This window comes from Ursus americanus, chromosome 10 (genome assembly GCF_024610735.1).
Source record: "Ursus americanus isolate L20-20 chromosome 10, mUrsAme1.1.p, whole genome shotgun sequence".
In the NCBI taxonomy this organism is placed as follows: domain Eukaryota; kingdom Metazoa; phylum Chordata; class Mammalia; order Carnivora; family Ursidae; genus Ursus; species Ursus americanus.
Genome location: NC_142136.1, coordinates 30191109 through 30263197, shown reverse-complemented (window position 1 = coordinate 30263197; position 72089 = coordinate 30191109).

The window sequence follows — 72089 nt, the reverse complement described above, 5'->3', positions numbered from 1 at the left end:
AGGTGCAAACAGAAGATAGGGACACTTCTCTTAAGGTCATATAGTTTATAAATAATGGAGCCAGAGTTGGAATACAAGACCATTTGATTCTTAAGATACATTTGTCATCTATGTCTTTCTTTTCAAATCTCCAAACTGACCAGAAATTAAAAGCTTTTAGCAATATTTTTTCAGGTGTCTTTTGTTTATTTCTCTCTTATTCAGCACAGTTGGCTACTGGCATTTATGGAATGTTCTTTCTCATGAGAATTTAAGCACTTGGAAATGTCCTTAGTAACTACAGGCCACTCAGGGTATTAATTTTTATACTACCACTCCTGTTGGTAAAATCTTAGTGACCCCCCCCCCACACACACACACAATGTTTCTCTTTCTTCGAAGAAGAACAATAGAACCTTTCCTCTCCCGGATGTCTGACAGTCATAAAAACTTGACTAACATAGCAGAGAGAGGTCAGCACTTCAATATCAAATTGATATTGGAGCCTTCAGGATAATGACCATATCTTTTGTGTATCTTATGCTGCAAATGTGTATAGCATTGCCTCATTAATTTTAGCGGACTGATTGAAATGCATAATCACCTCATTCCTGAGATCACACTTTGGCTGTGGCCTCTTCTTACCACGTCCTAATTTGTATAAATCCCTCTATCTCTCAGATACATTGATTTGCATTTGCTTACAGTTGTACCTTGTGGATTAGAAAACTTTAGAAATACTGGAGAAAGAATTTATTTTCTGAAAAAGAACAGAAATTTGTATATTATGTTTTCATTTATTTCACATATTTTTGTTAGATCAAGAACAACAAATTTGGGATTAAGAAATTATGCAAATGCAGTAATTCAACTTGCAAATGAACTATTATTCATTTTTCTTAGCCTATAGATTTGATTTAATAATATGTTTAAATGTAGACTACCTCCTTTTCATTATTTGATCACTCATGTTCTTCTCTCTGGAGAACTTTACTTATGGTAGAGCCAAGTTAGTGTGTCTAAAAAATGATGCGAAGTAAAGAATTTTGATTATATGCCAACAAACTGTACAACCTAGAAGAAATGGGTAAAATATTAGAAACATACAGTTTTCCAAAATAGGAGCAGGAAGAAACAGAAAATCTGAAAAGATCAATTACAAGTAACAAAATTAATTAAAAAAAACCCAAAAACAAAAACCAACTACCAAAAATAAAAGTGCAGGATCAGATGGATTCACAAGTGAATTCTACCAGACATTTAAAGAAGACTTAATACCTATTCTCCACAAACTATTCCAAAAAATAGAAGAGGAAGGAAAGCTTCCAAATACATTCTATAAGGCCAGCACTATCCAAACCAGAAAAGATACCACAAAAAACCAAAACTGCAGGCCAATATCCCTGATGAACATAGATGCAAAAATCCTCAATAAAATATTAGAAAACCACATACAACAATACTTTAAAAATATCATTCACCACAATCAGGTGGGATTTATTCCAGGGATGCAGGGATGGTTCAATTATCATATCCCACATCAATAAATCACAGGATAAAAATCATATAATCATCTCAATAGATATAGAAAAAACATTTAAAAAGACTCAACATCCATTCATGATAAAAATTCTTGACAAAATGGGGTTAGAGGGAACATACCTCAACATCACAAAGGCCATAAGTGAAAAACCCACAGCTAGCATCATCCTTAATTGTGAAAAATAGAGAGCTTTCCTTCTAAGATCAGAAACAAGACAAGGATGTCTACTCTTGCCATTTTTATTCAACATAATACTATAAGTCCTAGCCACAGCAATCAGACAAGAAAAAGAAATAAGAGACATCCACATAGGTAAAGAAGAAGCTAAATCATCACTATTTGCAGATGACACAATACTATACATAGAAAATCCTAAAGACTCCACCAAAAACTATTAGAAGTAATAAATGAATTCAGTAAAGTGGCAGTAGACAAAATTAATTCCCAGAAATTGATAGTGTTTCTGTATACTAACAACAAAGTCACAGAAAGAAATTAAAAAAAAATAGTACTATTTACAATTGCACCAAAAATAATAAAATTCCTAGGAATAAATTTAACTAAGGAGGTGGAATACTTGTACTCTGAATAGTATGAAACACTGATGAAAGACATTGAACATGACACAAACAAATGTAAAGGTATTCCATGCTCATGGACTGGAAGAACAAATATTGCCAAAATGTCCATGTTCCCCACAACAATCTACAGATTTAATCCAATCCTGATCAAAATACCAACATTGTTCACTGAACTAGAACAAATAATCCTGCAATTTGTATGGAGCCACAGAAGACCCTGAATAGCCAAAATAATTCTAAGAAAGAACAAATCTAGAGGTATCACAATTCCAGATTTCAAGGTATAATACAAGGCTGTAATAATCAAAATCATATGGTACTGGCACAAAAATAGACAAACAGGTCGATGAAACAAGATAGAGACTCCAGAAATAAACTCAAATTTATATGGACAATTAATCTATGACAAAAGAAGCAAGAAAATAGTCTTTTCAATAAAAGGTGCTGGGAAAACTGAACAGCTACATGCAAAAGAATGAAACTGGACTACTTTGTAACACCATACATAAAAAATAAATTCAAAATAGACGAAAGACCTAAATGTGAGACCTGAAACCATAAAAATCCTGGAAGAGAACATAGGCAGTAACTTCTTTGACATCAGCTATAGCAACCTCTTTCTGGATTTGTTTCCTAAGGCAATGGAAACAAAAGCAAAAATTAACTCTTGGGACTACATCAAAATAAAATCTTCTGCACAGCAAAGGAAAACAATCAACAAAACTAAGACAGCTTAGGAGAAGATATTTGCAAATGGCATGTCTAATAAAGGGTTCGTATCCAAAATACAATTGAACACCAAAAAATAAATGATCCAATTAAAAAATGGGCAGAAGACATGAACAGATATTTCTCCAAAGAAGACATCCAGGTGGCCAACAGACACATGAAAAGATGCCACTTATCATCAGGAAAATGCAAATCAAAACCACAATGAGATATCACCTCACACCTGTCAGAATGGCTAAAATGAAAAACAAAAGAAACAGCAAGTGTTGGTGAAGAAGTGGAGAAAATGGAAATTTTGCACCCTGTTGGTGAGACTGCAAACTGGTGCAGCCACTGTGGAAGACAGTGTGCAGGTTCCTCAATACATTAAAAATAGAATTACCATATGATCTCGTAATTCTACTACTAAGTATTTATCCAAAGAATATGAAAACAGTAATTGGAAAGATATATATATCTCTGTGTTTATAGCCAATGTACGGAAGCACCGTGTCCATCAACAGATGAGTGAATAAGGAACTTTGTGTATGTGTGTGTGTGTATATATATGTATATATATATACACACAATATACATATATATACACACACACACAATATACATACATATATACACACACATACATATGTATGTATATATATATAGTGTGTGTATATATATATATATATATATGAATATTATTCAGCCATAAAAAGAATGACGTCTTGCCATTTGCAGCAACATGGATGGATCTAGAGGGCATAATGCTAAGTGAAATGTCAGTCAAAGATAGACAAATACCATATGATTTCACTCATGTGGGATTTAAGAAAAAAACCACAAAGGAACAAAGGGAAAAAGAGACAAACCAGAAAAACAAACAACAAACAAACAAACAAACGCAACCCAGACTCTAAACTATAGAGAATAAACTGATAGTTTCCAGGTGGGAGGTGGGTGGGGGGATGGGTGAAATAGGTGCTGGGGATTAAGAGTATGCTATTGTGGTGAGCACTGAGTTATGTATAGAATTGTCGAATCACTATATTTTACACCTAAAACTAATATAGCACTATATGTTAACTATACTGGAATTAAAATAAAATAAAATAAAATAAATAAAATAACAGTGGAGTGTATGAAATACAGTCAATGGTATAATAATGATGTAATGGGACAGATGGTAGCTATACTTGTGGTGAACATAGCATAATGATGAACTTGTCAAATCACTAAGTTGTACACCTGAAAGTAAGGTAACCTTGTATGTCAGCTATATTCAAATTAAAAAAAAAGTTTTGACAGTGTTTGCCAGAAAGAAATAGATTTTCTATTTCTAAAGAAAAAAGAAAGTTTTCTTTTTAACAGATGGAAAGAGTGATCAAATATGCATGAAAGGTATAGACATAGAGACAACATCCACAGAAAATGAAAAGAAAATATGGGCTCAGATGCACTTTCACTGAAGCCAAGATTTCTTGCAAAGAGAGTGCTCTGAGATCTCAAATTTGTGGAAAAACTCTCCTTGGCAATTAGTTACTCTTAGTGGTTGGCAAGAGATTGAATAAACTTCTTTACAATGTGTCAAATGTCTTCAGTTTCACTCAACTGCCATACACACTACCCACACAACAGTAACGGGCTCTGGTTGGTTCAACAAAGATGTTCTTGTGATTGAATTAAGACTGAAATTTCTTCCTCTTCCTAGTCCTGGAGAAGAGAAACAATAGTAAGACTTACAATCAGAATTCAGCCATTCATCTGAAACATTCAGACAATACTTTTGGTAATACCCTACTTACTCTCAAGGGAAAAGAATGAGTAAACTTTATGAGTGGAAACTGCACGTTTTGCTCAGCATAGACTACAAGTTTAAGCAAATCAAAACATTTCTTTCCGTAGGAATCCCATTTGGTTACTAGTGGGGCAAAACTGCTTCCAGTTTTGATAGAAGTCACAATTAGTGACTTTCCATCAGAGTCTAACTGGAAATACCTAATGTTGAAAAGGAGGAGTCACAGATTAAAATGAGGCAAGATTTACTTGGATTTGTCCTTCATCTCCACAGAAAATTAAAAAATAAGAAGGATATCAAACTCACAGTATTCTGAATTGGCTATTGATATGCTTGCTGCACTGGGATCTGTTGCAGGCAGGATTATTCATCCATATAGGCTACGAACCCAAGTAAGGAGTTAATGTGTGAGTACAAGCTGAGAGAGAAGTTGGAGAGAGATTGTATCTTCTAGAAAATTTTAGTGATGAGTCGTATTAAGAATATTACCTGTGGAGGCTTAAAGGTACTTGCTCAAACAAAAAGATATTTTCTCTGAGAGTCTAAAAGCAATTGCTTCTGTTTGGAATAAAAATAGGATTTGGAATATTTACTCCAAGTCTAGTTCTTTTCTCTTGTATATTAGAAAGTAGTAATTAAATTGATATATTAGGGTCACCTGGCAGGCTCAGTCATTAGAGCATATGACTCTTGATATCAGGGTTGTGAGTTTGAGCTCCACGTTGCATGTAGACATTACTTAAAAATAAAATCTTTAAAAAAATAAAAGAATATATTAATGTGTATATTTGTTTCCTTTGCCTGCATAATTAAGTAACAAGAACTGGGTATCTTAAAATTACAGAAATTCATTATCTCACAGTTCTGGATGCTAGAGGGTCAAAATAGGTAGTGTTGGGTACCTCTGAGAACTGTAAGGGGAAGTTTGTTCTGTGCTTCTTTCCCAGCATCTGGAGGATCACTGGCAATCTTTGACTTATAGATGCCTCGTTCCTATCTCCTCCAATACCTCACGTAGTCTCTTCTTCTATCTCTTCATATTGTTTTTCCTTATGCATGTTTGTCTCTGTGTCCAGATTCCCCTTTTTTATAAGGACATCAGTCATACTGGATTAGACTCCATTTTAACTTGATGACCTCATTTTAACTTGATTATCTCTGTCTGTAGTGACTCCATTTTTAAATAAGGTTATATTCTGAGGTACTGGGGGTTAAGATTTCAACATATCTTTTTTAGGGGATGTAATTCAGCCCATAACAATGTGTTATCAATAAAGCTCTTTTTTATGGAAATGAGATTCCTGATGTTTTATGCAGATGCAGAAGTTGGTTCACAAATCTTATGCATGGAAACAGTGCAAATTTTCTGACTGGTGGAGGCTTTCCAAAGCTGTAGGCCCATGACACCTGAAACCTGCTGGAGTTACTATAGGAGTTGGAGATGCTGATCACTTCGTAGACAGTGAAACAATAACATTTCATCAAAGGTGGCTTTTCATAAAAAGAGGGAAGCCATAGAAACTCCATTAATAGGGAAGAGAAAGTAGGCTGCTCCTTCTTTTATATGTCTAAATTCAAATGCAGCAGGAAAGAGAATCTTTGCTCCCCGGTGCTGTTCCCTGGATAGCATTATTTTAGCACCATGAACAAACAACTACAACTACCTACCCCAAGACTTCTCCTTTTGAAGTTTATACTGTAACTGTCTTTCCAATAGTTGGCTAGCCTCTGTGGTCCATGCCCATGGACTCCAGTAATTACCACCACTAGCTCACGGTAGTTCTTTCCACTCACTGGTTTTACTAGAACCATCTGACCTAGGCACAGGCCACTGATTCCTTCTATTCACTCTGTACTATACACACACACACACACACACACACACACACACACACACACAAACCAGGCCACCAGTCTACACTGGTTATATCTCTGTGGAGATATAACTGGTCATGCACGTATGGCAACAGTCAGTATTCAACAAGAGTTCACTCCTTCACCCCAGACAATACTATGATGGTAGACTGGAGAGATCCTTGAAAAGTTCTTATACATTGACTAATGTTCTTCCTTTAATTCAGTTGGTGCTATGAAGCCAAAAAGAGAGGTTTTGGACCAAGTTATTAATTGAAATTCATAAATATTAAACTGGAAAGAAGACATTGGAAGAATGAGAAGAGGGAAAAATGCTAAAGCAAGCAGCCACCTATTGCATTCATCCCTAAGTGACCCCCACTCTTCCCCCAGTGACTTGATTTTGATATCAAAGTAACTTGCTCATGGACTCTAACCTTAAAGTGTTTAAGAGATACTTTGACATTTTTAACTGGCTGATGACTTAGAAAAATTCTAACTCCTGCTTTCCTAACAGCCAAGTTATAACAATATTCCCAGCCATAAATATGACTCCAAGTAGATTAAAAAAAAAACTACCCACATTTGATGAAAAATAACTTTAGAATATTTTATACTATATTTAATTCCATTTCACCAATGCCTGTATTGAGAAAATATGGTCTTCTAGACCATTTACTTTTTTTTTTTTTAAAGGAAAACGACAGGAATTTCATTAGCTCCTGTATAGGTAGACTTTGGAAAGAAAATAGGTAGATGATTTGACTTGGAGTATGAGAGAAGACAAACATGAAAGAAATAAAACCCTGAAGTTAGCATTGGAATTCTGTAGCCAATTACTAGGTGTCAGAAAATTTCTCACAGTATGAGAAGTGACGTGCAGTTGTGGGGGCCAAAGGGAGAAAAGCTCAGTCGGGCATCTGTTAGCATCATCCCAGGCACCTGGAGGAGCATGAGGCCTGTTGCGCATATTTGCAAGCCCACATGTTCCCTACCTGGATTGAAATACAGTCAGCAATCAGCAGCTGGGTTTTATCTTATTATTTATAATTTATGGGTGTTCTTATGCCTTTGAAATAATCACATTTCCATTACCCAATTTCTTTTTCCTGGTTTATCATGGATTCCACTATGTTCTTAGCCATTCAGTTCTCTTTGTCATTCCTTGGTTTCCTCATTTGCAAGAATGGGGACATTACACTTGTCTCTTCCTTCTGTCAGACCGCTGGGAAGATTAATGACATAATATGCTTAAAGCCTGTTGGACTCCTTGGAAACAAGGTGCTACATATGCACAGTATTTCATCCTTATTGATCTTCACTTTGAGGGAAAATTAAGTAAAATGAACACAGCTGGGGCTTGGGTTAGAGTAGGATGCAGGGGCTGAAACTATCATCTGGGAAAACAATTCCTCTTACTTTGGAACAGGTTTTCTTTTCAAGGACCTTGCAAATGAGATCCTGCACATTTTCTTTTCATAATTAATTCTCTGTGTGATGATTCTCTCTGAAGCTCATTGTCATCTCATAATTTCCTTGTAGCATGTAAAGTTTGTGCTTTTTGCGATAATTTATAGAAACTGTGTTACAGAAAATAGGAAATTCTTAAAAATAAAAAGTAGCAAGTGAAAGTATGCAAGATGGCATTTCTAAGAAAAAAATGGGGAAAAAGTAGCTTCTATCATTATGTTCTTTCAAGAAATTAAGTTCAGATGTTTGAGTCTGGACTTTTGAAATTGTAGACATACCTAACAATATCAAAACAATTCCACTTCTCAAAGCAAAGACTAGGAAACATTCTCACATGGATCTTTGTTGTGAGGAGACACATAGGATTCACAAGAGGCCCCCTCAGACCTGTCACCTTTGATCCCATGTGCAAGGGGATACTACAGTGAACTACAAAGTGCTAACATTTTATTGAATTCCTATAGTGTTCTTCACATTTACATACATTACCTTGTTTAATCTTCACAATTCCATTATTTTCCTCCTTTCCAAAATTAGGTGGGATAACTTGCTGCAGTTCATACAGCTAGGAAGTAGAAAAGCCTGGGTTGAAAGTTATCTGTCATAACTTTCAATGATAGTCCATGCCTATCATTGTTATATTCTGCTGTGTCTGAGAAGGAATTCAGAAGCTGATGCTATATTCAAGGAGTGTGCTTTTGTTAAAACAAGTGTCTAATTCCTCTACTAGGCTGCAAGTTCTGTTGAGGGCATTATATGTGTCATGTTCATCTTTGTGGGAAACCCAATCATAAGCCCGGCATTTGTGTATAGGAAAGATGTCTGCAAAGGAAGTGTTGTTATCTCCTTGATCTATGTAAAAAACCTGAGGCTTTAAGGCATTAAGCAATATGCCCACAATCCTGTAGCTGGTAAGGAGCAAAGCCAGGACTGTCGTGTAGGACTTCGGACTCTGATCTATGGCTCCTTCCATGATGTTGCAGCTTCCTCTATCCTTTTTTCCTCTGTGTTCCTAGGTTTCTAATTTTATAAGGTTCTTGATCACATCTTAAGCTGTGTAGGAAACTTAGGGAACATGCTATGTACATCGGAACAATAGGTACATTTAGCCTTCAAAAGACAGGTGAGTAGGCGTTTATACAGTTTCTGCAAGGTACCATGAATATTGCCAAATACATTACTAATCTCATTCAATTTTATTTTCTTAACTATTCCATCATGTAGTAGTGACTATGGTCCCATTTGACAGATGAGGAAATTGAGGCAGAGGTTAAATTACCTGTCCAAGGTCACACAACCATTTAAACCCAGGTCAGCCTGACTCTAAAACTCAAATTCATTCATTCAGCTACACAAAATTGTAACATAGTACAGTGTCTCTCAAAGCTTTATTTTAATATAATTGTACAACGAATGACCAAAACTATTCCTATTTTCCTTGCTTAAGAGAGGCAGATTTTATTGAATCTTTTCATGGTTCATTGTCAAAATAATATTTTCATTGAATGTGAAATTAATTTAATTTGAATTTCACATTAATTTGAATGTGATTACTACTCATTAATGAAGTGAACTGAGAAACGATGGAAGTTTATTACAGGAACAGTTCCTTCAGAGAAGGCTAGAATTCTTTTTCTACATTCTTTTGTCTTCTTCCAGGCTGCTAGGAGTGTTCACCCATGGAAGACCAGTTGGCTCTATCAGAAGTGCTGGCGTATTGCATGGTGCACTGGGTGTTATACGCAAGTAATGAATAATGGAACTTTACATCAAAAACTAGGGATGTACTGTATGGTGACTAACATAATAAAAAAATTAAAAAAAAAAGAAGTGCTGGCCTTCTCATCAGCATCAGGTAATGATTGGTTTCCCATTTCCACCCACCTCACCTTCCTATTGCAAATTGCTGACATTCTTTCTTTCAGTGACAGCCAGTAACTCTAATCCCTTTCTGCCCTCTGCTTCGGCTCCCTCTTCTTTTTATCTATAGAGATTTTATACCCACACTTAAAGAGAAACCTGCTGTCAGGATGCAAGCAGACGCCACCTCTGCTTTTGCCATGGCTGGCCAAAAGCCTAGGCCAGTGACAGTTGGGCAGGAATGAGATTCCTGGCATACCTGGGAAAGGAGCATGTGGGGGCCCAAGGAGTGATGATGATAAGATACTGGCGAAGCAAAGTGGAATAGCAGCTGGTATGTGGAAAGTGTCATTAATGTTCTAAAGAGGATCTAAAGTCATTCTTGGAAATGCAATCTGTAAGATGAAACTTGCAGCCCAAGAATTTATTTTTATGGTTGTCTTGCTTCACAATAAAGAGATGAAATGCTGTATATCAGCCAGGTTGTGAAAAATGTCAGAAATTTGAAACATTTGCTTCCTTGATTTTGGATGTGGACAGTGGAATATCACATCCCATGCATGTATCTGGGGTGTCTTAAAGAATCAGTCTTACCTCCTGAAATGAATGCTCAAAGCTTCATGTCTCAGACTGCAGGATCCCCACCCTTTCACCAGTGTTGGGGTGTGTGTTAGAGATGAGGGAATACTTCTAGCTCCTGCATCCCCTTCCTGACACAGTGCTCGGACTATGCTTACTGAACCTGGAAAAGGTCATACTGTCCCCCAGACACTGGCCAGGAGTAGTGTCAGGTTGCCAGATCCTCTGGCTGGGGAACTGGGTTTGGGACTTTCCTCAGGAATTCTGGTGGGACTTTTCTATTTGCTTAAGCTGGTGGCCTCTGGGGTAGGGGGACAACAGTAATTTATTGTATTCCTCTGGTGCTATCTTTGGTGCAGCACCATGCCCAAATTGAACTGCAGTCTTTTGTGTGGTTAGAGATCTTTCAAATTCTCCTTTCTAGTTAGGGTGAAGAAGTTTCTGCTGAAACCAAGCATCTTTATCTTGCCAAATCAATATAACTGGGGCTTGAATCGTCTCTTCTTGTTCCCAACTTATGTTATTAAGGACATTTTCTTTGTCCTAGCTATTCTTCTGTGAAGGGTAATTCTATTCACTAGTGCTTCACTCGGTCAAAAAATTGTATGCTAAGCTGGCCAAGCTTACACATATCCAGAGCTATTCTAACTTCCTAGCACCAGCAGCCCTACTCCAGAGAGCCAGTTTGCAAGAAGACTGGCTCCCTACCAGAGTTGGTGTCTAGTTGCTTTGTAAATCCAGAACATTTAGCGTAAAGTTGGGAGGACAGGCTCTGGAGTCACAGTGGCTGGTTTCAAACCTTTCCTTGGTACTGTGTGACTTAGGCCAAGTCACTTAAATTCTCCGAACCTCGTTTGAAAACAGAGACACTAATTTCTAGAGAGTGTTAGGCTCTCAAGATTACTGTAGACATGTAGCACTCTCCATACAGCCTAGAAGTCTTGGCTCCACCCTGGCAGGAAGGCATTATCTACATAGCTGTGAATGTGGCCACTAGCAGTGTTACTACAATGAGCTGAGCAGACAAGAACAAATGGGGTCAGTGTACATATTAACCAGAAGGACTTATAAAACCCTAGTTCTCTCTATTCATCCAACCCAACATCCCATTTCTGGAAATATTTGGGAGAAATTTGAGTTGCAGGTAGGATGTAATGCCAATGAGGATGAAGCCAAATAAATACTGTATTCTGACTATTATTAATGTTAGCTATTATGCTTTATACACCCAGGGCTGTTGTGGTCTATGAAACACCTGTTACATATTTATATATCTGAATCTTTCCTTAGTCATTTTATGTATAGCCACTTTTGGCCATAGAGCTCATATAAGAAGGAAAGATGGGATAATTAAATCAAACCGTATGATTTCCCGAAATTAACAGTAGGCTTTCCATTTTTTATTCCTGTCTCTCCCTCTAGCATTTTCATTTTCACGGGTGAGATCGGTTCATCCTGAAATTTAAGTAGAATGAAGAACTGGCAAACTCAAATAGAAAAATAAATCCAGGTCATCCAAACTGAAATTGTATTTTGGGTCATCTGTGAAATGTCTTTGACCTCCTTTTGTTTCCACAGCTGTAAAATGGAAAAATTACAGCCAATTCCATAATTTTAAGGGTTATGAACAAAGCACTAGAAAGTGCTTTTAAAATTAATGTCATGCCCATTTTAATTTCCAGCTTTAAACACAAAGTTGGGGCGCCTGGGTGGCGCAGTCGTTAAGCGTCTGCCTTTGGCTCAGGGCGTGATCCCGGTGCTCTGGGATCGAGCCCCACATCAGGCTCCTCCGCTAGGAGCCTGCTTCTTCCTCTCCCACTCCCCGTGCTTCTGTTCCCTCTCTCATTGGCTGTCTCTCTCTGTCAAATAAATAAATAAAATCTTTAAAAAAATAATAAATAAACACAAAGTTGGCACAAAACAGGCAGTTAAATAGTCTGTTTCATGAGTAAAATAATATTGTATGTGGTATATAGTTCTTTGTTTACCCAGGAAACTCTACTGTGGAGCAGAATTGGGAGTCAGGAAACCTTGATTCTAGTCCCAGAATGACCTTGTATTAATGAGGTGACTTCCCCTCTTAGAACTTTATGTCCTTTATTTGCCACTTGAAGGAGCTGGTGCTCTCTGGTTCCTCCTTTCATTGCCAACACATTAATGATTTCATTTAATCAATAATGTAGAAGGATTATAGTATCAACAGTTCTCTTCTGAGATCTACTAGAGGTCAAATGGTTCAGGAAGGTGGGGGAAGGGAGGAGGAGGAGGGATAGGAAGATGTGGGAGAAGAGGAAGAAAAGGATAGGAAGAAGGAGAAGGAAAAAGAAGATTCCTTTAGATGCCATGGAACAGTACCAGCCCCACATGATATTATGAGATAACTATGGTTTATCTTTGTACTTCTCACCATTCTGTATTCATTCAGTTCCCAGCTCCCATGCTCTCTCCAGATGTCCAGATAACAGTGTCTAGCAGATGTTCTAATCTTCCCATCCTCCCTAGGTATGTCCTCCCTCAACAGTCCCCATACCTGAAAATCTCTCTTCTCCTAATCTAACCAAGCACACATCTGAACCCAGCTGCAAGTTGGAAGATAATTAATTAATGAATGCCTAAATGGGAGTAATTTAATCTTTAACCCTCCTCCAGATACTTAATCAGTTATACATTTTTTAAAAAGGGTGCCTGCAACTAGCCTGTTAGCAGAGAATGAAGTAAAGGGCAAATTCAAGAGGTTGGGGGCGAGGTTGCATGGGTCCTGCCAGAGCCATGCAGGTCCCTTGGGATTCTGCTCCCCATAGTATTTCCCTGGATGTACCTCCTGCTTCCTCAGCCCCTTCCCATTCTTTTTGTCTGAACACAGATATGCTAGTAAGTGAGCTTTTATCACATGGCTCCCTTGGGGCACCACAAATTCTTCATGAACTAAATCAGGATATAAATAAACAAACATAACCAAACAAATGAATAAATAATCCACAGCTTCCTTGGTGATGACATCAGTGGCTGTGACTGTGGGAGTGGAAAGAGCAGAGCCTGTGGCTTCTAAGTTGACAAATGCTTAGATCCTTACAGCATCAAAATAATAATGAAAGGCAATCAATGTTGACCTGGGATGAAGAATAACTCAAGTGATGTCTTGAACTATCTGCTTTCCCTCAAAAACCTATTTATTCCCAGACAGATATTAAATGTTAGAGTGAGAAACAGGGAACCAGAGTTTTTCTGCTTCATGCTATGGCTTCCTTACTCTTTCCAAACTCACTTCAGTAGATGTGGCTCAAGCTAGAGGTTCTGTTGTAACTGCAACCAGAAGACAAGGACCCCAGCTCTCAGACTACAATAGAAGAAAGATCAGTTGTCTCCCAACAAATGAAGAATGCAGTAGCAGAGGAGAGATGGAGTCTAAGGAGTTACCAGGACACTCAGCTATGACCATAGGCTTAACCCCAAACCCTGATTACACTGGCGAGTACTTCCCTTATTGTGGTACTTCCCTAATCATGCAGCTAAAAGCCAACAACACATGGACTGCATCTCACTTCGAGAGCCTGAACACCCCTGCCTGCTGTACCAGAATGCAGTGGGCAGTGGGAGACACCTATATCTTCTTGTCTCTGTGATTGTTCCCAGGGATGTTGTTCTAGAAGGTTTTGTTTGTGTGCTGCCTGGTAATTTCCCCTTATTTGTATAACAGGATACCAAATAAGTATTCATCATCTGGTTTTTCGCTTCCTAAACTTTTTTATATTCCTGAGAAAAATGCCCATATACAGTCATGGAAAGATCTCACATACAATTTCCAGAGGTTTTTGGATGGGCTGAAGATGGATTCAGTGGACTCTAGGTCAAGAATTCTGATTGAGGGAACCATCCTTGCTCAGCAAAAGCAATGCTAGAGATACCAGATGTCTCTGATAGAGGTGTGTGTGGTGTTGGAGCAGGCACAGTCTAGAGGCATTACAAATACCATAAACATTCTACATTTACTTTCTCTTCCCAGATACCCTATCTAAAACAGAACCTTTTCCCTGTGTTTCTCTATCCTTTCACTACTTACTTCTTCTGCAGAAACATTACCACCAGATAAATACAGTCTCCAAAAAGTTTGGAAGCATGGACTATGCTTATTTTTAAAATATATTAGTTATATTTTCAAATAATATGCTTATTATGTTTTCCTCCAAACTTTAAACACCTTTTCAGGTGATGCACTTTTGAATTTAAAGCAATGGTCTATTTACTCATCTAAAAAAGTACAGTGAAGGGTAGTTCAGTCCGTTAAGCATCCAACTCTTGATTTTGCCTCAGATCTAGATCTCAGGGTCCTGAGAGTGAACTCCACATCAGGCTCCTCTCCCTCCCCCACACTCTCCCTCTCAAATTAATTAATTAATTAGTTAATTAATTAAAAAATACAATGAAGTATTTTGCTTATATTTCTAGACTTCTGGAGCAGTCTTAAGTATGCGTATTATACTGGTAGGTAGTCCTGAGAACATCTCAGGCAGAGGAAGGGGATTAAAAAGCATATTAGTATGGATGCATGTTTATTTGATCTCATCATTAACATTAGTTATTACCTCTGCAATTATGATTGGAATATATAATCTCAAGTCCCATTAAATCTTATTCTTCTAGTCTCAGCAGGCTCTTGTATCAACTAATTAACACAAAGGTCATTGTTCTCATTTTTAGAATACCAACAGATTGTAAAAACACAACACTGATTATGCTGCCAGGTTGGGATAGACACAGCATGAGCAGAATCTTATTCTGCTCCATGAGAAGGAATGGGCTTTTTCTTATCATGCCTCTGCATGGATAGAACTGACCCAAGATCAAGAGGAAAGTTCCAATCAAAATCTCTCTGGATTGGTAATATTGTTTTGAGTATACATCCAGCTATGGAATCCTAATGATTTTAAGATGATGGCCCTGGGTCTCTTCTCAGCTGAGAGATGATTCAGTGAGCAAATATTGATCATGTCCCTACTGTTAGCAGTGTGCTGGTAGCATAACACAGTTGCTGGGAAGGGACTCCCACTCTTTCAGTGGTTAACTGAAAGTGGATACAACAAGCTACTTAATTGTTATATAAGGTAGAAGGTGATACATGCCAGGAAAAGGTGCAGATTGATTTCTATTGCACATAGAAAAGGGTCAGAGGAATGAAATACAACTTCTAGGTGGAGAGAAAACAGAATGGGCTTGACATAAGTGAAGCCACTGAGGTACGTCTGGAGAATGAGAAGGATTTGAATATGCAATGATGAAGGAAAGTGATTTCTAACACCTTTGCAAAGGCGTAATACAGAGGACCCCAGAACTCTAGCACAGCATTCGTGTATTTGCTGGAAGTTGTATGTCCTTTCTGATGTCCTAACTCTGCTTCGCTCATCTTACTCAATGATTAGCCCCAGCTTGGCAATGCCAGCAGGGACGAGGGGGGACTTCTTCATTAATGCAGGCTGGTACTTCTAACTACTTTGCTGATAAATGCTGGAAAAAACAGATTAATGAAGGCTCTGTACTATCTTAGAAGCATAGTTAAGAATACAAATCCATGTAACATCCAGTTTTGGAGGAAATCTTTAAAAATCTGCAGTTAAGTAGGGAAGTTTATCACAACTAAAGTTTTTCTGGCAGAAAGCAAATAACTAGTCAGAGAGAATAGCTCCTCTGAAAAACTCCTGTGATAGTGGGGAAAAAAAGCCAGTTTTCTTCCATCAGAGCTAACATATAAAGGAGATGTTATAGGAATAGCTCATACATGAAACAAATTGACATGTTCAGGGAGCTCAGTTTCCCAAGACTTTACTTTGAACACCAGAAGAAACAGACATAGTCTCTGGTGGGGTAATAAATTGAAAGCTAATCCAGATTTTTGCTTTCCCTTCATCTTGTTTGAAATTCAATATACACTTTTACTAAATTTGCTTCTGCTTTTACCCACCTATGAAACCTAATTTCTTTATAAATATATCCCATGTGCACTTACATTTACTTAATGTAAAACATTACATGCATTCATAAGTGTAATTTTTGCACATGTGCTTTTTCAAGTGTAGTCCTTTGCCTTTCTTGTTCCTTTTATGTTGGCTCTAGCACTGCCCAGCCTTCCTTCCACCCACATAACCCTCTACTCAAAGTAATCCTCGTGAGTGCCTAGTATGTGTAGACCCTATTTGCTGCAAGCTCATATGATCACAATTTGCATATGTACAAATATACTTGTATAGGGAACTTTGCACTGGTTTGTAGTACACAAAAACCAGCTTCACAGTAATCATAATTCTCGATCTTGTTTTTCCACTCACCATTTCTTTGTGGAAATCAGTCCAAGTCAAATGCTTTACCTCTCTTCCGTTCTTTTTAATGACTGCGTTTGGTTTCCTGGTGTGGATATGAAATTCAAGGTTATCATGCCTTGCTTTGTTCTTGGGGTGAATAGTTTTAAAAGCCACCAAAGTAATTATTTCAAATGGCAACAAGCTAGACTTATAAAAGCATGTTTTTACATCAGCCATCAATATTAAGAAGCTATTTAGATCTGTGCACATTACAGGGAGACACTGGAGACTTCCACTGTTCATAATCTTCCTCCCTCCACCCCACCCACCCCTTAGAAGTACTGGAAGCTTCACCATCAGGCAGGAGAACAGGCAGATAAAGACCATGTTTAAATTCTCATTCCAAGTGAAACTGGTATTTGGGTGGTTTCTATTGTATGACTCATTCAGTAACAACGTTCTGCCTTCTTTAACATTATTCTTCTGTATGGGCAGTTTTTGCTTCCAGCCTTCCGGTTGACATCCTGTGTCACTCAGTCCATCTCCCACATTGTCCAAGTGCAAACCTCTTACCCTCTCTTCCTCTACTTTTCATATCTGTCTGGTTTGGTCATTCCTCCTTGCCGAACTAACCCTCTTTCTTTGTGCCACACTTCCTGAATGTTCACTATTTTTCCACCTCAGTATCTCTGGCTCCTACTCCTCATCACATGTCCACAAGAACCACTCTTTGGATTGTTATTAAGTTTGAACTTTAGGAATAGCTCTTTACTTGCTATCATCCTTCATGAGCTTACTAACTCCCTGGGTGCACTGTCTGTATTGTCTTACATATCTTGTGGGCCCAGAACTCAGCACAGTTCATGGGGACTTCTGTGCAGCAAATGCTCAGGAGCCATTTCTTGGACTGACTTTGTTGCATTTGTAATCGTTACATGACCATTTTGGCTCCCAGAGTCCGTTATTTCTCACCATTGGCTCCACACATCATTCAGTGGCCAGCTCCCCGTGAAACATCTCCTGTTTTCTCCTTTCCCTCTACCCCTTCCCTGCCCAACACTTCAATTTAGCTTCTTCTTAATCCACCTCTGGGTTACTGTACAAAGGTTCTCTGAGGAGCCATCCTGTTTCCTGTATCTCTTCAGTCATACATATTAAACAGGAACTTTCCAAATTGTAGCTCTCAATTTTGTCATTTCATTAGTCAAAAACCTCCAGTGCTTCAGCCAATTGAATAAAACCAGACCTCTTAGGCTGGCTTTCAAATGTCTCCCATGCACTGGTACCAAGTTCTATGTCCAGGCTTATTCATACCACACTACACAGTCATAGTCATCCTGGACTATTATGTATTTTCATTTTCTGTATTTACCGATTTTAGCTGTTTAATGTATACCTTATTTATTTCCTTTTTTGCCCACCTTAAATATGGACTCATCTCTATTGTGGGTAATGTATCTATTCTGGAAGGTCTTGAAAATTACTATCAGATCCCACAGCTTTTGTGAGACCGCTTTAATTTCTTTTCGACCAGATGTCATTCTCTCTGCACCAACTACATTGTGTTTCATTTATGCCGCTCTTCTTGTTCATATATATATGTGTGTGTGTGTGTATATATATATGTACGTATATGTATACATATATACATATATATGTACATGTATATATATGTATATATGTGTATACACACATATATTATGTATATTTTATATTTATGTATATTTTAATTATGTTTTATTTATTATATTAAATATTACATTACATTATATTAAATATTATTTTATATTAAATAAATATATGATATATTTATATAGTATATTATAAATTAATATTAAATATTAGATATATTAAATATTACATATAGACATACATATGTCTATATGTATATATGTATATGTGTGTATATATGTACATGTATACACACATCTATAATATTATGTATATTTTAATTACATTTTATTATATTACATATTATATTGTTAAATTATGTTATTTATTATATAATTATATATACTATATATTTAATATATATTCATTTATATATATACACAAAATACATATACATGCATATATATACACATATATATGTATTTGTGGTTCCTTTAATTATATATATTTGATCACTAGGCTATAAATCTTTTAGACTAGAAATCATGCCGTATAGATTTTTTGTTTCTTGCATTATGTGTTTCAAATGGGATTTATGAACTTAAATATAAGCTTTAAAGAACAATTTAACTGTTCCTTACAAAATCCCCAGTAACATTGGGCCAGCTTTACAAACTTTAATAGGAAAAAATTAAAGCCATATCTTCTTGACTAGAAGTATGGTGTCATAAACTGTTTGTTGTAAGAATGCTCTAAATTTAAACAAAAAGTAATTTTTACTATATATTGTAAGTAATACTCATGGATATAGTATACTATTTCCATGAGTTATCCCCTCTTAACAAATACCTCAGAGCAATAAAGAGTTTTGAAATATTTATGGCACATTCAAAATCTTCTAAAATATACTAACCCATATGGCACCTCAATTGTTGAAAGATAAGATTTTATATTTACAGAGTAAATAAATGCCAGGCCAAGGCATTTCTCTTCCAATATTAAAAAAAAACTTAAAAAAAATTTTTTCTCAAGTGTTAGTAAAAACTAGCTGCATTTTAACCTAAGTAAAACATGTACTGTATAAGTCTTTGTTGTGTACAATTATTGCTTTTTTAAGATAATTTTTTAAGAGAAACAATTCGCTCAAAAATATGAAATTTTCATTCCCACTAGACCTATTTGTTATAAGCAAGAATTTTGTTGGTCAAAATGAATCAAAGGAATTTAATGTCAGTGGGCTTGGCATTATGGTTTTTCCTGGATCTGAAAGTAAGGGCCTTTCCTTTCTTCTCTCTCTCTTTTTTTTTTTCTTATTGCTTAGCAAATATTCATTTTTTTTCTTTCATGGCCTTCTGCCTTATTTTGACCACAAAACAAGCAAGTAAGCTAGCAAAGAAATGAACACAAAAACCCCAGGACGTGTTGTGTATGGAAAGATCAGCATAATTCATAAGAACAATCTCCTATAGCCTTTACTGAATGTTAAATATAGGACTCTCATGTAAATGTGCCAGTTAGCCCATCGTCAGACCTTGTATTAACAGATTGAAAACCTTGTATTAACAGATTGAAAACCTGAATTAAAATGCAACTGTAGAACAAGTTTAAAATCAACAGCAAACATACACCATCATTACGTGTTTAAGTCACATTTAATCACATGTTTCTGCAGAACGGTTATTAATTGCTTTTTGTTTAGATAGTCTTCTTGAAAAATGATTGCAGTGATGATTTATTTAGATGTCTTAAATTCTGTGATATTTGTGATCGTTGTGTATTTTAATTAGTGATAGATTTCAGGACCTCGCCATGCATATCCTTCCGGATGTGTTTCTGTAGACTCTGAGTTAGGAAATGGACCTGGAGATAAGTGTTCAGGCTTGGCTCTGCCCTTCGTGGCTCTGTGACCGTGGGTCTCACTTTCTTCCTCTGCATATATGAACATCTCTCAATCTATTCTTTTCTTCCTAGGAGTATATACGGAAAATAACTCCACCCAGGAATTGGTCCTCTGATAATTTCTGATGTCCTTCTCTCCTTTTAACTTTATCAATGAACATATCATACTTTTTATGTGCTACTTAGCAGGGACTTTCCTGACCCCACTGGGGGTTTAACTCCATTCTCATGATCTTAGAAAGGCTGAGACCATGATATTGCTTTGATAATCTCTCCTGAGTATGCGTTCACAGTCAATGACAGATACCTGTCCTCAGACAGGCACAATTCCACATGGAAAGGTTTAACAGAGGTGTGAATGGACGTGGTACCAACCCAGAGTAGTTTTACGTTGCATGCACTGTGGAAGATTGTAGCAAATAAGAGACCAGACAACCCCACTAGCCAAAATTAAGACCATTTGATAGGTCTCAGCATGAAACATTTCCCAAAATCTGTGACATTGGGGAATGTTTATGACGCGACTGAATCACTGTGATACATGGCCCCCCTAAATAATTATTTACATGGGATTTTATCCATTTAAATTTGATTTTTGCTATATTTTGGCCACCAATACGTCTAAGTAATGTGAGTTTATATTTAGCTACTATCACACAGATGGATAGTAGCTCAAATTCATAGAAGTGTGACTCTTGAAACACTAGGCTGGGTCTCATGCAATCTTTGCTATCTTGATTCTTTAAAATCTCTGGTCTACAAGGGACAGCTTTGAAAAAGTTTATATGGAATCTAATTTTCTTGAGACAATTCACAAATTAGCTTCTGTTCCAAATGTTACATCATAAAGACATACTAATAAAACAAACAACACCTAAAAACAAATTGTGCTTCCTGTAACAAACTATAATCACCTGCTTCTATAAACCATGGTTCTTTATTTTCCCTCTGACCTTGGGCTGTCTCTCAGGCCATTTTACTGTTTTCAGCCCTCTCTCTCAATTTCAGCTTATCCTTAGGTGCTAATTAAAATGGCAGGTGTTAAATTGATCATTAACACGTTTCAGCTACTGCCCTGAGCACAGAAGTCCCTCAAGTGATTCTTTGTTTCTCCCAATATAACCCCTCTTTCTCCAGACATCTCTGCTTCTTTTTCCTAGCAGCTCTAACTGCTTCTTAAAGAGAAAGCAGATAACCTAGCATGTCTGCCCCAGCTGTTCCTCATTTATTTCTCAGGCTTGTTCCCTCTGAGTAAATGATACAATCAGATTTTTTTTTTCTTTTAGTAATGTGCCAGCATCTTATTTAAGTAGTTTGGAAAATAACACAAAGCAAACCTGTTAGATCTTCTACACTCCTCATTCAAACTTCATGTACCTGAATAGACAGCATATATATGGACACACTTCTTTCTTTAAAAAAAAATTTTGTGTGTGGTAATAGCAATTAACTTGAAGTCTACCCTCTCAAAGTTTTTTAAGTGCACAATACGGATTGTTAATACAATATACTATACTATACATTATACTATACTACAATATACTATGTTGTATAGCAGATCTCTAGATCTTATATATCATGTATAGCTAAAACTTTACACTGGTTGAACAGCAACCCCTACTTCTTTCTCCCTCCTGCCAGCCCCTGGCAACCACCATTCTACTCTGTCTCTGTGAGTTTGACTATTTTAGATAGCTCATATAAGCGGAATCATGCAGTATTTTGACCTTCTGCGTCTGGTTTATCTCACTTAGCATAATGTCCTCCGGGTTCATCCATGCTTTGCAAATGGCAGGGTTTCCTTCTTTTTAAGGCTGAATAATACTCCATTGTGTGTATATACCACACTGCTTTGTCCGTTCATCTGTTGATGGACACTTAGGTTGTTTCCACATCTTTGCTATTGTGAATAGTGCTGCAATGAGTATGGGGGTGCAGATATCGAGTTGGAGGGAGGATGTCACTGTTTTCAGTCTAGGCAGAGCTGGTGTTATTAAGGAGCCAGGTAAGGGGAGAGGATGCTGCAGATGCTCTTCTCACACCTGAGTCGTCTTAGCCTATAGCTAAGGCACACAAAGTTTAGCAATTCCTGAACTTTGAATGACAAAGCAGTTTTACCACATGTGAATGGTATTGAATCATATCTCTTAATTTCCCTTAGGGCAGTGTTTCTCAAACTTGTCTGCACATCACAATCATCTGGAGGTCTTTAAAAACCACTGATGTCTGTGCTCCACCTGCAGAGACTTTCTTAGTTACTAAGTAAGCGTGAATTACTTAGACTGTGGAGGGGGCCAGGTTTTGGAATTATAAAGTTCCCCAGGAGAGTCTAATATAAAACAAATGTTGAGAATCATAATATTACTTCAGTTTATTCTGCCACTTACATGAAGCAGGAAAGAGAGTAGGAATACGACTTTGGCAGCTCCAGCCCGAATGAGTTTCACATTGTATCTGTGTGCTGAAGATCAGAGAGACCTCAGCCTCAGACTCTGCCATTAAGGTACAGTGATTCTGACCTCCAGGTAAATGGAGCCAGTTGTTGTCTGGGTCTAACTAGTCAGTTTAGGAAACCCTGCTCCTGAGAGGAGGAGCTACTAAGGGCCTGAAAGTGCTCCTCCAACACCTACCCTGAGTCCCCTCAAGTGTAGGATCTCCTAGGGGCCAAGACAGAAACTTAGGGAAAATAGAGACAGAAACAAAACCTGCCCCAATTAGTCCTACTTCACTCATCAAATCTATTCATGAATCAAGCATATGTATAAAGCCCTATATATTTAAGTCTTGTGGATTAAATAAGGCCATAGGTGATTTGCAGAGTGAAAGCATGCTACATTTGTTCTATAAGATAGATTCTTTGGGTTTTATTTCTGGACAAACAAGGTAATTTGGATTACCTGGAAAAAGCCAAAAGTTTTGGCAATTCTTTTGGTGTTGGGAAGGAATCCCTCTCTCTGCACCAAGCCAGTTAGATTTAGGTAGCAATTTCATTGCTAAAAGTATCCACTATTTGACAAATGATTATTGAGCATATCTTCATGATGAGATACAAAGGTAGGAATCCTGTCCTTGAAGCATTTGCTATCTTGCATGTTGATGTGGGGAGAAGCTGCAGATGCTATGAGAGAAGATGTAGAGGGGATACAGAGGAGGAAGTGGTCACATTCATGCTCATAACTGTCATGTCTCACATATTTGCTATTAGCTCATGAAGCCAGTGTTCTCTTTATTTATATTTTACAGAAGAGGAAATTGAGGCACAGAAAGCCTATGAATCTTAATGAGCACCACACGCTTACTACAATAGCCAATAAACCAAGGTTGCTGGGCCTCAGGGCTGGGTTTATGCTGTTGGGCTCCAGTGCCAGATGGTGTATATATGTGCAAGTCTTCATGACAAGATAGTCCTTTTCCCCAGATAACATAGGTGACAGGTGCAATTCAGGAAGAAAAAGCTGCATGAAAAAGACAAAAGAGAATTAAGGCATTTTCGGGGGTTTCATACTGTTAGTACTTACATATGAATTAAGTGGAGAGTTTGAAGTTGTTGGGAAAGCACAGCAAGAAAACATAGCCATGATGGGAAATTGTGTATAATGGCACTAAAATTGACTGTTGACCTGTAAGAAATGCAGATACCTTGAATGAATCTAGGTAGGGTAAAGCTTAGTCCATTTTGTGTCTTAGAAACTTACAGGGATGAACTGCAGGGAGTTGAAATGGCATCAGAGAAATCAATTAGCAGATTCCTGAATCAAGGCATTTTGGAGAGAATTAAAGCCAGAATAGGTGGAGAGGAAGAAGGGGAGATGGATAGAATATGCTAAAGAATTAGAATTATCACTCAGACTCTCGGTGATAAATCAGGTGTAGGGGTAGGGAAAAGATAGCAGTCTAGGATTTATTGAGTGGATGGTGGTGGTATTTATCCATTCATACATTCAGATATGCAACAGATATTTATCAAGTGCTCTTATGTGGCAGACCTTGTGCAAAGTGTTGGGATATGACACTGAACATCCCAGGCAGGGTCTCTGTCTTTAGGGGCTCACATCCTGGAGAAAGGAAACAACGTACAATGAAGTAAACACAAATTCAGCTGTGGTTTTAGCCACAGGTGCATTAAAGAAATAAACAGGCTGGTAAGAAAGTAAAGGGGATATTATTTTAGTTGGGAGGGTGGGAATGAAGAAGATCTAGTTGAGGAGGGAATATTTGAGCTCAAAACGGAGTGATGAGGATCAGCCCTGTGAAGAGCCAGTGGAAGAGGGATTGAGACAAAGCAAACAGTAAAGACAAAAGCTTGGGGTAGGATAGATGCCTACGTTCAGAAATAAAGATGCTTTGAGGATGTTTAATGTGTAGAAGAAGAGAAGATAGGGCGTGATGAATCTAGGGATATGTACGGGGTCCAGATTATAACCAAAAGTAGGGAGTTTAGATTTCATTCCAGTAACAATGAGAAAAAGCTGGGTGATCCAATGTAAGGAAACAGAGGGAAAGAAGTCAGTGTGTGTGTGTGGGGGGGGAGATGAGATGCTAATGCTGGTCATGTTGTTTGATTAGCCCATTATACATTCAGGAGGAATGTATCTATTTAATAGATAATGGAAATTGTGGGCCTGAAGAGAATGGCATGGGCCATGACACCAGATTTGGGAGTGATCAATACATATGACATAGGACTGTGGGTGAAATGGGAACAGAGCTAATAATGAGTCCTGGAGAACAGGTAAATTGAACCAGTTATGGTATCTTCATATAACAAAAATTACTCAGCAATAAAAAGAATTGTGTATATTAATATATACAACAATGTGCATGGATCTCATAAATGATTATGATGAGTTTAAGAAGCCTGACCCAAAAAGAAGAATATCATGTGATTCCAATAAAAGGAAATTCAAACTAATCTATCATTATAGGAGGAGCTCAGTGATTGTCTGAACATGAAGAAGAGAGGAAAAGGGGAAGAAAGGGAAAGACAGGATTACCAAGGGACAAACTTTGACAGTAATAGACGTGTTTATTATTTTGGTCATGGTTAAGATTTCTCAGGAGTAAATATGTATGTTAAAGCTCACCAAATGATGCACTTTACACAAGCGCAGTTTATTGTATATCAATAATATAAAAGAAAATGAAATATGGAGCCAAAAAAGTTATATTTAGGTACACAGCTGATATTTTTGTATAGAGACAGAGAAGCTGAAACAGAAGGTATATTCAAATACATTTTAGGAAAAAAAATAACTTTTTTGAATTACAGAACATGCAGAGCTTTTAATCGAAAATTCTCTTAACTGTAAAATTTATAAAAATCAAGTGATGTTGAAGGAAATGTTAATTGTGATACACAAAAAAGGTGAATATAATGGGATATATTTATAATCTATTTTGCAGAATCTTGTTAACATGGATTTTTCTTCTAATTATATATATATATACGTATATATATTTTTAAATTATATATATAGTTAACATGACATACAATTATATTTTGTATCTATTATTTAAATTCATATTTTTGTACTTATTTCTATCTACATAAGCAGGAAATAATAAACAAAAAAAACCTGTGTGGACATCAAGCATCTGGGAAAATGCACAGAAACAAACAAGAACTACACATCTAGTAGGTAGCAGAACTGGCACTGAAAATTTGTTCTGTTCGTTCTCCTATGTCTCCCATAGAATGCACCAAAGGTCAGTTGTTTATAACACAAAGTTTTCTGGAAAAAGTGGTTATTGCTTAATATTAGTATCCATCCCTTTAATAAGAGTAGAACTTTTTTTTATTGGAGTAAGGAACACCTATTGATAACTAGGAACGGAAAGGTAGGAATGGTCAAACAGGAGAACATTCCGTAACCAAAAGGACATGAATACATAAAGGTCAACAGAAAGACAGAAGAAATTAAAAAAAAAAAGTTCAAAAAGGTTAGTGGTCAGACAACAAAGGTAGATTTTCCATATGTGGCTGCTTTTCTATAATTTGTGAAAATCAGTTTCCAAATTGATGATATTCATCCTGAGGCTATCAGGACAGTTTGGAAGATGGAAGCCTCAACTTTCTCCAAACCAACTTAGTCCCCTAGTCTGGTCAAATTTCTTTAGTCCAAAAGAATCTTGTCACATTCAGTTCTGCCCCATCTTTGGGGAAGAAGCCATGAAGAAGAAATTTAGAAAATAAGAAGCTGGATGTATCTTTATCCTACTTCATTCATCCTTCCTTTCTGATGTTAATGGTAATAAAATTTATGCCCTTCTTGAAAGTTGATGTTTTGCTATATTGAGTAAGAACTTATTTTATGGCTTATTATGATATCATTACATATTATATCTAATTGTTATTATAAGCACATACTTATTAGGCTGAGTATCACGGAAATTTAAAGGCTCTGCCCTTGAAACAGTTAAAACTGTGTAGAGGGGAAGCAGGATGTGTGCATGAAACATCTAAGGAAAAATTCATAGACAAATAAAGCAATGCATAGCCTAGCTGCTGTAATCCCCTGACCAACTTTTCCAATTATAAAATCTATTTCCTTATACTGAATAGCACTCTTTGCAAATCCATTTCTTTTAGGATGCAAGAAAATCTGATCTTTCAAAATCTCAAACTAAGCTTACAATTTTTACACTTAAATAGTAATCTCATATTGCAACTATACCAACAATAATGCTTTCCAACATTTCAAAATAAATGATCTCTTTCTGGTTCCAATCTGTCTTCTCAGTCTGGCCTTCATTCTTCTGCAGAAACCAAACCTGGTCTACTTTTTGCAACTGAAATTTCCAACCTTTTAGGACACATCTCAAAATACTCTCTAGCCTCATCTCTGTCAAAATTCTACCCTTTATTGCCCAAATGCCACACTCCCCGTTAACTCTTCTCTGCTCACACCATATGGAAATGATCACTTCTCTAAACATCAGTCATTTATTTGTTCAAACAGCATGTATTAAATATGTCACACACATGTTAGAGATAAGCACAAATTTCTGTGGGGACTCAGAATGGTTACCCTTAGGGTTTGATGTAGGATAAAGCAGAAAGTGGATGCTGATAAGGCTAGGGAGGTAGAAATATACAATATCATAAAGGATCTTGTATTCTTTGCTAAGGAATTTAGATTTTTATCCTGTATGTTACAGCTGTAAAATTCTGTGTTTTCCAGGGGATTATACTGTTTTATACTGAAATCACTGGGGCATATACCCTATTTTCCTTCTTAAATATACAGACCTAGAGAACAGAGACTGTGTCTCATTCATCATTAGATGCTCTACATTACTTTGAAAGGAGACCTAGGTCATGCATTTTGTGGAATGGAGCTGTGTATCATGTGGTGAAATCCATAAAGACAACAAAGCTCTCCCTTGAGAATCTCACTGAAGTTTAAGAGACCCGAAGTAAAGTAAACAGTTTAAACTAATATATCCAAATGAATTCATATGATTCTTTGTGAATTTTGCCTAATGTCAAACCAAGCAAGTCCAGAAAATATGATTGTTAAAGTTCCCTTAGCAATGTGAACTCGCCCACATTGCACATGTATAGGGTTTGCAACACTAGTTAGCATACTAAAAAGAGCCTTTGATGTGATAGCCTGTATTCACTCTAATGTTGCTATGAGAAATGTTGCCTTTCTTATTTTCATAAATGTAACTTTTTCACTGAAGCATTTACAGAAGTTTCAAGTATTATTTTTCACAATACCCCTTACCTATAGGGAAAGGATTTCTGAATTGTCATATAAGATAGAATGTCAGTTTCATAGCCACATTATCAACAAGAGGAATGAAAGGATTGATATTTCCTTTGTGTTTGGAAAGTAAGGTTAATATAAGAAAGTGAAAAATCACTGTCCCCGTCTGTGCCTGGACACATGTTCTAAGCCTGATAGAGTGAGAGCGAGTATGGGTGATCTCCAGTTCTGATGGCAAGGAACAATGGAGAAGAGAATGGCAACCACCCTGTACTCCTGTCTGCACAGGGGAAGGCATTTAGGCTGAGTCAACCATTCCCCAAGCACTTTGAGTATCAGTCTGTTTAATTGGCTCATAATTATAGAGGAGTATTTTAACTAAACACTTCTGTTTGGGATGGGATGAAAGATGAATTCTGACGGTGACCTGAGGATCTAGTCCTGCGATTAAGTGTATGCTAGTCTGTGATTTCCTTGAGATAGAGGAGTTTGGCTTCAGACTACCTCCGCTGGGTGTATCTGCATTATTCAATTGAACTATTCTTTAAAAGGATGTAAAAATAAAAGATGCCACCAGGATAATCATTCCACACTTTTTTTTATAACCGATTACTGTGTTCAGTACAAGGAAATTCAAGTTTAAAATAAATGCTGCACCTGAAGCCAATTAGAAAAGAGACATTATTATTTTCTTGCTGTTTGAATCCAATTTTTAAAGACCACAAAGGGGTTATTTAGATGGCAATAAATGCATTGTAAAGTCTTTTTTCCCTAACTGCAAAGCAATCTGTTGTGTTGGAAGTTAGACTAGCAAAACAACTCATATGCTGACAAAGTAGCAGGGAAAATAAGGGTTGTTAACAGCAGAATATATAAATCAATATTATGCTTTAGTGTAATTAATATGTACTTTGCTATTGCCAGGTAGGATTTATTGGTACAAAGCATAATAATTCTATCACTCAAACTTGTTAATAAAGTTAAATTAAGGGCAGATGAGCTTTGATTGTTATATACATTTTTCTGTGCAGTTGCCAAGTTCTTGAAGAGTCAAGAGTATGATAACATTAAATATTTTAACAGTGCAAGTGCAATGAGATACTAAAACAATGTGGCCCTTGAAAGCTGATTGCCAAAAGTGGAATTAATTTTCTAGTGTGAGTGTGAATTAGGGTGAAGGCATTCCTAGCACTGAATCAGGAATCACCTGGCCAAACCTTGAAAATGGACCATGATTGCTTGCCAGGAAACCATGAGCGGACCCAAGCCTGGCCTGTGAGCGTGGACAGGGCCAGGCTCAGACTTTGGAGAGCTGTAACTAAACAGGGACAGTGTGAGGGTCTCAGGCAAAGGAGGAAAACCCATGGAAAGCCAGGAAGAATTCACGAGATGCCAACCAGGTGAGCTTGGGCTGGTATAGGTCAGGTTATTGCTTTAGATATTAGACCCTTTTTGGAGGGCCAGTGGATCATATCCAATAGTAACTGGGACCCACTTGCTTAAAATGTAGTTGTAAATTTGGACAATTATCACTCCCATTAGTTTTTCTTATTGTTGTCTTTTTAACCCACATCAAACAGTACTGTGTCACTTAAGGTGGGAACTGTCCTAGTTTGGGTGCTATTTTTAAAAACATTGCTTACTTAGGGCACCAAGAAAATGACTCAATGTCCAGGTCAGGCTCACCCAGTTAATATGAATCTCTTTAAGTGAAACTACAAGAAGTTCTATTCACCTAGATTTCATAAACACATATATTAAAATAATTTAGTTAAAGGAACACGATCTGTATTATGCAATATTTATTTATTTTCTTTGTATTTATATGTCCTAACCCCCAAGAACTTTGAGCTTCTTCTAGCTAATTTAAAATAGTACCCTGAGGTAACCATGATGTAATTAGGTGCCCCTAATTGGGAAGCTAGACCCTTGGAGGTCAATGACAGCCTAAGACCTTTCATATTTCTGATTTCCTATTCTCCTCTTCAGGAGTTCTGTGTTGATGAAATAGAAATGAGTGACTCCATTTCCAGGACCAGTGCTCTTTCTATTTCTAATAATACTTACAAAATTCATCACAATACTGAAAACAGGGTGAGTCCCTGTTGCACAACTCCTCTGAGAATAGGTTCTCCTTTGAAAGTAGGGAGATTCATTTTTAAGGTCTGATGTTTGTAAATTTGGACTTATCAACAAGGGTATTCATTAAGAAGAATAAAAACCTGCATAAGTTCCAGTCAAACCCAGATGTGGCTGACTCTTCCTCTACAAAAGCCCTTTCCTCTAAAGTCATAATAGCTGCTTTATTGGAGACGCTGATTATCTTTTCTATCTGGGCAAGGTTTTGATGTTTAGTCATGTAATGCCCACTCTGTGCCCTTCCCCAACTCTGCTCCTTAGAAGAGTACCTGTTTGCTGTGCTTGGAAGTGCTAATGAGATATTGATCAATATAATTAATTAGCAAACATAGAAAATTGCATTTTAACTAGGTAATCAATGACAGTGTTCACTATTACTCTGGATGTGAATACATATGTATATAGCATAGTTCTATGCTCATAATTAAATATTTTCCATCCCTAAAAATGCACCACAGTGTACTCAAGATATAAATAATGACATTTACTTTATTAAAATTACTGTTAAATAATAGTACCCAATGGGTAATAAGATTCTTATTAAGCATTCTACTGTGAAATCTTGCTAGAGGCACAAGCATTGCATTATAAGTTGATGTCTGCAAATAATATGGATTAAGTTAGAGGCTCTAGAAAATGGGGCACAGTATTTTCATAAAAGTCTTGCTCTTTTATCTTCTCCTTTGTCACATTCAACTTTCTCTTTCCATTTTTTGCTCAGCTTGTCTTGTTTCTCAATATTTTCTTTGCTCCCGGTTGGCCCTAGGCAGAAATGTAAATTGAACTCTTTTCTTCAGCCTCCTCTTCCCTCCCTTCTAACCTTAGATGAGCTCATCTGGGTGACCCTGGTTTTCAGGCTGCCTTCAGTCTGGGGAATCCACCCAAGGTTTGTATCCTTGAGCACTGGCCAATGTTCTAGTCATTCACAGACTTTTAGAAGTTACTCATGCTCAATCTTATTCCCTTGGGGATCCCAATTCCTAGCTATCTGTACTCCTGTGGCCTTGGGAATCTCTTTAACAGAAGCCTAGAGAGCATGCTCAATAAAATAAGTGAACCAAATGGTGAGAAGTATAAATGTAGGCAGAAATTTATGTATCTCATAAATGCATATGGTAACTGCTTACATTTTCCAAATGAGTACCTCTCAAATATCCTTTCTTTCCCATCCTACAAAAATTGCTGTTCCTTTTGTTAAAAAATTCAGAAAAATAAATATGAGGTGTTTGTTGTTGTTGTTGTTTTGTTTGTTTTACAAATAATAAACCCAAATTTCTCATCACTGGCTATAGAGTCCATGTCTAATTCTGTATTTTACAACACCCCTTGGACCCCATGTGTTAAATGAAAGGGAAATGAAGGAGCTAGTTACCAGTACTAGCTACAGCTAATCACTAGGTAGTTATAGCTATTTATGTGGTTGATGAGAAACAATTCCACACAACTTTGTACCTTCTGAATTTCCAGGCTGTTGTGCAGAGCACATCAGCACAACTCCTGTTGAGGTGCCATATGTTCATGAGTTTTGATGTGATTTTCAGTTAGGCAAATGAAAACCAGTGATGTGAAATGACATCATGACCTCTGTGAGCTCCAAACCAAGTAATATCAAAAAGCACCTGGCCAACAGTATTGTTATTGGAGTATGTAATTAGTACTCATAGTTTTAACAGAAACTTCCAGTATCTATCAGAGGTACTTGAAATTAATTATTATGGTACATTCATATTTTATCCTAAGCAGTGCATTAGCTGAAATTTACACACCAATAAAATATACAGTGGAGTTTTCATGGAAAATTATTATAGTATTAAAACAAAGATATTTCCTTACACTAAAAAATTAATTGACTACTTATATTATAGAACTGTCACTGTTTTTTGGTGGCAGGATATTTTAATCACAGTTCCAGAAATTTTATTACCTTTTATTTAGAAACTAGAACATAGCTTTTTTTTTTTTTCAATCTATGGACTATATCAGTTGCTCATGTCTTAAGAGCATAATTGCTGACTTAAGAAAACCAATTAAAATATGAACACATTAGGAATGTTGCAGAACCAACCAACAGAATGCTTTAAGATACTGACACACATGAAGAAATAATCTAAGAAATAAGAATCAGGCTGTTCTTGGAGAGTTTAATTGCTAAGAGCCATTCTTAGGAGCGTGATTAGCCATCTTTAGAATAGATCAAGGCTCTGTATAACACATGACTGAAAAGAATGGTAACCCAAAATCAAGATGATAAGGGGGAACAAGGTTAGGGAAGAAAACTGGATTGTGACTTCAGTATGTTAAGGGGAAAACTAGTCAGTATCACTACAGAATTCAGAGAAAGACTACAATCAATACAGATGGTAAAATTGGAATCTAACTAAAGACACGGCCGGTCCCAGCTCATACTGGTTGGAATTCTTCCACGAAGTCAGTCACTGGGGCTCCATTAGCTTACAGCTGCTAAACATTCAAATCACACAGTGAAGTCCTCTTCTTGTTCTACTTCCAGTTTTATTTTCCACATAGCTTGGGAATGCTCTAAACTGCCAGGGCAAGAATTCTTTTATTCATTTACTCGTGGACTTGCACATTCATACAACAAATACTTATTTCCAAATCCTCCTATATCCTTTTCCGGATTGCAGGGAAAGAAGCTGTACCTCCATTTGCCAGAATCTCTTCCCTAATTCTTGGTTTAGAGTCTTCCAGTGAGACAGATTCTCATGAGATTTGGAAGGTGATAGAAGAGAAGTCATTATTCTCCAGCAACAGTTACTAAGGGCCTCAAAGGTGCACAGCAGAAGTCAAGTTCACAAAAACTCCAGGTGAACTGGTAAGGAGCATCCACTCTGGTGCTGCGGGCATCTGGCATTGGTGGAAGTAGCTTCACTACTATATGCTCCCTTAGTTCTTCCAACAGTGTGTAAGCTTCAAGTTTTGCATTAATATACTTTATTAGAATCCTGATATGTGTCCATATTTCCTTTTTACCAGTAAGTGTATTATTTTCATTATCATTACAGGAAAATGATGTAGATCTAGGTGAAAGTTGCATACCACCAGGGTGACCTTGTTTCCCTGAAATATTCTCACTTTAGCAATTACCATAAAAACTAAACTACATGTCAAAGAGAAGCTGATAAAAGTTTTTTTTCTTTCTTTTCTTTTCTCTTCTTTTCTTTTCTCTTCTTTTCTTTTTCCTTCTTTTTTTTTTAACCTCTTCTGTTTGTGACTTTTATAAACTCTAGTTGATTCAAAATTTGTCCATGATGCTTAAGGGTTAGGGCATATAAGGATATAATGAATTTAGAATAATGTTTATTTTACCTTGACCTGTGCACTTTGTGTTCCAAAAGAAGTGAGCCGATTCCTCTATGTTATTTGTGTACTTCTCTGCCACAAGTTGCAGAGAAGTTCCCAGTACTCCAGGAAATAGTTTCACATCCTCACATAAGAGTCCAGAAATCACTACCAAGTATAAACTTGTCTTTGTAATTTCAAGCTGCCAGTAGACTTTTTTCCCCACCAGGTTCCAGTGTTTGTGTACCCAGGAGAAGTTTGAAACTTTAATCTTTTTTTCCGCCAAGGGAAGATGGCAGCATAATCAGGCGTGCTATTACTCCAGACTCATTTCCCATATTTAGAGAGACCATGGATAGGATTAATGATGGTCATTTAGGAAAAGAGGTTGAAATAGACAAGATCTGAAGAGGATGTGATAATCAGAGTGTGCAGATGGATGAAAATTCAACAGGAGAAAACGCCCCATTAGCAGCTCAGCAATTAAAGTCATTTCTTTTAAGAGCAGATGTGCAATGTTCTTTATGGAATATGCTACATGTTTGAAAGGACATGTAGAGAAGAGCAGTTGAGGATAGCTATCATTTTATAAGTCTATGGGACACTGAGATAATTAATTGTGAAAATAGATTTTGGAGTTTTCAGTTTGTTCACAGACAGACTTAACCTCTAGTCTCCTCCTGCAGCAAGTATTTCTTGGCTTTCTCACTAAGATTAAAATAAGGTCTGCCATCAAAGCCCTTTTCTCACCTGAGCATAAAAAGAACGATAGGAGCATGATCTTGCTGAAGCGCTTGACCAAATTATAATGAAGGGGCTCACAGGTCAGGAAAAGTCTTGCTCATAATCAAAAACTCGAATCTTCAAGCTTTTAGTTCCAACTCTTTGAAAATACTAGATCAAATATTAGGTTCACAGCACCTCCAAAATGTGTTGTCCTGGGATGACCCAAGAAACTTCCCTGCTCTCTGTCATGGTGTCTTTCAAACCAGTCACTTGTCATGTATGTTGCCATCATTCATTATGAATCTTCATTATTGTTTCTCTTCTGATGACTCAACGTAGCTCCGTTACAATTGGGCCCCATATCCTGTTGGCCTCTATTCCAATTTAATGCTACTGTTGGTCTGGATTTTAAACAGTCTTGTCTGTAATTTCCAAATGCAAGCAATCTGAGGAGGCAAACTGTTACTGATGTGCAAATGGTGTATTGCATTTCATTTGCATTATTCATTTTCATTATTCACGTCATGGTGCATTCTTGGCAGAGAGCAGAGAATTTTGAAAAAGTACATTCCCAGCGCCATGGGTATCATTTAAAACATGAAGTGATTTTCCCGCAATTTGATTTCACTAGGACTCATCTAATTTCTGTCAGGTTTGGGGCCTGTTGACCTATGTGGATTTGCATAGCTAATAGTAAATCTAAAGTTAAAAAGCTCTTCCTTGCAAATCTCAAAAGATAAGGAGCTAATCTAGAGACCAGAGTATGTTGAGGGCAAAATCTCAACTGTGTTATCAGTTCTTTTTGTTGAAGAAAAATGATTACTATCTGGAGCCCTCAGTTGCTTTATCTTAGATTGAGACTCACTAGGTAAAGGTCTGAGGTATGAGAATGTTCCATTGGGAATAGCTTTCCCGTGGGCATGGGCCAATTCTTTACTCAACAAATTTCCAAAGATCAAATGGTCAAGTTGTTTTGCGTTTCTTAGAACTGATCTTCAACTTTTCATTTTCACGAAAATGTCTCAGTTATAGACCTACTCCTGCTACAGAAATGCCACAGGTACCTTTCCTGAATCAGCCCCACTGGCTCTAATTAAGGTTCAGAAGAATCAATGCTGCACCTTTTTTTCTGTAGCAGAATTTCTATCTTGATTATTTCAGGATTGCTGTGGTTTTGAATCATCTGACTTTCTGTAGTTTCCTTTGATTTTTCAGCTTCAGTGAAGAAAAGATCAATTTGCCCTCTTTGAGGGCTCATGTTTCCCTTGAGGTCACCTAAAAACACCTTTGGCTTTCACTTTAATCATGGCATATTTGCCTCTGTTACTGCATTGCTTTTTCTCTCTTTCTGTGAATATTTATCATCTCTTAAATTATTGCAGGAATTCTGCCTAGTTTGTCATTTTACCTATTTGCTGGAAGGAAGTGTATCTATATTCTCAATGGAAGGTACTACATTGTAGCAATTCCAGTTTAAGATAGTAAGAGAATATAAGCACTTCACTGAAAATAATCAGCTTATACATGAAATGTATACACCTATGGGAGGTGATTTCATCCATTTAGCAAAAACATTTTTGTATGTATTTTGAACCTGGCACTGTATTAGATGCTGAGAAGCAAAGATGAATACGTTTGTAGTTCTGTCAAGAGCTATAATGAAGGGAGAAAGGTACTGGAATGGAATACCACACAGCATAACAGTTCTGCAGTAATAGTGTGTGTATCAAGTACCCTAAGAATAGAGAGGAAGCTGCTCTTTCCTCACATTCCTTTTTAATGGGGTGGATGGTGATGGTTAGAGACTTTAAAGAGAGCAATAATTAAATAAGGCTGAAAATATGAATGTCCAAAATCACATGTATACACCTATACTTGATCTAAGGGATAAATGACCTATATATAAATACCTATTTGACCTACATACTGTATACCTGTTTTCCTTTAATGACTGTGAGGCATGTGGACAACTGGTTTTAAAATGACATTCTATTTATAAAGTTCATCTGCTTAAACAAATTGTTATTCTTATAACATGAAAAGGAACATTAATTGTGTGTGCCATTGAAGACAAAAAATGGTAGTGTGAAATGCCCAAGAAAATGAAAGAGCGGAAGAGGCACTTTATTATTCATCATGTAAAAGTATGCCATCACTTCCTTTTTTTAAACAACAGCAACAACAAAACTGTCTATATTAGATCCCTTTTGACAGTAGGTTTAGATGGAGCAGTTGAGAAAAAAAGAAAGGAGAGAAGCTGAAAAATCTAAATAGAACTTTACTTTACAATTTGCCTAGGCCATAATCCTGCTTTAGAAATATAAGACTTGGATATCAACCATTGTCGAGTGAAAAATGGTTTATATGTGTAATGCAACCCCATTTAAATGGAACTGTAGAAATAGTATAAATGTGTATACACTTTGTATAATTTCATTCTTAAATGTAAAATAAAATATACATATCATAAAAATACATGAAGAGATGTCTAGAGGGTAATTCTCCAAAACATAACAGTGATTATTTTGTGTGTTGGGATTTGAGAGCTTATATTAGACTGTTTCCTTTATTATACTGCTTTGTTTTCCTTTAATTTAAAAAAATTCATTCAAAAAATACAATGCTATATACCAGACATTGTGTTATGCCCCAAATATATAATATAAAGCAAGAGCAGATTTAATTTTTCCCTCATTAACATGTATCATTTTAATAACCGAGAATAACAATGTAGCTGTGTGTGTATATATATGTGTGTATATATATGTGTGTGTGTGTGTGTGTGTGTATATATATATGTAAATATATATATAAATATATATATACATACAATTTTTTCTTACGATTTTTATTTAAATTTTAGTTAACATACAGTGCAATATTGGTTTTAGGAGTAGAATTCAGTGATTCATCACTTACATACAGTACCCAGTGCCCATCAGAACAAGTGCTCTCCTGGGGTGCCTGGGTTGCTCAATTAGTTGTGTCTGACTCTCTCTCTCGACCTCTCAAATAAATAAATAAATCTTAAAAAAAAAAAGTGCCCTCTTTAATACCCATCACCCATCTAGCCCATCCCTCACCCACCTCCGTCCATCAACCCTCAGCTTGTTCTCTATCATTAAGAGTCTCTGATTGTTTATTTCCCTCTCTCCTTTTCCCCCCTTCCCATATGTTCATCTGTTTTGTTTCTTAAATTCCATATAAGTGAAGTCATATGGTATTTCCTTTCTCTGACTGACTGGTTTTGCTTAGCATAATGCCCTCTAGCTCCATTCAAGTCATTGGAAATGGCAAGATTTCATTCCTTTTGATAGCTGAGTATTATTCCACTGTGTGTGTGTGTGTGTGTGTGTGTGTGTGTGTGTGTGTGTATCACCCCTTCTTTACCCATTCATCAGTCAACGGACATTTGGGTTCTCTCCATAATTTGGCCTTTGTTGCTAATGCTGCTATAAACTTCGGGTGCATGTACCCCTTTGAATCAGTATTTTTGTATCCTTTGGGTAATACCTAGTAGTGCAATTTCTGGATCATAAGGTAGCTCTATTTTTAACCTTTTGAGGAACCTCCATACTGTTCTCCAGAGTAGCTGCACTAGTTTCCATTCCCACCAACAGTGCAAGAGTGTTCCCCTTTCTCCACATCCTCACCAATACCTGTTTTTTCCTGTGTTGTTAATTTTAGCCATTCTGACAGGTGTGAAGTGATATCTCATTCTAGTTTTGATTTGTATTTCCCTGATGATGAGTGATGTTGAGCATCTTTTTAAGTGTCTGTTGGCCATCTAAATGTCTTCTTTGGAAAAGTGTCTATTCATGTCTTCTGCCCATTCTTAACTGGATTATTTGTATTTTGGGTTTTGAGTTTGATAAGTTCTTTATAGATTTTGATACTAACCCTTTATCAGATATGTTGCTTTTAAATGTCTTCTCCCATTCCAGAGGTTGCGTTTCGGTTTTATTGTTTCCTTTGCTGTGCAGAAGCCTTTTATCTTGATGAAGTCCCAATAGTTCATTTTTGCTTTTGTTTTCCTTGGTCTAGTAAGAAGGTGTTATGCCTGAGGTCAAAGAGGCTGCTGCCTGTTTTCTCTTCTAGGATTTTGATGGATTCCTGTCTCACATTTAGGTCTTTCATCCACTTTGAATTTATTTTTTTGTATGGTATAAGAAAGTAGTCCAGTTTGATTCTTCTGCATGTTGCTGTCCAGTTTTCCCAGCACCATTTGTTGAAGAGACTATCTTTTCTCTATTGGATATTCTTTCCTGCTTTGTCAAAGATTAATTGAACATATAGTTGTGGGTCCATTTCTGGGTTTTCTGTTCCATTGATCTATGTATCTGTTTTTGTGCCAGCACTGTATTATCTTGGTGAGCTTTGTAATATAGCTTCAAAACCAGATTGTGATGCCACCAGTTTTGTTTTTCTTTTTAGGATTGCTTTGGCTATTCAGGGTCTTTTTGTGGTTTCATACAAATTTTAGAATTGTTTGTCCTATCTCTGTGAAAGATGCTCGTGGTATTTTGATAGGGATTGTGTTAAATGTGTAGATTGCTTTGAGTAGTATAGACATTTTAACAATGTTTGTTTTTCCAGTCCATGACCATGGAATGTTTTTCCATTTCTTTGTGTCCTCTTCAATTTCTTTCATAAGTGTTCTATAGTTTTCAGAGTGTAGATCTTTTACCTCTTCAGTTAGGTTTATTCCTCGGTATTTTATTGTGTTCGGGTGCAACTGCAAATGGGATTGAGTCTTTGATTTCTTTTTCTGTTGCTTCATTATTGGTGTATAGAAATGCAACAGATTTCTGCACATTGATTTTATATCCAGCAACTTTTTTAACTTCATGTATCAGTTCTAGCAATTTTTTGGTGGAGTTTTTCAGATTTTCTACATATCATGTCATCTTCAGATAGTGAAAGTTTGACTCCTTCCCTGCCAATTTGGATGCCTTTTATTTCTTTTTGTTTTCTGATTGCTGAGGCAAAGACTTCCAGTACTATGTTAAATAGTAATGGTGAGAATGGACCTTCCTGTCTTGTTCCTCCTGATTGCAGGGGAAAGGTTTTTCCCATTTGAGGGTGATAGATAGGTCTTTGGTATATGGGTCTTTCACATATGGCCTTCATGATGTTGAGATAGGTTCTGTCTATCCCTACCTTGTTGAGGGTTTTTATCAAGAAGGGATGTTTATTTTGTTAAATGCTTTTTCTGCATCTATTGAAAGGATCATTTGGTTCTTATCCTTTCTTTTATTAATGCAGTGTATCACATTGATTGATTTGCGAATACTGAACCATCCTTGCGGCCCAGGAATAAATCCCACTTGATCATGGTGAATAATTCTTTTAATGTACTGTTGAATTTGATTTGCTAGTATTTTGTTGAGAATTTTTGCATTTATGTTCATCAGGGATACTGGCCTGTAATTCTCCTTTTTACTGGAGTCTTTAGTTTTGGAATCAAGGTAATGCTGGCTTTGTAGAATGAGTTTGGAAGGTTTTGTGTTTTTTTTCCTTTTCTATTTTTTGGAAGAGTTTGAGAAGAGTAAGTATTAAATCTTCTTTAAGTGTCTGGTAGAATTCCCCTGGGAAACCATCTGACCCAGAACTTTTGTTTGTTGGGAGATTTTTGATTACTGATTCAATTTCTTTGCTGGTTATGGGTCTATTCAAATCTTCTATTTCTTCCCATTTCAGTTTTAGTAGTTTGTAAGTTTTAAGGAATTTATCCATATCTTCCAGATTGCCCAGTCTGTTGGCATATACTTTTTCATAGTATTCTCTTAAAATTGTTTGTATTTCTGTGGTATTGGTTGTGATCTCTCCTCTTTCATTCATGATTTTATCTATTTGTGTCCCTCCTCTTTTCTTTTTGATAAGTTTGGCTAGGGATTTATCAATTTTATTAATTTTTTTGAAGAACCACCTCTTAGTTTCGTTGATCTATTCTACTGGGGTTTTTTTTGTTCTTGTTGTTGTTTTTGTATTGTTTATTTCTGCTCTAATTTTATTATTTCCCTTCTTTTGCTAGATTTAGGCTTTATTTGCTCTTTCTTTTCTAGCTTCTTTAGGTGTAAGCATAGGTTGTGTATTTGACACCTTTCTTGCTATTTGACATATGCCTGTATTGCAATATACTTCCCTCTTAGGACAGTCTTTGCTGTATCCTAGAAGTTTTGGACTGTTGTGTTTTCATTTTCATTTACTTCCATGTATTTTTAATTTCTTCTTTAATTTCCTGGTTAACCCATTCACTCTTTAGTAGCATGTCGTTTAACCTCCATGTATTTGCGATCTTTCCAAATTTTTTTCTTGTGGTTGACTTCAGGTTTCATAGCATTGTGATCTGAAAATATGCATGGTCTGGTCTCAGTCTTTTTGTACTTCTTGAGGGCTGATGTGTGACCCAGTATGTGATCTATTCTGGAGAATGTTCCATGTGCACTTGAAAAGAATGTGTATTCTGCTGCTTTAGAATGAAATGTTCTGAATATGTCTGTTAAGTCCATCTGGCCAGGTGTGTCATCCAAAGCCATTGTTTCCTTGTTGATATTCTGCTTAAATGATCTGTCCATTACAGAAATGGAGTGGGGTGTTAAAGTTCCCTACTATTATTATACTATTATCAATGGGTTTCTTTATGTTTATTATTAATTGATTTATATATTTGGGTGCTCCCAGGTTGGGGGCATAAATACTTAAAATTGTTTGATCTTCTTGATGGATAGACCCCTTCATTATGATATAAAGTCCTTCTTCATCTCTTATTACAGTCTTTGTTTTAAAATCTAGTTTGTCTGGGATGTCTAGGTGGCTCAGTTGGTTAAGTATCTGCCTTTGGCTCAAGTCATGATCTCAGGGTCCCACATCGGGCTCCTTGCTCAGTGGGGAGTCTGCTTCTCTCTCTGCTGGCTACTCCCCTGCTTGTGTGCTCTCTCTCTCTGACAAATAAATAAATAAAATACTTAAATAAAATAAAATAAAATCTAGTTTGTCTGATGTAAGTATAGCTACACTGGCTTTCTTTTGATGTCCATTAGCATGATAAATCATCCCCTCACTTTCAATCTGCAAGTTCTTTAGGTCTAAAGTGAGTTTATTGTAGGCAGCATATAGATGGGTCTTGCTTTTTTATCCATTCTGATACCCTATGTCTTTTGATTGGAGCATTTAGTCCATTTACATTCAGAGTGATTATTGAAAGATGTGATTTTAGTGCCATTGTGTTATACCAACAGAGTTGGTATTTCTGATGATGTTCTCTGGTTCTTCCTAGTCTTTGTTGCTTTTGGTTCCCCCTCCCCCACTCAAAGAAGAGCCCCCCTCCCCCTTAATATTTCTTGCAAAGCTGGTTTAGTGGTCACAAAATCCTTTAATTTTTGTTTGGGAAACTCTATCTCTCCTATTCTGAATGACAGCCTTGCTGGATAAAGTATTCTTGGCTGCATATTTTTCCCATTCAGCACATTGAATATATCCTGCCACTCTCTTCTGGTCTTCCAAGTTTCTGTGACAGATCTGCTGTGGACCTGATCTGTCTTCCTTTGTAGGTTAAGGACAATTTTTTTTCCCCTGGCTGTTTTCAGGATTCTTTCCTTGTATGTGTTTTGTGAATTTGACTATGATATATCTTGGTGATGCTCAGCTTTTGTTGAATTTAATGGGAGTTCTCTGTGCTTCTTGGATTTTGATGTCTATATGTTTTCCCAGGTTAGGGAAGTTTTCAGCTCAAATTTGCTCTGATAAACCTTCTGCCTCATTTCTTTCTCTCTTCATCTTCTGGGATTCCTATGGTATGAATGTTATTATGTTTTAATAAGTCACTGAGTTCCCTAATTCCTTCATTGTCCATTACGTTTCTTTCCCTCTTCTTTTCAACTTCATTATTTTCCATAATTTTATCTTCTACATCATTGATTCATCTTCTACTTTGTTCATCCTCGCTTTTCTGGCATCCATCCTGATTTGCATCTCAGTTACAACATTTTTAATTTCAGACTGGTTAGATTTTAGTTCTTTTATCTCTGCAGTAAGGGATTCTCTAGTGTTTTCTATGCCTCTTTCAAGCCCAGCTAGTATCCTTATAATTGTTGTTTTAAATTCTATTTCAGACATCTTGCTTATATCTGTATTGATCACATACCTGGCTGTGAGTTCCACTTACTGTTCTTTCTTTTGGGGTGAATTTCTCCATCTAGTCATTTTGTCCAGAAAAGAAAAGAGTGGAAAAGAAAAAAGACAAGAGAGAAAAGAAAAGAAAAAAAAATAATCTAGTGCCTGGGTGTGTTTTGGTCTGCTTGTTAAAAGAAGCTAGATTTAAAAAAAAATAAAATAAACTGAAAAGTAAAAAACTAAATAAAAAATATAAATACATATAAATTAAAATTTAAAAATAATAAAAATTTAAAAAGGAATTTAAAATATTAAGAAAAAACTAAAAAATAATAAAAATTAAAGTAAAAAGGAAGCTAGATCCCATTTGCCCTAGAGCTGGAGCTTTGCAGCACCCTATGATCAGTAGTCTTGGTGCTGGCTAGGTGTTTGGGCTTCTGGGGGAGGCGGCTGCTATACTGATTCTTTTTTTTTTTTTTAATGATTTTTTATTATATTATGTTAGTCACCATACAGTACATCCCCGGTTTCCGATGTAAGGCTCGATGATTCATTAGTTGCATATAACACCCAGTGCACCATGCAATACGTGCCCTCCTTACTACCCATCACTGGTCTATCCCATCCCCCACCCCCCTCCCCTCTGAGGCCCTCAGTTTGTTTCTCATAGTCCATAGTCTCTCATATCAGAAAGAATGAGTTCTCAACATTTGCTGCAACATGGACGGCACTGGAGGAGATAATGCTAAGTGAAATAAGTCAAGCAGAGAAAGACAACTATCATATGATTTCTTTCATCTATGGAACATAAGAACTAGGATGATCAGTAGGGGAAGAAAGGGATAAAGAAAGGGGGGGATAATCAGAAGGGGGGATGAAACATGCTATACTGATTCTTAAGCTGATTTGTTTTAGTGGAAATAAGCCTATAGACCGCAGGGGGCCAGGGCTTGGTGTAAGCTGCTCTGGTCTCCACTAGGTGGCACTGTTTTGCTCCCTGAGGGGTAGGATGATAATGGCTACACTACTCTCTCTAGTACCAGAACTGAGAGTTCACAGCCCCCACTCTTCAGGAAATTGTCAAAGAACAATCAGTCACTCCTCTTGTGTCCCTGGCTTCTGTCAGATCCCTGCCTTCACCCTGCCTGAGTCTAACTGCTTTATCTCATGAGCACAACTGGGTTCCAAAAGCAAATTTTAGGGACTCTCCCAGCACAGACCATGCAGATTCTCTGGGGAAGGGTCTCACCATGCTTTTGCTTTTTGTCGGCCAGTGACAAGAAAGTGGTTGGCTGTTTCACAGCGGCTCAGAGTTTATGGCAAGGTGGAGAAGAGAGTCAGCACTCAGGCTCACTGTAGGCTCACAGTCCTCAGTCTCAGTCCCCACTCCTATGCCTGAGAACTGTGTAGCACATTGGTATTACCCATTCTTCCTGTGACCCAGGGGATCCTCAGACCATCCTGTGCACTCCTGGGTCCATTCAGTTTCCCCATGTGAGTACCTTTAAGTCAGGCATGACCCCAGGACTGGCAGACTTGTAAAATTTTAGATTTTGCACTCCACTGTTTATAATACTTTGCAGTAGTCTCTGTAAGTAGGGCTGCCTCCCCACCACTGTACCCACAGTTATATCTGCCCCAGATCAACTCTCCACACCTTCTACCTTCCAGAAGGTTGTTGCTTTTCTACTCGTAAACTTGCAGTTTTGTTCTCTCAGACCTCAGATTAGTTCTTGGTCATTCAGAATGATTTGCTAATTATCTAGCTGTGTTCGAGGGTCAAGGCAAGCTTAGGATAATCCTACTACTTCTTTACCATCTTAACTTCTTAAAAAATAGTAATTTTTTAAACTCAGAGATTCAATGTAATCTAGGGACATTTGACAGAGAAATATTTGAGAGGTGTAAATCTGGCGGATGTATTAGTACAGTACTATGTTGCATGGAGCCTGAACCCCTAAGAAATTAGAGTGGACTTTCAGCATTTAAGCTTCTTCCCCAACAACATTTAACCTATTTGTTTATGTTGGAGATTTGTTCTGTGGCTAAAGTACATTTCTGTCTGCTTGCAGGTAAATTTTTGTTTATTTTTATTTTTGTATTTTTAGTTGGAAATAGGTGGGCTGGAGAAAGTTTGTAGAGATGATAAATTTTATGAAGCAATTGTAAGGTTAACTTAAGTGATATAAAAACCAGAGGAAGCTTGATTTGCATTGTTAGAACAGGGCAGAAAACAGAAAGATTGAATTAAAAGATGGAACACAAGAAACATGTCTGGAAGTGAATTGTATATTAGAATTATTTCCCCAGGGAAGACATGTAGCCTCAGTGCTAAGAATATGCAAAGTAGATGCTTTTTTTATGAAACAAATCCTTTGAGAAATACTTTAAAACAAAATGTTTATAGTTATATTCTCTGGCAAAGTGTGTGTGTGTGTTGTGTATATTATATTTTGAAATAATCAAAATTCATATCCAAAATCATGTTAAAATTCAAGTGTTTTTTTTTAAGTTCTGGAATTACCAGCTTTGTTTATCTCAAATGTTTTGGGGTTATAGGTTTGTTTCATTAAATGATAACAATGTGTGAAGAAAAAAAATAGGATGATAAGCAGTGATAAGGAAATTGGAGCTCAGAGTCTAGGAAAGTACTTATGTAGCAAATGCCTCAGCCTGAATGTTTTTTTTTCTGCAGAACATTTCTTATACTGAACACCTGTAATTATCTGAAGCCACTTATTAAGGATCAAGAGGACCAAAGTTTTGGTTAGAGAATGTCCTGGTCTTCTAACTTAATATTTAATTAAGTTTTTATTTTAAAATAAATTATATTATTTGATTTATGAATAAAATGAACACATGTAGATTGTATGGATGATAGTAATGCTCTAAAAACTTATAAACATGCATATACAAACATAAGAGTAGTTTGTCGAGGGCTATTGAAAAGGTTAAACATAATTATGAATAGCTGCTTGGAGGAAAAATAATTTAAGTAAATTTCCAAAGTTCTAGTACTCCACAGGAGTATATTCCCCCACAATGAGTAAGAATCATATGGGTAGAGTTTACACCGAACAATCAGGACTCATAGAAACAATTAGAATATAAATTTATTTTTCCCCTTTTGACTGTTAAAACCTACCATGGGGACTGTTTTGTTTTGTTTTTTTTTTTCTTCTTCCTCATATAAAATTTTAGAGTGGTTTCATGACTTTTGGGGCTTCTTGGAAAATCAGCCCTCTGGTCATACCAGTTGCCAAAAAAAGTCTTAATTTAGTAATTAAAAAATGCAGTTCAGAGTGATAATTGAATCTCTCAGCCTTATTCCAAGTTAAAGGTTTTCCCTGTCTTGGGCTAGGGCTTGCTTCAGTTGAACTACTACAAGGGAGAAAGAGGGCTTTGGTAAGCTTCATTTCTCAGGTCTTGTCACCTACCTGTCACCTCTGACTTTGCTTGCCCAGCTTTTGGCTGCCCTCCGCTCCTTGGTTGAAGCCTGGCAAAACAGATTTCCCTTCACTGAAACTCATGTATCTGGCATTAGATGTCTTTGGTCATGACTGATATTGTCCTTGTTGGTGAGTGCCTTCAGATTTCTCTCTTCATGTCTCTAACCACGATACTCTTGATATCAGGGAGCTATGCCTTGGCTGGCGTCAGAAGATGCTCCCTCTTAATATTATGCCTCTTTTTGTTGAGGTCTACTTGCCCTGTACAAGAAGCCCTTCTGGAGAGTATTTTTTAAAACAACCCTGAGTTGATACCCCTTCTGCAGTTTACACCTGGTTAATACACACCTTAGACCTGCTCTTATGCAGACGCACTTATTCCTCAAATGTTGTCCTCTGCTCCAGTGCCACAAATGTCTTCAGTCAGCACCTCACCCATCAGTCAAACATCCCTCCACTGCATCCTCAAAATCCAGGCACCATATATTCCCTTCTCCAAGTAATTTCTTTGAAGTTCCTCTCACAATGTGTGAGATGAGATAAAAGTCCCTATCATCCTTCCTTTGGGCTATGATGCAAACCCTTACAACTCTCCCCAAAGTGAACCAGTCCTTAATTTCCATCTTCTTCTACTCTTCTGCTTTAGTGCTTAAATAGACTTAATGTGGTTATAAGGGACCATGTCTCAGAAAATTTGAATTTTTGAATTTTTGAATATCCTTTTAAGGTGATTTACCAGAGGAGGTTGTTGTCACCTATTGTCTTAAGTCTTTAGCTAAAACTGAGTCAGAAAGTTCTGTATTTTAATATCCTGATATAAATATATTTATATATATTGTCATATTATGCGAGCACACATGTATACATGCATATACGTATGTGTACATGCTGTCTCATTCTCACATACACATATAGACACACAGACACAATTTGTGTTTACGTCAGTGCATTCTCTTATTATACAGGTATTATGGAGATTTTCCCGATGTAAACCCTATTAGGCACTGGGGATACAAAATGATTAAGACTGTCTTTTCTCTGTAGGGGATCTCAGTCTGGTCAGGATGATAGACATAAAAGCAGATAAATACATTGTAAAGTGAGAAATGCTACTCTCAAGCTCTGTCAGCTACTTGAAGGACAAAGAGGATTAGTAATGGAGTGGAGGGTATGACCAAATATGCACCATAAAACCAGTGATAGGTCAGGGTAAGGATTCAAGTTAATGGACAATAATTAGAACTCTTTCCTAGGAATAGCAGAACATTTCTGGAGCTATTGTAGAAAATGTGTGTGCAAGATCACTTTTGTATTATTGTATTGATCCAACATTTAGAATTTTCTGCTTCTTGTCTATCCTTCTTCTATCTACTTTTAAGTGTGGAATATACTCTGAAAATGTCTCACTTGCCATATCTCATCATAGAGGAGCCTGACTTTAAGAAACCAGCCTAATCAGACAGCTGTATATGTTAATCAAGAATAATATTGTTCTGTAAGATACAGACTGTTTTTAGTAAAACTGGATTGTAGAGACAGTTTAGTTCAAGTCTCCACATAAAAATGTTTTGTTTTTCATCAAAATTCAGTAAAAAGGGAATCTGAATTGTGTGTCTTATGTCTGTGCAGATGAAAATGTGCAGACTCCAAGAAATTTAGTCTTGAAAAATCAGTGCAATTGTAAGGAAAATGCTTATATGTTGAGAATCTACTCAGAAACTGAGCAAAATTCAGGGTCAGATAATTCTCTTGAGTAAATAAAACAGTAATTTCTTAAAAAGGAAAGAAGTGTTGTTCAGTTTCTACATGTCAAAGAAAGTGAGTCAGATTGTTTTCTCCAATACTTAAAAATATTGTTTTCTATGAGTTTAAAATAGAAATATTTTCCATGGGCTGTACTACTAGAACATATTATATTTATTAATTAGAAATGCCACTAATTCCTTAAGTAGTTTTACATGTATATCTGATTTTTATACTGTAATGTTCTGTATTAATCTTTCATTAAAGGATTTTATCCTATGGTACTCCTTTTTTGGAGAGGAAGGCAATTATCAATGGTTCATATGGTAATAACATAACAAATTTGCAAGCCTTGTTTTCTTATTTATTTTAGGGTTTACGAGTGAGTTTAGTATGATTATTGTCCTAACTTGAACTAGTTTGGTTGTCTGGGGACTTCTGGAGAATTCACAGGATTTTTCCAGATATTTTAGGGTTGACTTCAAATTAAAAAGCATATTTGTTCACATATCCTAAAAGTACCTTTTAACAGGAGTTTCAAAAGAATGATTTTAGTAAACTTGAAATACGTTATGAAATAAAACAAAGTATGAAACCTGAGAAAATGGAGCTTACAGACCCCAAACAAACTGATTTTGCCTATCAACCTCTAGCACTCTCCTCATACCTTCTTTAGAATGTCACACATCCATGTTTGAACATTAGTATACACAACAACCTGAAACTGAAGTTTATCAGGTTTTAATTCTTAACTCAAAATACATGACAGCATATGAAATTTCTTTGTAAACTAAGAGATATGGCAGGGAATGGATTTCTCTGGCCCTCTGTTATCTGTTCATGCTGACGTTTCAGAGCACCTCAGGAGGATTCTTTAAGGGAACACATGAAGAATGCAATGCTCTGCAACAGATGATGTCATCACTGTTTGGTAAGGTGATAGGGTCCGATAAAATTCAGCACAGCATTTCTAGACAGCAGTATTATGGCAATCCACCTGGTCTCTAAATGTAACAAGTCATGGCTACATCAACATGGCAAAGCCAGCCTCATCACTTGTCCTTCTAATATAGGCTGATAATTTAGCTTTTGCAAAGGAATATCAGGAAAAAAATTAAGACCGTGAGACTCTCAAATTATCCATCTACTTATTAAACAGTCACTCCTAACTACTTAAAACCAGTTTCTTCTCACTTACCCCTTTTTAGGCTTCCTTATTATCCCCTCAAACGCACCTTAGCCTTTCAGTTTTGTATCATCTACTGAAAAGCCAAACGTTAGTTTTTAAGAAGCTGTTGTCTTCTGAGACTTCTCTTATCTCGAATCATTTTTCCTGGTTTTTCTCCTTTCCTTTGCATATTATCTCAATGTTCTTTTCCTTCAGCATTCTTCCCTTGGTTCTTTTCTCTCCCAGCTCTGTGTGTTTCCCATGTTGACCTCATTTATTCTCATAACTGGCACTGCCTTCTTGATGCTGTGCATATTCAAATATATGACTCCCATTGTGATGATCTCTTTTGAACACCAGTCCTGTTTATCCAGCTGCCTCCTAGACATCTCCATTTGGATGTTTCACAGGTGCTTCATCAGACCATATGTTAAGATGAACAGGACACTGTTCCCTCTATACCTGCTCACACCGCGTATTGCCAAACCTCCATCAGTCTAGACCCCACCATCTGTATAACTGGGGAGACCCACTGAACTCTAAGTACTTTTGTCAATTTTCCCATCTCTCCTAACATTGGTATCTTCACTACCAAAATTTGATATTGGGATTTCAACATCCATACTAATCATTTCTCCAATAAACTGGCTCCCAGATCCTTGACTCTTTCCTCCAAAGGTCTCATCCTCCATTCTGAGGCATCCATTCCAGTGATCAGCCTTGACCTTACTAATCTTTAACACATACCTATTATCCTTTTAGTTTTCTTTCTTTACTGCCCCAAATCCAAGGATTTCTCAAAGCCCTTAGGACCTTTGCACAAACTACCAATCCTACCCTAGTTTTTATTGTTCCCCATCTCTCCCATATTTTCAGTCTCCTACTTAGCCAGTTTAATCCCCATGGCCAGTCATTATAAACACATCTCATGTATACCCCCAGCTCTTCCCTCCCTCTCACTGTGGACTGGCAAATACAGCCCAGTTAAATATGACTTTTCATGTACTCTGTACCTGCACCTAAGTAGGTGATAATGGTGGCAGGAAAATCACACAACTCTTCTGACAGATCTTTCAAACCATGATGACTCACCTCAAGTCATCTCCCCAGTGTTACCTAAATATTCTCCTCCATTTCCCCATGATATTCACTCTCCTACTTTTATAGATCAATAGTATATACCTTTTCTTCTCACTCTAATCTCCACATTTTCCTCATTTTGATTCTTAGCTGGTAACTTTGTTTCTTATTTCACAGAGAAAATAGACACTACCACACAAAAACATGTAGCTTCTCTTTTAGACAAACCAAAGAATGTTATCTGCATTTATTATTAAACACTCCATCTCTCTTGGTTCTCCCCCCAGCTCACTCCTCATCCCAGCTGCCTCTTCCTAATTCTAGATGTTGAAGTATCTCACCCTAGTATCACAGTGCTTTAGTGGTGTCACCTAGTCCCAACTACATGCTAAGCACCTACATGCTGACCAGTCACAAATATGTATTTCCAATCTGAGCTCTCTCCTTGAGTCCAGACTTACGTATCCATCAGCTTTCTCTGCGTTTCCACTTTGATATTGTGGAGGTTGTTAGAGTTATTAATAAATATTCTCCTATTTTTGCCTCATGGTAGACTTGCATTTCTCTGAACCTTTCTCCCCCATGTAACTAGTCTTATCCATACTTTTCCTGATGAAATGAGAGCAGGAAGTGTTTTAGGGTCATTTATATGTGAAGCCTTAAAGAGCCAGAACATAGTCACCACATTCCCTTTGCTGTCATACTATCTAACAGGGAAAAGTATGTGTCTAGAAACAGACTCCTTTGGAGTGGCTCTCTGAGTGACCCAAGTGACCCAACAGAGCCTGCTATTGGCATTGTTGGACTTGAAACAAGAGTTAGAAATAGACCTATTGGGGCGCCTGGGTGGCACAGCGGTTAAGCGTCTGCCTTCGGCTCAGGGCATGATCCCGGTGTTATGGGATCGAGCCCCACATCAGGCTCTTCCGCTATGAGCCTGCTTCTTCCTCTCCCACTCCCCCTGCTTGTGTTCCCTCTCTTGCTGGCTGTCTCTATCTCTGTTGAATAAATAAATAAAATCTTAAAAAAAAAAAAAGAAATAGACCTATTTATAAGTCAATGATATTGTGGGATTATTGGTTCTGCATCTTCATCTAGCCTATCCTGACCAATAATATTTCTTTTATATACCTCAAGTTTAAAATATTTTAAGCAAACTCTTGCTCTTCCTCTCCGAAACTGATCTGCCCATGGTTTTTCCCGTATCAGGAAATGGTACACCAGTCTTCCAGTCTTTATGTCATAAAGCCTTCTTTTTCTCTCATAATTCTCATCCAGTCCATCACCAAATCCTGTTGGCTCTACCTTCAAAATGTAACCAGGTTTACCCTACCAACAGCAGCACTTATGCCACTGCCGCTCTGGCCTAAGCCTGATTTTTGCAATTGTCTCTTGTCTCTTTCCCTATTTACACCACTGTTGTCAGTTTTGCACACGGCATTGAGAATGGTCTTTTCAAAAATACATCAGATTAAGTTATTCTTCTGCCCCAAACTTTCCAGTGGCTCTTTAATGCATGCAAATCAAAGTTCTTACCTAGCTGACAAGACTCGTATCATCTGACTGAGTCCCTGCTAACTTTCCAATCTCATTTCTACTCATCAGTACTCTTTCTTTCAATTCACTGCTTCAGCCATTCATTTCTTCCTGTCATTTGGACACACCATGTAAGCTACTCATCAACTTTTTGCTTGCTGTTTCACTTGTTTACCTACCAATTACCATAAATTTAAGTGAAATCAATACTATTAGGAATCTTGTCATAATAGTTAAGTTTCTGGCTAAGACTGATTACCAAGAAAAACAGAGTGTTCTATATTATTCAGAAATGTGTTTTTTATTCTTTCTGCCATCTGTTGACTTGTGACATTGAGACTATAAATACTTATGGGAAACTAAATTTGTTAGAATGTCTCTTTTCAAAAGAAGTGTTTGTTCAGTTAAAGTTATAAATCAATTGTCATGGATGTAAGATATGTCTACACATTCTTAGATTCTCATCTTTTCAATAGGTGAAAACTATCTTACTGTGATAGACTATACTTAGTGACATATCTAGCGAATAAAATGTGGCAGAAGATGTGGCTTTGTGTGTGTGTGTGCGCGCGCGCTTTCTCTGTCTTTCTCTTGGATTATTTACTCTGGGGGAAGTCAGTTGCCATGTCATGAAGACATTCAAGCAGCCCTGTGGAGAGGTCCACCTCATAAGTCACTGAGGCCTCCTGCCAGTAGCCAGCAAAGAAATGAGGCTTCCTACCACAATAAGGGAGCATTCTGGGGAAACGGATACACTGGCTGCACTCACGCCTTCAGCAGTCTTGGCCGCCATCTTAACTACAACTTCATGTAAGACCTGGGGCCAGAAACACTCCCAGACTCCTTACTCTCAGAAATTGTGTGAGATAACAAATGTTTATTTTAATCTGCTAAGTTTTGAGCTAGTTCATAATGCACAAATAGATAAATACACCATATTATTTTTGCCAAAAGAGCTTAATTTTAATAAAATATAACTAATCTGAAAATTCACCTCCTTACTAAAATCTTACTGATTTTGTTGTAACAAATTAAAATGGTCTAAAAAATTATATAGATTAACTTAAATTTAAGTACATATATAAAGTCATTCTTCTTTGCAAAAGTACTTTATAAGTAAAATAGCTGACTAGAAAATCAATTATAAAATACCTTGCACAATCTCTTCAATAGGGGTAAAAATATGAGGGACAGTTATGAAGTGAAAAAGAGCATCATGTTTGCTGAATAGGGTAAATGTCAGCCTGTCTAAAGTAGAGGGGACAAAATGGGGACAAAGTCAAATAATCTGCCTCCAGACAATCAGTTACTTTTGGAATTTATAAAAAAAAAACAACCTACCTCTAGTTTTAAGTAAGTTCAAATATTTATGGACAGTTTACTATTTGCCAACAATTGGGCTAAACATTCAAAGATAAACAAGGCTAGGTCCATTTCCTGGAAGACTCCAGGGGAGTGGGAGTGGGAGTGGGAGTGGGAAAATTTGGGGAAAACCACCTCATATGTAAGGTCAAATGGAGGCGCCTTTAGAGCACCTGCAGGTTTTTTCTGGACCATTGCAATAGGCCATGTAAGTGTTAGGATAGAGGCTTACTGAAAAAAGCAACTTGAAATGTTCTTACCACAGTTTAAAAAAAAAAAAGAGTAAACATTCTCCCATTAAACTGTAGTAAATGAACTTTGTGGTTTTGTGGTTTCAGGTTTATCATGAGGTTCCCCCCCACCCCTGTCCCTTAAATATCAAGAATAACTTTCCCTTTCAACATCTGACATTCCCTTCTCTATCCATGAAAACATTGAGGACCACGTAGGAGAGATACATTGTTTAGTTGGCCTGGAGGAAAGAATCTCGTTTTAGTGACAGATCAGATTTATAAGCAGAGTAGTCAGATCAAGTTTATTAGTAGCACTGATATCTGCTGGTCATGCCGTTGGCATACCACCTGAGCCCCCCTCAAGGAAAGGAGGTTTGGGGCCATCTCCTGGCAACACCAAATGGAATCAGTTAAGCCAAATTTTTGTTTTCTTTGCCTGACGTTCAACCTAATAATACTAGGAGAAAAAAAATGGGAGAGAGAAGGAAAAAGAGCAATGAAACAAAGGGGGGTGGGAGAGGAAAGAGAAATAGTAAGGAAAGAATGGAAAGAAAGCTGCAGGTGCTTGAACTAGAATGTGTAAGGCATTTGGGAAACATTTGAAAACTGTTTCCTTAGATAAAGAACTTTTGCTTTTTCAGCCACTACCAGAGTAATTGGTGAAACTTTTGCCTTCCCCAAGACAATTTTGTCTGCACTAGGGTTCTTGTGGGGCTCAGGAATTATTCCTCAAGCAGCTGTCAACCTCGCTGACTAGTTTCTTCATACTACAAGCTGACAGTTGCAAATCATTCCCATTTCCACGTGACTCTCTTCCACCCTGCCAGATTGCTTGCCCCTGTGGAACTGCTAATGAGGCAGAGTGGGAAGCTGATGCTGTGTTCTGTGATCTGTATCTCTGTGGCCACAAAGGACAGAGGCCTGGGAGGTGGTCTGTGGCAGTTCCTTCCTTACACTGCACACTTGCTGCTGCAAGGAGGCTGACAAGGGCTCTGGGGTCATCACCTCCTCTTTGGCATTGTTCTGGTATGGTAGTGGGACCCATCTATTGCAGCCTAAGCTGGCTGTTCTCAAACTGGATCATGCGTCAGAGTTACCTTCAAGGTTTGTTAGACTGCTGCTCCCCACCTTCAGAGATTCTCATTCAGTAGGTCCAGGGTAACTTCAGGAATTTGTATTTGTAACCAGTGCCTAGGAGATGCTGATACTCCAAATCCAGAGCTTTATAGATTTTTCTCTCATTGAGAATCACTGACCTAATCCATAGAAATGAGCTTGTCATTCTCTCTGCTTCGGCTTAATGATCTTGCAGCTTGCTTCTGTTTTCTTCTGTTGGGAGTGGGGAGAACAGTTGTGTGACTGCCATAGCAGTCCAGGCCAACAAAGGTTGGCAACAGAAAAAATGGAAAGTGGTCACAATTAGGGGTATATTAGAGGTGTAGTACCCATAGGACTTACTAGGGAATTGAATGAAGAGTAGAGGAGAAAAGAAATTAAGGATATGGGTCTGAGCAACGGTGAATGATGTTTGCTGAACTGAGGAGGTAAGTTAGGACAGTGGGGAGTGGAGGTTGGATATCAATTCTGTTTTGATATTTAATTTGAGATGTTCCTAAAACACTAGAGTGGAGATTTCAAGTAGGGAGTGGATATGTGAATCTTGAACCCAGGGAGGAGACATAAATTCAAGGATCAACAGAAATCAAATGATATTAATGCCATAAGTCTGGAAGAGACATGTAGACTTGGAAAAATAAGGGGTGAGGAAATAGTTCTGGAGCACTCCACACGCTGGCCCTTTGGCTTCATTATCTCATACAAAACCCTCAATGTGCTCATATTTTAGATGAAAATAGAGATCTGGGAAAGAGGAAGCTTGACCTACAGTTTGTAATTGAGCAGGGTGAGGATCAGATCTCCAGTGTTGAAAAGTAGACAAGACTATAGTCTTAGCCACTGTGCTACCATGGGGAGTGTCATTAATGTGATGACTAAGGACTAATTAAAATCTTTTTTAGACCATCACATAAAAATTTATATTAAAAAGTGTGATTGGAAACATGGACTAATAACTTAAACAGTGAATACAGTGTGTTGTAATGTATTTTTATTTGATCCTTGGTAAGTCTAAGCAGTAATAAGGATTATGTCATTTAGATCTTAAAAGATTTATCTTAAGACTTTGATAAATGCCAAGTCCATGATTGCAGTTGTCTTAAAATAACTCACTCAATTAATTTTAAGTGTGTGTAGAAGGGGCAGGGTATAGAAATGGGATCACTGTATATGAATGATGGGTAGCTTTTGGCATGCTAACAAGAGCAATAAAGCAGGAATGGAGGATGTCAGCATGCACACTTACCAACACACAGCTGCCACTTGCAAATTGGAAAGAAAAATATCAGCCTAGTGTGAGCAAAGCTAAACCAGAATTTAAGAATTGCCAAAAGCCTAGAAAATCCTCAGAGAGAAAAGGAAGAAATGAACCAAGAACTAAATATTTGAGGGCAGCTTTCTGTGAAAAAGACAAAATGCCTTAAAATATTTATTTAAAATACCTAAAAAATGGAAATAAGATATTATTATAAGATACTGAGCTTAACTATTGAGGGTATCTGTTTATCTCAGACAAAATCCAGACTCTAGACATGTCCCATTACCATATAACACTTCCTAGCCAAAACTGTTCATTAAAAGCAGAGAAAGTTAGATTTATACAATAATCACATTTTATTATCTAATATATTTACAGCCTTTCCCTAAGGCAAGATCAGGAAAGTGGGAGATTTTCTATCATTCATGAATTTATTCTAAACAGAAGCCCTGGTTTCCATCTCTGCTCCTCCTGACCAGCTATGTAAACTTGGACAAAATAGTTAGCCTCAGCATCAGGCTCCACAAGCAAAAGGAGATAATAGTAATATCATCTTGTCAGCCTGTTAAGAGTATAAAAGTATCTGCTCTGCAACATGACGAGGCACTCAACAAATAATGGCTGTTGCTATTAGTCACAGATGCTGATTTCTAAGATAATAATCAAGTAGAGAGATGATTAAAATCCACCTCTATGTGAAGCAGAATAAGGTAAAAGTCAAATGAGTATAAACAATGATGTAGAAATTCAGAATAGGAGGCAATCCCATTCATAATGGCACATAGGGGAAAGAACAACATCTCTGTCTGCCCATAGTAGTTGGCCAAGACTGCCGTTGAGTCCAGTCATTCAAAGAAGTTGAAAGTCTATCCTTTCTGGCATTCAAAATCTTGCAGCGGGGCTAGACTGAAGGAGAGAACATAATTCACCCATGGTGTGATCTGAGAAAGCTTTTGGAAAATTTACTAGTTGGCATCATAGAAGCATTTCATAAAATCATTATTTGTTTCTTAAGATAAGAAGCAGGATTTTGTTCTAGGGTTCTGTAAAGTATTCTCCTTAGGAATACCAATTCCAGTGATCATTTTTGGGATTTCTTTTTTTGAAATGCCTTCACACATTTTTGGAGTATTCCAGTTGGTATGGTATTTTTAATCTTTGAGAGAAGATTGATTTTTTTCTTGACCAAAATCTACCTGAACTAAATATTGAGTTATATCAGCCATTAAAGTAACTCTTGCTAAAAACTAAGTAGTTCTCTAATGACATATGACATTAAAAAACCAATTTGTACATTATCTGTTAAGTCACTATGTTCATTTGGACTGTGCATATTTTGGCATGTTAATTACCCATTTATTAGCATTACTTTGTAGTCTAATTTTTATATACCTCTATGATGAGAAATTGATAGATATGATACAATTATTGGAGAACAAATATATCTAGAATGATGTATCCTATGATTATTATAGGGGACTGCTTTGTGATTCAAGAACTTTCTTTTGCCAAAGCCGCAAAAGATCCCTTACTTCCTTCAAAGAGATCATGACCAAATTCATCACCACCAATGTGATTTACCATCCATCTTTTCCAGGCACCTCATTTTCCCTGTTTTAGCCATCCTCGGCTAGTTTCTTGAACACTATACTCCTGACAGCTCCCACAATTCACCAACACATCTATCTCTGAGACAGTCTTGACATATTGATGCAATGCCACACATAACCTGTTTGATTTAAAATTTAAGATTTCAATATGAGGAAAGCTGTAACACCACAATTGCATTTAATCCCTTCAACAACCAACAAATCCATTAACATATTTTAAAATCATGGGAGGTTAAAATGAAACCAAATTGAATAAATTATAAAAACAAGAAAGAATACTTTCAAATTATTGAATGTTTCTTTCACTTCTATTCTAGTTCAGTTGAGTCTAAGACTTATTGTGTGTGAGTATCACTACGTACCATAGGTGATTTAAAGGATTTCCTAAGGAGTAGATTTGAAGTAGATTTTATTTTGGCCTTAGCTCTGGTTTTAGAGCCAGTGCCTCTCTCCTAACCCCCACCCCCCTGCAAACACACACACACAAGATTTACCTCTATCTTGACTGCAGGTCTTTATACTGATGTGCGTTGGAAGTAGGTTACATTCCCGGATCATTCCCTAAAAGCTTACTTCCCATTGTACCTTCTTGTGCCGTTGTGGAACTAATACTTTCTTGGTCTGGTAACATTTTTTCTTCTGTTAGTTCTGGGTCTCTGCCTAGTCCTGAGACCTGGTCTGAATGTCCATTAAGTGGACAGAGCCCTGCAGCATGGACTTAATCTTTGCCACTCTCCTTTCCTGAAACTAGAGCATTGACTCTACCACCCTGAGGGCCTTTCACTTGACTCTTGACAAGGGAATCCTACCTCAGCTCTTTGCTGGGGTCCAACTCTATAGTAATCTTCTGAACCAGCACTGACTTGCCTACTTTTTCAGTTATTATTGCCAACAGAATACCACTGGAGCCAGTTTTGTTTTCTGACCTATTATAACCCGAATGTTTATGTCTTACCCAAGAATCTTATTTCATCCCTCTTCTCAGTTTTGTGGGCTTTCAAAAAGAAAAGAAAAATTGTATTGCTGAATCCATGGATAAAATATAGCTAAGTTCTGTATAATAGAAGCATTTTTGAGTGGTATAGTAAAGAAGACAGTGGTTTGAGGTCTCCTCCTGACCACATTCTAACTTTACCACTAATTAGATTTATAATTGCGACAAGTAATGTATCTTCTCTCCCCTCAGTGTCCTCATCTGTCAGAGTTATTGTGATAATTAAATATGATCATGTATGGAAGGTGCCTAGCAGGGATTAGGGTTATGTGGCTTATTTTCCAGAGTCAAAAAAACTTATCTCCCCTTCCTTCATTTCAGGATATGAAAAAGGGGAGGAGGTGGTGTCACTTTCTTCTGCGGATCAGAATCCTTTTCATAAGTATGGATTTCCAACTTGAAATAGAATATGAAAATTTTTAGAAGCCAGTTTGATTTCAACTTGGTTAATTTAAATTTCTGTTTAACCTCTACAAAATTAGCCATTTACTGCTCTCCACAAGTATTTCCTCCAATGTTATAACCCTCTGATCTTCTGGGTTGAAAGAGGAGGATAGAATTGTAGTATGTACAAGAGGAGGGCTTAGGCAGATGTAACTGATATGGTGGGTGAAAACTGATGAGTTGAGCTAAAAGCAAGACATGTGGAGTTCATTTGCAGATGAGTTATTATGTTAATACAAAAAGAAGTGATATGTATAGTCCACAGCTAAAAAAAAAATAAGTTCAGGCTTTTAGGACAAAGTGGCAGCTTAACTTTTGTTGCTTTTTTCTTTTTCTGTCTTTTAGGAGATCCTGGTATTTTCTTTGTGTTCCAGCACAGTGACTTATCTCCTGACTTATAAATTAAACGTACAAAAGATGGTGCAGGTTTATATGTTAAGTATCATTCTATATGTAGGGAGAAAGTTCTAAAAAGCCAGTTGTACATTAAGACTTCTTTTTTAAATTGCAAATTAAATTATTAACGATAAATGCTGCAAAGAAGGTACATAAATAGACATATAACAACTTGCCATTAGTCACACAGAGAAGCACCACAGAGATGGAATCCAAATCCACATTCTCAATCAAGGCAATGTAGGTAGGTGCCTACATGGTGTAATTTGATGGTGAGATTTTTCTTCCCCAAAATACCTCTACTGAAATTGTATTACTTCTTTTGGTTAACAAGCTAATCTTAGACAATGCAGATGTTCTAGAAGGGCAGTAAGGAAGCTAACAGACCTTAATAAAAGCACAATCACAGAGATACAACAACTTACAGTTACAAGGGATTTTTCATGGCATGTAGTTCAGTTCCTCCCCTGATTCCTAAAGTTCCTCTTTGTTTCTTCTGACTGGTGGCCATCCAGGCAAAATGCTCCCAGTACATCCCTCTCCTCAGAAAGCAGACCATTCAACGGGTGGTCATCTCTTTTCCTTTTTCAGCTTTATTGGGATATAATTCACATATGACATTGGTTCAGTTTGAGGTACATGACGTTTTGATTTCATGTATGTATGTATATCATAAATTCGTCAGCATGTCAGAAACCTGGGAGTCGTTTGGATCCCTCGCTCTCCTCTACTTCTCACATCCGAGTTATAAAATCCTGTCGATTCTGATGGCCTTCTCTCATGGCGAGAAGACTTCTTCTTGCTTTGAGGCACAGTGACAAAGAGCAAAGTGCCAGGACTGTGGAGCTGAAAAGACATGGTTATTAATCCTGGTTCTGTCCCTTTCTACTTTTGTAAACTTGGCACGTATGGCAAATTTTTAGGACTTTAAATCATTCATCTAGAAAAAAGAGGTAAAATGTCTGCCTCATAAAGTTGTTGGGGCTGATTGAAATAAGTTATATAATTGCCCATGTAACACCTGGTAATGACTCAAACCTTAAATGTTGTTTCTTTCTCTTTCCTCATCCAAAGTGTCCCTCATAGTAACTTCTACTAATCATTTTTAATTTTGCCCTCTAGATCCACAAATAATAGGTTTTGTTTCTCCTTTCATTTCTCTCTCCTTTCCTTCTTCTCTTTCCCCTTTTACTCCCCATTTTTCCTTACTTCCTGTATTTAACAAGGGAAATGCCGATTTCTTTCTCTGATTTACCAGTGTCATAACTATGTGAAAAAAATAATATGGTTATTTTAACATAACTTCTTCCACCTAAATCGGTATTAATACCCCTAATTACCAATATATTTTTTTTCTTAGTACCCAAAATCCATCTGCTTGATCACTGATAACTAATCCAGACTTTTACCTGCTGTTGAATGAACTATTTTCCCTTAAATTTTCTTTCTTCCTTTTCAAAATAAGGATAACATTTGTTCATATTCTTGTACTTGACACATTTACTTTAGTATTGTCCATAAATAAAGTTTGAAATGTAATTGGCCTATTGATAAAAATTCATCCAAAATATCCAGAAAGTCTTATCATTTGTTGTTCAGGTTTCTACTCTATTTTATTTGGTTTATTGTTTCCAGTTTGAAGATTTTTCTCTTAGGTAGAGAAAAGTCTAATTGTTTTGTCTTTTTATCATCTGTTAGCATTAGACCATCTGTTCCAAACACTGAGGCTATTCCTTTTTTATTCTTCTTCCCAAAATGTAGTTAAAATAAAGCCCTTTTAGTTCTGTGCCATTCTTTTCAAGTCTTAGTTCATTCTGGGTTTTAAAATTCCTCAGGCTGAGCTTGAGAGTATCATAGTATTTCTGTTTATTTGTTCTTGGATGTGCACTTTTCCTTTTCATGTTTTGTACATGTGCTTTTTCTATTTTTTTAAGAGAGGGAATGGGGAGGGGCAGAGGGAGAAGGCGAGAGAGAATCATAAGCAGGGCTTAAAGCACCCTCCCTCCAGGGTGGAGCCCAATGCAGGACTCAATCTCACAACCCTGAGATTATGACCTGAGCCAAAATCAAGAGTTGGTTGCTCAACCGACTGAGCCACTCAGGTACCCCTGTACTTGCGCTTTAAAAACCAACACCGTTAATAGAAGGCCCTTTATACTACTCTGGCTTTCTCTTTTTCTTCATTTTTATTGTATATTCAGAATTTAATATTTAAAAATTAAAATTAAATTTTCTCTTGAGAATTGTAAAGCCTTCGTAGGATCTCAACATGAGATCATACCTTGCTCTGATAAGCACCAAATTATATGAATTAACTCCTAGGTAAGTGATACATCTGTATGGTCCTTTTGTACACGTCTGTTTCTCACACTGGACTCAAACTCCTTAGGAACCATGGATGTTTTCTTACCGTAGTTTTCTCAACAACTCAGACAGGGTCTAGAACATAAAACACATTCAATGGAAACTCATTGAATGCGATTATTTAATAAATATTGGCTTTGAGGTCTGCTGGTCCTCCGCTTTGCCCAGACCTCAGATACTTGAGTCCTCTGAACAGACAAAAGTCTGAGAGCACAACACAATAGATGGTTTTCCTTGTTAGGAATCGGAGGAAAGTCCAACAAGCTGACACGAGAATTGTTTTCTTTCTTTCACTCTTCCTCTGCTAAAAACTGTGCTACAATTTTCATACATGTCTGCTGTCAGACCAAGGGCACACAATACTTCCATTTCACTTACATGTTCATTTTTGCAACCCGTGAATCATTTATTGCCAGCCCAGCCCAAAGCAGCAACACGAAGAACACATTCCAAGCTCACAGTCATTGTCTGACCCTTTTGCGTTGACCAGGTAGATGCAGTCAAGGTTCAGTAAGACAGTGCCCCACACTCAGCTCACTGGACAGACATTGTGTGGAAAAGGTCCAGATGTCACTGACACATATGATGAATTTGCAGCAGGCTGAGCAGGAGAAAAGAGCTGGAGTCACCATGACTGGTTAACTTGGAGACACCACTTAAGTTTCTCTTCTTATGTTTTTTCCGGTTTTCTTAAATCAGGAGTATTTCCAAAATTAAGGGGCCAAAAAAAAAAAAAAGCATGGCTGAATATAATTTTAAAATATTTCAATAGATTTTGAATAACTTTATCCATGTGGAAGGAATTGACATTTAATGCAGTAGAATTTGAGGTGAAGTAAAAATAAAGCTCCTAACCTCTGAACTACAATAAATGGTTTTTAGAGTGGGGTGTTGAACTTACAACTCTATTCAGGGATTGTCAAAACATGGCAAGCTGAGCTGAAGCTTCCTTCCAAAAACATTATATGGAGTAAAATAATTAAAAATTGCACATTTGAGCTCCAAAGGAAAGACATCCTCAGGAACCAGGGTAGGAGGAGACCGATGGCTCCGGGGTGTAAGCCAGGAGTTTCTGACCTGGATTGAAGGTCCAGAGGCCCATTCGGGGACGGGATTTGGGGTCTGTTATCCAATGGATGCTACTCTGTATGTTATACTCTCCTTATCTCTAAACCTTCAGTGAAGGGTCTTTAAAAAAATCCACAGACAGGTTTTTTTCTCTGCTTCAGGGAATAGGGAAAGCAGGGCTCCCTCCCTGAGGAAAGAGCAGGGCTTTGAGGCTGTCTCCAGCAGAGGACAGTGCAGCACTGGGGTCAGCTCACCTGTGACCACCTGAGGGGACTGGAGACTGAGGCATGCCCCAGAGCAGGAAACTCACAGAGAGCCATGGGGCAGGTGTGCAGACTTTGCAGGAAGGGCAAATTCTCGTTATTTAACCACTTAGAGCTCATGCCATAATAGTATAAGTATGGGGGGAAAAAACATTATTTGAAAACCAAAAAACAAGTGAGACTTTCGATACAGGGGTCACATAAACTAAAATGGAAAGAGCCTTAGCATCTTTCTACTTTACACATAGTGGAACTGAGTACCACAAAGGTTCTTCTATGTTATGGAAAAGCTGATGCTAGGAGCTGGGATTCTAGCTTCTGGTCCCTCGTCTTCCCTCCACACTGCACTTGCTTTGTGGCTGACTGATATCCGGGATCATAAAGGGATGGCATAGAAAGCTAAAAGACAGGGTTCTGGAGCCAGTGAGCCTTAGTGGGAATCCAGGCCCTACCCCTTCCTAGAATGACCCTAGGAAAGTCATTTAACTTCCAATGCCTCTGTTTCCTCAGCTGTAGAAAGGGGATAATAACAATACTAAACTCCTATGGATGTTGAGAACATTAAATGAGGCTGACACATATACTTTGATGTAAATGTCATTATTCAGAAAATCCTAGATATTACTGGGAGCTATGATTTGGCTCCAACCTGCCTTCCCTGGCTTAGCTCTTCTATACTCCCCTCCCCCTATCACCCGGTGTTTTGTCATGTTGCCCTTCTTGCTCTTTCCAGAATGCCCACATGCTATTCTCTCTGCTTGAAATGACTTTCTGTTTCTTTATATATATCTCAGTTCTGAGATCAGATCTTTTTTTTTAAAGATTTTATTTATTTATTTGACAGAGTGAGAGACAGCCAGCAAGAGAGAACACAAGCAGGGGGAGTGGGAGAGGAAGAAGCAGGCTCTTAGTGGAGGAGCCTGATGTGGGGCTCGATCCCAGAACGCTGGGATCACTCCCTGAGCTGAAGGCAGAGGCTTAATCTGCGCTACCTAGGCACCCCTGAGATCAGATCTTTTACTTCAAGATCTTCCTTCAAACTTCTTTCCCATTCTTACTCGCAAAGTTAAGTGCTCTGTCCTGTTGGCTCCTGGCTGTGTTTTATATAGTCCATCTAGCACTTTCTGTACCAGATTATGATTATGGTGTTGTGTCTCTGGTTTTCCATATGACTGCAATCTCCTTGAGGATAAGTGTATGGTTTAATCATCTTTTTAGTATTAATATCTTGCTCCTAATAGTCTCTCAGAAGTTGCTCATTTCAACATAATAAGTATATGCCTGCCCAGGCCACCCTTTTTAATTGAAAATACGTCACACACACACACACACACGCACGCACGCACACAGGCACTACTCTGTCCTTGCCTGACTTCTCTGCTCAGCCTATATCACCATCTAACATGCTATACATTTTATTTATGTACTTTATTTATTGCAATAATGTGTGTAAAATATTTAGAATTCTGTATGGCAAACATATGTCTTGTAAATGTTGCTCACTATTATTGTTAGTTGTTGATATCAATATTAGTTGCTTTGCTATTCTGAATGGTGACAGTGTTATTTGTATTTTTACTACCCTTATTATTACTCCGCTCCTGTCATTCTAAATGGTAAAAGAGAGCAGACCCTTCCTTGTGCTTTATTAAATTCTGTTCTATGCAAGCACAATTGATATATTTTGTTTGTAAACACCATTAAGCCATTGTTTTTGCATATAGATTTCTCATTTGCAAGTGAATAATTTGGAAAAATACCAGACTAGGAACCAAAGACCCAGATTTTACCAGCTGTCTGACCTGGGGTGAGCTCCTTTATCTTTAAAATAGGTGGTTGGGAAAATCAAGGGAAGCTTGTGTGTTGACTCCACTCTCCTTTTCCAGTGGCAGCACTGCTGTTCCTATTGAGACTGGCTAGGGCCTTGAAGTCCTTGTCACACACTCTTTCAGAGCAACAATTTTCTCCAACTCAGAGTTAGAATGCAAGATATGACCTGCCAGCCATCCCGAGATGACCCGCAATCCCTTCCTGGTTCATCATTCACTATTGGACAAGTGAGGAACACAGAGAAGAATTGTGTCCTGTCCCCACTGGATCCACAGCCTCCAACTCACAACTTTTCATTGGATTCTCCTAAAATATTTTTTGGCACAATCCACTCTTTCAAACTCCCTGTCTAGCATTTTCTAGTCAGTGTACTACAGGACTGAGGGTAAAGGCCATATCTGTCTCCACCTCAAGGTTATTACTCCCTAGAGGAAAACATGAAATTCTCTGTTCCTGTTTTTATAGATCCAGAGGCAAACCAGTTTCCTCTGGGGCATAGTGTGGTCAAGACAGTTTTCCCTGTAAAAAAGAAATGCTTGGGCTCCATCTTCCTTTAGAAAGTCAGGAAAGATAACTGGCTTCTTTCATCAAACCTGTGTCATGGAGGTGTTGTGAGATTAATGAGCTAATGTTTATGAAGTGCCTTGAGGAAAAAAGGAGATTAAAAAGAACAACTCACCAAAACCCCTTCATTTTAAGTAAACCTTTTCTGACCTGCTCATTAGAGCTCATTTCCAGCGCTGAGATTCTTGAAAGCCTGTAGGAACCATTTGTAATTTACCAGAGGTTTTATTTTCATATTTGAGAATAAGGAATAGTGAGTTTTCTCTCTCTAGTTTTTAAATTTTAAATTTCTGCTTCCTTATGAGATTTCTTACTGTTTAGTGCAAATGGAGGATGGTAAAAGAAAATGAATGTTTTGAGAGTGATGGCATGCCCAGTCTTCAACCCAGCAATCACTGATTGCCACTACCAATAATATAATAATAACCAAACATTTTAATTAATTTCTTTTTCAACATGGAAGAACGATATTTACCCATAAGTCTAGAAAAATACAGTGAGGGAAGCTTCTCTTGAAGAAACTTTGGTAGCTTTGCAGAAACTTCTCTTTCTGTCATAAGCTATGCTACTGAATTCAATGAATCCTCACTCTTCCCTCAAGCTAAGTTCCTGGGTACATCTGTTACGTAATGTATTGTGATTACACATGACTGCCAGAATTGTTTACAAAGAGTTTTTACATCTGTTGGAATTGTTGCGTCACAGAGAAACTATGTGGAGAATTAGTTACAGTTTATAAATGCTACAGCGACATTAACTTGTTAGTGTGATCATCATGGGTCTGGGGTTGCCACTTATTCTCTGATGGGAAACTTCCCAGAGGAAGTTCTGGCCCAAGAGGGAACCCGACCTAAGAATGTCTCTTTCCTTCACCACTTAATTCAACTGAGTCACAGATAGCTCCTGGGTAGCTCTTCTACAATGTTTTCTCTTTTCCAACATGGAAAAATATATATACACAACCATTGGACTTTCAAAAGGCATTGTGATACTTGTAATAGAAGATTCAAACATTCCTGAAGGAAAAACTATCTTTAAGCCATAATTATCCTTATCCATTATAGTATTATATATGTACACAATATGAATATATATATAATGTGTCCATTATATATAATAATTACATCATATCCATATGTATGTGCATATATCTATCAAGTGATCGATAGATAAGTTCATTTACCCACTTTTAGTAAACTCTAAAAATGTCTCTAAAATAATTAACTGTTAAATATTGATAAATTATATATAACTCATTATGAAAAGGAAAAGTAACATGGTACATTCAACTCATAAATGAATGTTTCTTTTGCTCATGGTATTTCTGTTATGACATGAATGATTTAGAAGTTAGAATAATTAGAATAAGTTCACATATCTAATAATTTCCCAAAAAAGGAGGGGAAGGAACTCATGTGCATAACTAACAACATAGAAGATAATATAGCTGAAAACAGAGAACAAGGCCTTCTGAGTGTGTAGGAAGACAGAGGTTGCTTTAGCTTGAAAAGGAAAAGGGAAAGTTTCATGGAGGAGATATCATTGCACTGGATATTGGATAAGGGTTGAAATTTGTTGGTGGAAATGCAAGAAATGGGCATTCTAGTCAGAATGAACAGCAACGGTTAAAGGTATGGAAACATGAAACTTTCCTATATATTTAGAACATGTTTAAATGGAATATAAGGAGGAAGAAAAGAAGGAGTGGGGGATAATGTAGAAACATTTTTTAACCTAAATCATAGTGCTTTTTACCTATGAAGTGGGCATAAAAATAATTGTATCTATTTAAGGAAATTGTATGAGTTGATGCATGTGAATTTCTTAGTGCCAAACACATAGAAAGTACTTGATAAATGGTAGCAACTGCTTCCACATTGCAAAATTTTGTAAATGAATTTGAAAGAAAGTGTATTCTCTGTTTACACGGAGCTGTAGTCAATTTCTATCAGATCAATATTACTATATTTTTCATATCTTTCATATGCTTATTTAGTTGATTAGTTGTGATCTAAAGCAGGTGTTGAAAATCTCAGACAGTGGGCACACCCACCAGCAATCTGTTTTTGTAAATAAAGATTTATTGGAATAAAACCTGTTTATTTATGTAATGTGTCTGACAGAGTTGCATATTTGCGACAGAAACTATGGCCTTCAAAGCCTAAAATATTTACTATCTGGCCCTTTACAGAAAAAGTTTGCGGACCCTTGGTCTAAAGAGAGGCGAAATTTAAGTTTCTTGTTACTATATTGTTTTTGAATTTCTTCTTGTACTTACAGCAATTTTTAGTGTTTGTATTTGGTTCTATGTTATCTGATGTTTAAAGATTTATCATGGCTTTTAATTTTTATCGTCTTTTGAAGTGTCATTATTTGTCAAATTTATTTATGTTTTGCAATTAGATTTGTCTGATATCTATATTATCAACCTCTGACATCTCCTTGTTTGCATCTAATGTCTTTTTGTTTGCATGGCTTTATCCTTTTATTTTTTTAGAAGATTTTATTTATTTATTTATTTATTTATTTATTTATTTATTTATTTATTTATTTAAAGGAGAGAGAGCGCAAGCAGGGTAAGTAGCAAAGGGAGAGGGACAGGCAGACTCCATGCTGAATGCAGTGCACGACATGGGGCTCGATCCCACAACTCTGAGATCATGACCTGAGCCAAAATCAAGAATTGGAAACTTAACCGACTCTGCCACCCAGGTGTCCCCGCCTTATCCTTTTAGAGTCACCTTGTTATGGTTGCATATATATTTTTTAAATCTAATATGATACAAGGTGGATTTATCCCACTTGCCTATATTGTTATAATTAATGTTCTTGATCTTAATACTACTATTTTATTTTAATATTTTTCTTTGTACTCATCTTTTGCTCCATGGGATGCATACATGTATGTGTGTCTGTATATGAGAGAGAGACATGAAAGGGGAGGAGGAGGACGAGGAGAGAGGGAGAGAGAGAGGTGGAGAGAGGGAGAGAGGGAAAGAGGGAGAGAGAGAGGATCAGCATTCCAGGTAGAAGGGGATTTGCTACCAAGTACTTCAGTGGTTTGTGAAATTGTTGGAAAGGCTGGAAGTGCAGGCTCTGGGCAGAGTTGCTTTCTCCTAGGATCGCACTACTCAGCCATGATTGTGGTTGAGAAGCCCGAGGTGATGTTTAAGGAATCTTTTAAAACAGAACTATGTGACCATGGCACTCAGTTTGTCTCGTTCAGGAAAACTGTCATTCCCCTTGAAGCTTGGTGCTTTTTCCTGGGCCACATTGGTTTCATTGTGATCTCTGTCAGAAAATGGATGCTTTGTATTCCACTTCTCTCTTTCTTACTTCATGTTCAAATCTCAGTGAGTGGCTATGTTTGGTGGACGCTCACACACATCTGGAACCCTAGCATGTGGAAGTCTAGGAAATGTAGATTTCAGCTATCTGTTCTCTGTAATATAGAGAGGCGTTTAAAAATATATAAATGTTGAGCAAGCCATTCCACCATATTCATCATCTGGTATTCTTTGCCACTTTAAATAATATGCATAGCTTTGAATAATATAGATGAGCTTAAATAATACATATACATTTCTATTTCTTGATTTATCCATATTAATTGGGACATATTGCTTCTCAAAGATGAAATATACAATATCCAACTCACTCTACTTCTCTGAAATATGAAAGATGAAGTAATAAGCTAACTTCCACTCCCGTGTTTTTCTTCATCTTTTTCATTCTTTATATTAATCATATTGCTATTTTTAAACAGTCAGGTTAGTGTCTACTTTATAGCGTATTAGTAAAAATTTGAAATAATTATATGTAGAATAACTGGTGCCTCATAAGTCCTCAATGGAAGGTTATTCTTATTGTTATTTTTTATTAATAAAGGAAAATATATTGAAAGAACAAAACTAAGATAATGATAGAATATAATTTGTGGCATAAGGTAAATAATGAATAATTTTGGAGCCCTGTTTATTTCTGAACATCAAGAATGCTTGATTTGAGTCTTTCCTGTGACATTAAACTATATCATGATATATATTAAACTAGAGAACTTGTCCAAGGCCACAGAGTCATTGATTTTCTGAAATATGACCCAAGAAATTTTAAAGAGTCATCTGTGACCTTAGGCAAGTTATCTAGTTTAATGGACCTCGGTTCAGCCATCTATAAATTGAAACAGCAGTGTTCATAATCCCTTCAGCCTCTTACTACACTATATTGTATTTTCCTGACTCTTGGTGGATTACCTGTAACTATTTTTAGAATCTAAGTTTGCCTTCTTCCAGGTGCCTTGCTCCTTGACATATTTTCTGTGCTGTCAGTTGATGCATGTGACAAGGAATGCCAACTAATTCTAATATTAATTTAAGAAACCTACCATTAAACCAGAAATTCATGTCATGTTTATCAAAATCAGAGAGTAGAGATCTTTTGCTTATCTATTGTATGCTGGCCATGTTATTGCAGGCCTTTTGTAATATGTAAAATAAAAATATAATTTTATTTGTATTCAAGTCCCAAGTAGTATTTTTTGAAACTCTGAAGCCATTTTGGATATTTATTTTTTAAATGTCATTGGAATATATATATATATATATATACACACACGCACATACATCTCCGTATCCATTAGAATACATTTTTTTTCTGATGGCTTCCAACAGACTGACAGGCTCATTAAAATGAGTGATATTGTTGAAACTAAAATAAAATAAGACAAGAAATAAAGAAAAACGTCATGACCTCATAAATGACTTTGGTTATTTTATAACAATTGTGTAGTGGTTACAGGCTTCTAAAGCTGTGTTCTGGAACATTCTATTGCAACCCCATAACTGGATATCATGATATTGGTTTTCTGAAAAATGATCCAAGAAAATTTAAGAACGCTTAAAAACTAACACAGCAATGATTTTTAAAACACTCATATCATTGAAATTGGAGATGATAGGGAACATATCAGTATAAATAAAATATTAACGTTTGGTAGGAAGACATTTTTTCAGTCTCCATGTGGTATGGAAATTTGATTAAGAGGTAACTTCACAGTGGCCAATCATAACCAGGGTTATTACGGAAAAGTTAAATTGTGTCTGCATATTCTCACTAAGTCTATGTTTAGTGTCTGGAATTCGTGTTAGTTCAAGTAACTATAAATAAAAAACTAGCTACCACCCAGGCAGCTCTGACTTTGGAATCCCACAAAAGAAAGTGCTAACAAGAACCCATTTGCAAAATTTGAAAATGAATCCTGTATTTCTTGCAGCACAGTGGGTTTTGTGAATTGTTTTAGCACAAAGATAGCGCCATAAACAATCATAGCAACTGACTCAGAAAAGCCAGATCCCTGGACAACAGTTAAACCTCAGAGAATGTTAGGTTCCTTCTCCTCCTCTTTTTCCTCCTCTCTTTCTTCTTCTCCTTCCATTCCTCTTCCTCCTCCTCTTCCTTCTAAATAGCATCTGTGCGATACTGAATTTGAGAAGAAAACTCTGAATTATGTGTGTGTATGTTGATATTGCACAAGTTCTTCCACCTATCAGCATTTAACTTTGGGGAACTCATGTCATCTCCTTGAGCTACCTACTGTGGTTGTTTTTTTATAGGAGAAAATTCATGGAAATGAAAAAAATCTATGTAGATATAACATTGCTGCATTATTGCATTTTGAAAAGAGTGGCATCACAAGTTATCTAAACACATATCAGTTAGTTAGAAAAAAATTTTTTTAGAGCAATATTTAAACCCAATACAATACCTTAATATATGAGCATTAACAATTCTCATCACTGTTTTCTTAACTACAGTTAACTTTTAATTATCAGCAATGGATTACCTTCATAGCAATTTATCAGCAGTGAGAATTCATCCCCTTAACAGAAGCATTGTATTAGGATATACTCTGATTACTTATCAGTGAGATTTTAATTAAAATACAATGTGTAATGCTGGAGATATCTGCAAGGTGAAACTGTTAAGTTTTCTCTCTACATTCCACCAAACCCAGAAAAGGACATTTAAGATATATTTTAGTTTTACCCAATCGCAACATCCTACAGATTATGAGAAAAGCATCAATTGGAAAATTATTGAATAGTCATATCTTGAATATCTCCTGTTTGCAAGACATATCTTGAATATCTCCTCTTTGCCAGACATTGTGTGGTGATCTCTGAATAGTAGTTCTCGACTTTGTTGTGCATTAGAATCACCTGGAATACTTACTAAAATACACATTGCTGGACCCCACTCTGAGTTTCTGATTCAGTAGATCTGGAACAAGGGTCAAAAATCTGCATTCTTAACCAGTTCCCAGGTGATGTTGAGACAGCAAATCTGAGAAACACCAAGTTGGAACAACGATTTAGATAAAGAGACACGGGATAAAAGGATTCAGACCTGAATTATTTATTTGTTTGTTTATTTTTATTCATTCATTCATTCATCCATCCATCCAATCCGGTATAATTAGCATACAGCATTATATTAGTTTCACGTGTACAATATACAACATACTTATTCAATAGTTCTCTACATTGTTCAGTGCTCATCACTTTAAGTGTACTCTTCGTCCCAGTCAGCTATTTCACCCATCCCTCCACCCACCTTCCTTCTGGTAACCACCAGTTTGTTCTCTATATTTAAGAGTCTGGTTTTTTGTTTTTCTCCTTTTTTCTTGGTTTGTTTTATTCCTTAAATTCCATATATGACTGAAGTTATATGGTATTTGTCTTTCTCCAAATGACTTATTTCACAGAACATTATACTCCCTAAATCCATCCATGTTGTTGCAAATGGCAAGATTCCACTTTTTTATGGGTGAGTAATATTCCGTTGTATATATACCACATCTTCTTTATCCATTCATCTATCAGTGGACATTTGGGCTGCTTCCATAATTTGGTTATTGTAAATAATGCTGCAATAAATGTAAGGGTATATATATCATTTCAAATTAGTGTTTTTGTATTCTTTGGATAAATACTTGGTAGTGGAATTCCTGGATCATATAAGTAATTCTATTTTTAATTATTTGAGGAACCTCCATACTGTTATCCACAGTGGTTGCACCAGTTTGTATTTCCACTAACAGTGCACACTTTTATCTACCTTTTCTCCACTTCTTCTCCAACATTTGTTGTTCTTTGTGTTTTTTATTTTAGCCATTCTGACAGGTGTGAGGTGATATCTTATTGTGAATTTGATTTGCATTTTGCCATTGATGAATGATGTTGAACATCTTTTCATGTGTCTGTTGGCTATCTGCATGTCTTTTTTTAGAGAAATGCCTCTTCATGTCTTCTGCCCATTTTTTAATTCTGTTTTTGGTTTTTCTTTTTTTGGTGTTGAGTTGTTTATATATTCTTTATATATTTTGTATACTAACCCCTTATCACATATGTCACTTGCAAATATCTTCTCCCATTCAGTAGGTTGGCTT